General features: G+C 38.1%; 2 protein-coding genes across 2 annotated transcripts; both read right to left on the minus strand.

Annotated features, from left to right (window-relative positions):
• Positions 1-2,064: 2,064 nt before the first annotated feature.
• On the minus strand, positions 2,065-34,615 carry LOC116420158. Its single transcript, XM_031944153.1, has one exon. It carries the CDS (start codon positions 34,589-34,591, stop codon positions 2,270-2,272), a length of 32,322 nt encoding a protein of 10,773 aa, XP_031800013.1. The 5' UTR covers positions 34,592-34,615; the 3' UTR covers positions 2,065-2,269.
• On the minus strand, positions 34,603-55,938 carry LOC100925906 (mucin-6). Its single transcript, XM_031944154.1, has 6 exons — positions 55,674-55,938; positions 55,452-55,589; positions 52,819-52,872; positions 49,571-49,723; positions 48,999-49,103; positions 34,603-42,389 (listed from the first exon to the last, which is right to left on the minus strand). The coding sequence occupies exons 1-6, from the start codon at positions 55,815-55,817 to the stop codon at positions 34,623-34,625; spliced, it is 8,361 nt and encodes a 2,786-aa protein (XP_031800014.1). The 5' UTR covers positions 55,818-55,938; the 3' UTR covers positions 34,603-34,622.
• Positions 55,939-72,089: the final 16,151 nt, after the last annotated feature.

Genomic DNA, 72,089 nt, shown 5'->3' on the forward strand with positions numbered 1-72,089 from the left:
AAGTCATTTGTAGCTAATAATCTTACAATATTGCTGTTACTTTGTACACATGTACTTTATTTTTAATGGAGTTAAATACTATTTTCTTAGAGATAGATGAACTATCCTGATGGTGGAGTTCTCTTTTTTCGTTTAGCAGCTTCTGAATTTCCCCATGCCAGGAACTGGAATTGTTTCCATTTGAATTGTCTTGGGGAGATTCTGGAGATCACATGACAGGATAAGGTACCCGAAACAGAAGTCCTTTCTTGAACTAAACTACTAAGTGTTCCAGTTATAAACTTGCAGAGAGCACAACTCCATGTCCTGACTATATTGTTCCAATGCTAAACATATACTTACCTAAAAGACTATTTTACAGGGAACTCAAACAGGGCAAGCACTTACAATGAAGATCAGTTGAAGTGATACAAGGACATTCTCAAAGTCTCTTTGAAGAACTTTGTCATTGATTGGGTGACCTGGGAGGCACTGGCAATAAATCACCCAGCACGCCACACTCATATCAAAGAAGGCACTGTGCTCTATGAACAATGCAGAATTGTAGCTTAAAAGAAACCTGGGATGTGCAAATGTAGAGAATCTACCCCAAATGTTCATGTGCACTATTTATGCCCAATAGCTAGTGGAGCATTTTGAGATCATATTGATCTAATCAGTCACAGTTAGACACACTTAATTTGATTCAAACATAGTGATATCATTTTGACCCTCTTTGAGAACAAAGAACTACCAACCAACCATGTGCAAGTTCCTATAGCAAGCACTGGGGATACAAAAAAGGCTAAAACAAAACAAAAAGTTTCTGCCCTCAATGGCAATCTCCTCACTCCATTATTTACTCCACTCTACTGGAGGAGCTCACTGTCTATCTCCTTTTAAGAATGCAGACTAAGATTAGATGTATTAGCTTTTATGGCTGTCATCTTAGAATCTTGCCACAATGAGCTGCCTGTCTGCTGTATAGTATTTTTTTCAAATGAACAGCTTTTTGATTATATCTTCTCCATAAGTGTACTTATGCACTTGCTTTTTTGAACTTTAAATGTAGAAGTTAACATTTCTTTTTAATTTCATTGTATTTGTCTTACTCATATCTCCCATAATTGCATTCCATAAGCCCCATTCTGCAGCCAGGTTGTGCTATATTATGTTCCTTCCATTGCTTTTCACTCTAAGCCTAGATTACTTCTGGCTCTCACCTTTCAAAGTCCAGTTCAAATGACACCTCCTTGAAACTTTCCTTGATACTCCAGTCAGAAATGACCATTCTTCAGACCTGTTATGTTTTAAAACTGTCTATATTTTTATTGTATTTACTAAATCACTCCCCACTGTACTTCTAGCCCCCATCTTAGTTCTCTGACATTTTTGTATCTTTTTGTGTATATCAGTGACTTTTGAACAATATATTAATGATTCAGAGAAAAAAAGATGGGAAAGCAGAAGAAAAAAGGTAATGAAAAGATAGGGAATGAAGGAGAAGATTAAAGGGAAGAATGACAAGGAAAGTGGGAAGAGGAGAAATATGGAAGTTAGAATAAAGGAGATACAAAAGGAAGAAGTGAAAAAAAATAGAAGGCAGAGGAAAGGGAACAGTAGAGGAAAAGAAAAAATAAAGTAGGTGGCACAAAATGAAAGAATAAAAGAAGGGAGCAGGAAAAGGGAGGAATAAAAGAGGTAAAGGAAGGAAAAAAAAGGACTTTAAAAAGGCAAAGACCACCAGTTATAAAAAAGTGCAGAAAGAAAAAAATGTGAATTCACTCATTCATTCATCCCTTTTATGACTTATAGAAAGCATTGAGTACTTGGACCTTGTGTCTCAAATGATTATTGTTCAATTGTGACTGACTTCAATTGTGTTTGCTCCTACTGGTATGATTCCCCTTCCCTTCAGCTCATTTAACAAATAAGCTGGCCAGGGTCACAATGTGTTTGAGACCAGATTTATACTCAGGAAGATGTCTGACTCCAGACCTGGCGCTCTATCTACTGTTCTACCTACAGTAAGAATTCAGTATCCTACATTTAAAAGTTATCATAAAATCAATATGGAGATTTCTAAATAACAATTAGAATTTGCTAAGTTTTAGTTTTGATTTTAATGAGGACCAAAGTTCTTGTTTTACACTTTATTCAAGTCTTAGAGGCCTAGTATAGTAATGATACTACATATACTATATGGCTTAGTGGACTTGAATGAATTGGTGTGAGTGGATGGGGGTGGGGACAGGAAGACTTGACAACAGTGAGGTTTTTTCCATTAACATTATGGGATCTGCATGGGTTCTTTTTCCTCTTTGGAAGACTTTGTACGTTTGACTGGTTTTTTGACACGTTTTTCTTTTCTTTTGGCTGAGGATGACTTTATAGATTTATCCACTGAACTTGGACAAGGGGAAAAGGGCACTTGCATGGGTTCTCTCCAGTGATGTGAGGAGCAAGAGGGGACTTGAATGTCAAAGAACTCATCCACATCATCATTTGAGAAAAACGAAGTTCGAACATGGGTTTGTTTAGATTCTCTTGGTGGACTTGGTCCTCGAAAAGGGAGGATGTCAAAGTATTCTTTTAGTGAATGTTCTCTAGAAGAAGCAGGAAATTGTACTAATTCTTCAGAGGAAAGAGAATCCCGTATGGATTCATTTGGCAAAACCTTTGAGAAAGGAAGAATTTCTATGAATTCCTTTGTTGTTCTTGGGGAAGGTGAAGCAAGAACATCCATGAATTCTTCCGATGATACTGGGCCTGATAAAGGAAGATTATCAATGAAATTTTGCATGTAACTTTGGCCAGGGGAAAGAGGAGTGCCCACAAATTCTTCTGATGAATCTGGACCAGATAAAGAAATAACATCTATGAAATCTTTTAGTGAACTTCGGGCAGAGGAAAGGGGACTTTGCATGAATTCTGTTGAGGGACTAAGACCAAAGGAAGTAGAAACTTCCATAAATTCTCTTTGGGAGATTGGGCTAGAGGACAGGAGAACTTCTATTAACTCCTTTTGTGAACTTGGGCTGTAAGCAGCAGAAATTTGAATAGATTCTTTTGGGGAGCTGCTGCTGGAGGGAGGGAAACTCATGGCCTCTCTCTGTGAACTTGCACTGGAATAATCAGTAACTTCAAAGGATTCTCCCTGTGAGCTCTTGGAGGAAGAATCATTCTTGGACAGTCTCTGTGAACTTTTGTTATAAGAAACAAGAACTTGAGTGGATTCTTTCTGGGACTTGATGCTAGGAGGAGTGTGAGCAGTAAAATCTATCTGTGAACTTGGGTTGGAAGAATCAGAACAATGAAAGGATTCTTTCTGAGAGCTACTACTGGAGGGAGGAAGGGAGGGAGGGCTCTCTCTCTGTGAAGTTTGTTTGGAAAAATCAGTAATTTGAGTGAATTCCTTCTGGGAGCTGAAGCTGGAGTGAGGAAGATCCAGGGACTCTCTCCATGAAATTGATGTGAAAGAATCAGAAACTTGACTGGATTCCCTTTGTGAGCTGATGATGGAAGGAGGATGATCCTTGGACTCTCTCTGTGAACTTTCTCTGTAAGCAACAGGAACTTGAATGGACTCTATCTGGAAGCTGATCCTGGAGGGAGAGAGATCTATGGACGCTTTCTGTGAAGTTTTGCTAGAAGGATCAGTAATTTGAATGGATTGTTTCTGGAAACTGATACCAGAGGAAGGGAGACCCATTGATTTTGTCAATGAACTTATTAAACTATTAGACACTGGAACTTGAACTGATTCTCTCTGGAAACTGAATCTGGAAAGCAGAACTCTCAAATATTCTCTCTGTGAATTTGGACTATAAGAAACAGGAATTTGAATCAGTTCTCTGTGGGGGTTGATGGGAAGGAGAGCCATAGAGTCTCTTAGTGAACTTTGGCTATAAGAGAGAGGAATTTGAATGAGTTCACTCTGAGAACTGATGCTGGAAGGAGGAAGATTTAGAGATACTCTCAGTGAACTTGGTGTTTTAAAAAGAACATGAATCAGTTTTCTCTGTGAGCTGAAAGTGGATAGAGCAACATTTAGTGACTCTTTTTGTGAACTTAGGCTAGAAGAAACAGGAAGTTGAATGGGTTCTCTCTGGAAGCTGATGTTAGAGTGAAGTTGTTCCATGGATTTTCTCAGTGAACTCTGAATTGAAGAATCAGGAAATTTGATTGATTCTCCCTGGGAACTGGTTTTGCTAGATAGAGCTAGAGAACCTCTCAGCAAACTTGGGGTCCTAGAAACAAGGACTTGAATCAGTTCTCTCTGGGAATTGATGCTGAAGGAAGGGAGATTTATGAATTCTCTCTGTGAACTTGGGATGGACATATCAGAAACTTGAATAATTTCTCTTTGGGAGCTGACAGTGGTGGGAGAGATCTCTATTGACTCTTTTGGAGAACTTGGCCTCAAAGAATAAGACATTTGAATGGATTCTCTCTGGAAGCTGCTAGATTGAAAGTGATCCATGTACTCTTTTTGTGAACTTTGGCTAAAAGTAGGAAGAACTTGAATGAATTCTCTCTTTGAACCTATACTGGGAAGATGAAGACCTTCAGAGAATTCTTGTGGATGACTAGGAATCAAGGGAGGATGAACTTGCATGAATTCTGTCCTGAAACTTGAGCCCACAAATGCTAGTTTCCCCATGAAATCACTCACTGAATGCTGGCTGACTGCAGCAGAAATGTTGTCATCTTCAGGTTCTTTCACTGATGTCAAGTCAGAAATTGGAATAACTGGTAAAGATTCTTTTGGTGAATTCGATATAGAGTAGGGAGGAGGAACTACTAAAAATTCTCTTGCACCCATCCCTGAGAAAATGGAAAATTCAGAATATTCTCTCAGTGAATTTGGGGCTGATGAAGTTGTCTCTTGTATAGATTCTTTTTGTGATCTTAACATCGGGGAAACATGAGCTTCCATTGATTGTTTTGATACATTTGGACTTGAGGAGGAAGGAAATTGCATAGATCTGCTCCCTAAATTTTGGCTTGAAAGGTGGGAAGGTTGTATATATTCTCTTCCTGGGCTAGGAGAATGGGCTCTTTCACCCTCTACATAGTCAATTGGGGATCTCAAGCTAGATGAAAGAAGGGGAACATCTAAAAACTGTCTTATTGAAGTTGCCTCAGAGAAAATGGGAAAATCAAAGGATTTTCTCAAAGAGTTTGAGTCAAAGAAAGCTGGATCTTGTATGGATTCCCTCTGTGAATTTGAAACAGAGAAATCAGAAATTTCTATGGATTTTTTTGCCACATTTGACTCTGAAAAAGGAAGAACTTGTGGGTATTTGCCAATTAAATTTGGACTGGAGGGAGGAAAAGGTTTTTTGGATTCTTTTGGTGATCTTGAGCTGGCAGAATGAAGACTTTCACTATCTGTATATTCTACTGGCGACCTTAAACCTGATGAAGAAAGAATGTGTTTAGAGTCTTTTGAAGATCTTGAAGTAGAAAGAGGAGAAACTTCTAAGGATTCTCTTATTGAACTTGGCCCAGAGGAAACAGGAAAGTCAAAGGATTCTTGCTGTAAAGTTGGAATGGAGAAATCAGGACCTTGTATTGATTGTCTCTGTGAACTTGGCATGGAAGCAGGAGGTACTTTTGTGGATTGTTTTGATGAATTTGATTCTGGGAAAGAATTAATTTGAAAGGTTTTATTCAATAATATGGGGCTAGTGTTAAGGAAAGTTTGTTTGAATTCTTTTGGCAAACTTGGGCTAGTAGAATGGGTATTTTCACTCTCAGAATATTCTATTGGAGGCTTCAAGACAGTTGATGAATTAATATTTGTAGATCTTCTCAGTGAACTTGAAGTGGAAAGAGGTTGAGCCCCTGAAGGTTCTCTTATTGAATTTGGTCCAGAAAAATAGGAAAATTCAAAGGATTCTCTCAGTGAATTTGGGATAGAGAAAGCAGAAGCTTGTATTGATTCTCTTGTTGAACCCAAAATAGAAGCAGGCACTTCTGCAGATTGTTTTGACACACTTGATCCAGAGAAAGAAGAAAAATGCAAGGGTTTGCTTAATCTGGGATTAGAGTTAAGAGAAACTTGTGAAGATTCTCTTAGTGAATTTAGCCCTGATAATGAAGGAGATTGAATTGATTTTCTCACTACATTTGGGCTAATGGTGGGGGAAACCTGTATAGACTCTTTTGGTGTACTGGACTTTGGAGAATGAGCAGTCTCACTCTCTGAATATTCTATCGGTGACCTTACACCAGAAGAAGACAGACTGTTTACAGAGTCTTTCCAGGAAATTGAAGTGGAAAGAAGGGGTATATCCAATGATTCTCTTACAGAATTTGGTCCAGAGATAATTAGAAAATCAAATGATTCACTCAATGAGGTTGGGACAAAGAAAGCAGGTCCTTGTATAGATTCTCTTCTTGAACCTGAGATGGAAGACGATACTTCCATGGATTGTTTTGGTATATCTGTTCCTGAAAAAGGAGGAAGTGGTAATGATTTATTTGATAATGTAGGACTGATAGTAGGAGAAAATTCTGCAGATTCTCTTGGGAAACTTGAAGAATATACTGTCTCAGTCTCTTCAAATTCTATTGATGACTTAACAACAGAGAAAGGAAGAACTCCTGTAAATTCTCTTGAATTCAAAGTGGAAGCAGGGAAAACATCTATGGATTCTTTCAGTGAATTTGGGGAAGATGAAGTAGGGCCTTGTATGGATTCCCTCCAAGAACTTGCCAGAGAAGAAGGAAGACCTTCCATGGATTGTTTCAATATACCTGATTCTAAGAAAGGAACTGATGATTTACTTGGTAATCCAAGGTTGGCAGCAGGAGGTTGTACAGATTCTTTTGGTGAACATGGGCTGGTATAACAGGCAATTTCACTTTCTTTGAATTCTATTGATGTACTTATGCCAGAGGAAGGAACAACTTCTGTTGCTCCTTTGGATAAATTTGAAATGAAAAGAGGAGGGATATTTACAGATTCTCTTGAACTTGATCCAGAAAAAATAGGAAATTCAAAGGCTTTGGTGTATGAACTTGAAATAAAAGAAGAACCACCTTCTATGGATTGTTTTGATACAATTGATTCTGGGAGAACAGGAAATGCTACAGATGTTTTCAATAATCTAGGGCTGGTGGCAGGAGATGATTGTCCAGAATCTCTTGGTGAATTTGGGCTAGAAGCCTGGATAATCTCACTTTCTGAATATTCTGCTGAGGACCTCAAACCAAAGGAAGGAGGAAAGTCTGTAGTCCCTTTCAATAGACTTGGAGTGGAAAGGGGTGGAACTTCTAAAGAATCGCTAGTTGAACTTAGCCTGGAGATAATGGGAAATTCAAAGGATTCTTTCAGAGAACTTGTGAAAGAAAAAGCATGACTTTGTATTGATTCCCTTCGTGACACAGAAGAGGGATCATCTGATGATTGTTTTAGAGCATCTAGTTCTGAGAAAAGAGATTGCGTGGACTTTTTAAATAATCTAGTACTGGCAATAGGAGAGGGTTGTGCAGATTCCCTTGGTGAGCTTGGACTGGCAGAATGAGCATATTCATTCTCTATATATTCTGTGGGTGACTTTGGGCCAGAAGTAAAAGAAACATGTGTAGATATTCTTGAAGAACTGGAGGTATAGAGAGAAGGAACTACTAAGGATTCTTTTGTTGATCTTGACTCAGAGATAATAGGAAATTGAAAGGATTCCCTTATTGAATTTGGGCCAGAGAAAGAAGTCTGTAGTGATTCTTTATGTGAAGTTGGCACAGAAAAATCAGGAACTTCCATGGAATTTTGGGATATGCTTGCTCCATAACAATATGGATATATAAAAGTCTTACTTAGTAATCTAGGACTAGCAGTAGGTGAAGGTTGTGCTGTTGATTCTTTTGGTGAAGTGGGGCTGGCTGACCGAGTACCATCATTTTCTACAAATTCTGCTGGAGACTGTAAATCAGATGATTGAAAATCTTCCATAGTCCCTTTAGAAGGTAATGTGGAAAGAAAAGAAACTTGTAAAGATTCTGTTGGCGAACTTGACCTGGAGTTAATAGGAAAGACAAAAGTTTCTAGCAATGAATTTGGGTCAGAGAAATCCAGACCTTGTATGGACTCTCTCCTTGAAGTTGGCACAGACAAAATCCTTTGGCCTGAGAATGAAGGTATTTGTATAGCTTCTTTCAGTGACATAAGGCTGGATGGAGGAGAGCCTAGTTTGGAATATCTGGCTGAAAATGGACTAGCAGAATGAGTGTGTTCATTCTCTGCCAATCCTAGTGGAGAATGTAAGTCAGATGATAGAAGACCAGGTACTGTAGAAGAAGTTGAAGTAGAAAGAAAAGGAACTTTTAGGGATTTTTTTATCACACTTGGCTGTGAGAGAATAGAAAAGTTCAAAGATTCTCTCAATGAATTTGTTCCAGAAAAATCTGGGCCTTGTATGGATTCTCTCTGTGGGCTTGACACAGAAGAAGAGGGACCATCTACTGATTGTTTTAGAATACCTAGTTCTGAGAAAAGAGATGGCATGGACTTTTTCAGTAATCTGGGGCTGGCAATTGGAGAAGGTTGTTCAGATTCTCTTGGTGAGCTTGGACTGGCAGAATGAGCATATTCGCTCTCTACATATTCTGTTGCTGACGTTAGGCCAGAAGAATTAGGAACATGTGTAGATATTTTTGAAGAACCAGAGGTATAGAGAGAAGGAACTACTAAGGATTCTCTTCTTGATCTTGATTCAGAAACAGTAGGAAATTGAAAGGATTCCTTTATTGAATTTGGGCCAGAGAAAGTAGGAGTCTGTAGTGATTCTTTATGTGAAGTTGGTACAGAAAAATCAGGAACTTCCATGGAATGTTGGGATATGCTTGGTCCATAGTTGTAGGAATATGTAAAAGTTTTACTTAATAATCTAGGACTAACAGCAGGTGAAGGTCGTGCTGCTGATTCTTTTGATGAAGTGGAACTGGCTGGCTGAGTACTGTCATTTTCTACAAATTCTACTAGAGAACGTAAGCCAGATGACTGAAAACTTTCCATGGTTCCTTTGGAAGAAGTTAATATAGAAAGAAGAGGAACTTCTAAGGATTCTTTTGTTAAAGTTTGCCTAGAGATAATGGAAAAATCAAAGGATTCTTGCATTGAGTTTGGGACAGGGAAATCTTGACCTTGACTTGACTCTCTACGTGAACTTGCCACAGACAAAAGACTTGAGCCAGCTAAAGAAGGAAATTGTATAGCTTTTCTTCGTGATATTAGACTAGGAGAGGAAGCTCTTTTGGATTCCCTTGATGAACTTGGAATGACAGACTGAGCACTCTCATTTTCTGCCAATTTTACTGGAGACTTTAAACTAGATGATGGAAGATTTTTAGTAGTTCCTTTTGAAGAAATTGAAGTGAAAAGAGGAAGGATTTCTAAGGATTGAGTTGTAGATTTTTGCCCAGAGATAACAGAAAAGCCAAAAGATCCTTGTAATGAATTTGATTCAGAGAAATCCAGACCTTGTATGGACTCTTTGTGTGAGCTTGTCTGTGATAAAACCCTAGTAATTGAAAAAGAAGGAAATTGCAAGGATTTGTTGAGTGATAAAAGAGAGGTAGGCAAATCCTTTTTGGACTCTCTAGGTGAACTGGAAGTGGTAGACTGACCATTCTCATTCTCTGCCAGTTCTACTGGAAACCATAAGCCACCAGATGATCGAAAACTTTCTTCAGATCCTTTTGAAGAAGTTGATAGTGAAAGAAGGGGCATTTCCACTGATTCCTTCATGGAATTTGACCCAGAAGTAATGGAGAAGTCCAAAGATTCTTGCAGTGAAGTTTTTCTAGAGAAATTTAAGCTTTTATAAGACTTCATTTGTGTCCTTGCCAAAGACAAAACATTTATGCTTGATAAAGAAGGGAATTGTATAGCTTTATTCAGTGATGTCAAGTTGGATGGAAAAGGTAGTCTGGTTTCTTTCTGTGAATCTGGAGTAGAAGAATGCACCATATCATTCTTCAATAATTTCCCTGGACATCTTAAGTCAGATGATGGAGACTTTTCTTTAGATGGTTTTGATGAAGTTAAAGAAGATTCTCTTTGTGTCCTTGCCACAGACAAAACCTTCATGCTTGATAAAGAAGGGAATTGTATAGCTTTATTCAGTGATGTCAGGCTGGATGGAGGTGGTCGTCTAGTTTCTTTTTGTGAACCTGGAGTAGAGGAATGCACCATAACATTCTTTAATAATTCCCCTGGACATCTTAAGTCAAATGATGGAGGCTTTTCTTTATGAGCCTCATTTTCTTCATATAGTTTTGATGAAGTTGAAGGGGAGAGAAAAGGAATTTCTAAGGATTCTTCTATTAAACTTGGCCCAGGAATAATAGGTAAATCCAAAGATTCTTGTAATAATTTTTTTCTAATGGAATCTCGACCTTGTATCGATTTTTTCCATGAACTTGCCACAGATAAGACTTGTAGGTTTGAGAATGAAGGAAACTGTACAGCCTTATTCAGCGACAAAACACTAAGAGTAGAGAAAGTTTTTTTAGATTCAGTTGGTGAACATGGGATGGTAGACTGGTTAGATTCATTCTTTCCCAATTCTACTGTTCTTAAACAAGATAACGAATAACCTTCTTGAGATCCTTTTGAAGAATTTGAAGTGGGAAAGAGAGGGACATCTAAATGTTCTTGTATTGAACTTGGCATAGAAAAAATGGAAAATTCCAAAGTTTCTCTCAATGAAGTTGATTCAGAAAAATCAGGACCATATATAGACTCTCTTTGTGAACTTTCAATAGACAAAATTGTTGGACTTGAAAAAGAAGGAAATTGTGTAGCTTTATTTAATGACTTAAGTCTTGAAGGAGAAGAAATTTGTTTGGATTCTCTTGATGAGTTTAGGATACCATATTGGACACTGTCCTTCTCTAGTATTTGTGCAGAAGAACTGAAGCCAGATGACTGAAGACCTTCTGTAGCTCCTTTTGAAGAAAATGAAGAGGAAAGAAGAGGCACTTCTAAGGATTCTGTGGTGGAACTTGGCCCAGAGATAACAGAGTATTCCAAGGGTTCTTGCAGTAAATTTGATTCAGAGAAATTCAGAGCTTCTATTGACTCTGTCCATGAGTTTGTCATTGTCAGAGATGAAATACGTGAGTTTGATAAAGAAGGAAATTGTACAGCTTTATTTAGTGAAATAAGGCTACCAGGAATGTAAGCTTGTTTGGATTCTATTGACAAATTAGATGTGGCAGACAGGAAACTTTCACTTTCTGCCAATCCTGCTGGAGACCTTAAGCTAGATGATGGAGGGCTTTCTGTGGTTTCTTTTGAGAAAATTGAAGGCAGTGGAACTTCTAAGGATTCTCTTGAGATAGAATCACAAACAATGGATAAATCCAAGGACTCTTGCAATGAAAATGATTCAGAAAAATCGGGACCATGTATAGACTCTCTCCTTGAGCTCGTGATAGACAATATCATGTGGTTTGAGAAAGAAGGAAATTGTACAGCTTTACTCAGTGACAGAAAGCTAGAAGGAAGGGAAGCTTGACTGGAGTCCATTGTTGAACTTGGGGGAGAGGACTGGATACTATCAGTTTGTCTAATTTCTTCTGGACACTTTAATCCAAGTGATGGAAGACCTTCAGCAATCTCTTTTGAAGAAATCGAAGGGGAAAGAAGAGGAAATTCAAAGAATTCCTTTGTTGGGCTTGGCCTAGAGGTAATAGAAAAGTCCAAAGATTCTATCAAGGATTTTGATACAGAGAAATGTGGTCCTTGTAAAGATCCTTTCTGGTAGCTTTCCCGAGACAAGGGTTTTTGGTTTGAAAAAGAAGGAAATGGTACGCCTTCACTTTGTGAAGTATAGCTATGAGGGGGGGGAACTGGTTTGGATTGTCTTAGTGAACCTGGGGTGTCAATCTCTCCACCTGTGATTTCTTCTGGAGATTCCATGGCTGTGGACTGAAGACCTTTTGCAGCTCCTTGTGAAGAAGTTGCAGGGGAAAGAGGCAGCAGTGCCAAGGATTCTTGTGTTGAACGTGGACTACAAATAACAGAAAAGTCCAAGGATTCCTGCAGTGATTTTGCTGCAGAGACATCTGGACCTTGTATGGATTCTTCCCATGAGCTTTCCACAGAATGTATACTTGTATCTGAGAAAGAAGGATATTGTGTAGCTTTGCTTAGTGACATTTTTCTGGAAGGAGGGGAAGCTTGTTTGGATGTTGCCGGTGAACTTTGGATGACAGACTGAACATTTTCGGGCTCTACATCTTCTTCTGCAGACCTTAACTGATCACCTTCCTCAGGTTCTTTTGTAGAAGGTGAAATGGAAAGAAGAGGGACTTGTAAAAATTCTCCTGTTGAACCTTCCTTGCCCAAAATGGTACTGCCCATAGATTCTCCTGTTAATTTTGATTCATAGTTATCTGTGGGTTGTATAGATGCTGTCTGGAAGCTTTCTAGAGATAAGACTTTTTGGCTTGAAAAAGAAGGAAATGGTACGCCTTCACTTTGTAAAGGATAGCTATGAGGAGAGGGAGCTTGTTTGTCTTGTCTTGGTGAAGTTGGGGTGTCACTCTGGATACTCTCTCTACCTGTGATTTCTTCTGGAGATCCCATGGCTGAGGACTGAAGACCTTTTGCAGCTCCTTGTGAAGAAGTTGCAGGGGAAAGAGGCAGCAGTGCCAAGGATTCTTGTGTTGAACATGGACTACAGATAACAGAAAAATCCAAGGATTCCTGCAGTGATTTTGCTGCAGAGACATCTGGACCTTGTATGGATTCTTCCCATGAGCTTTCCACAGAATGTATACTTGTGTCTGAGAAAGAAGGATATTGTGTAGCTTTGCTTAGTGACATTTTTCTGGAAGGAGGGGAAGCTTTTTTGGATGTTGCCAGTGAACTTTGGATGACAGACTGAACATTTTCGGGCTCTACATCTTCTTCTGCAGACCTTAACTGCTCACCTTCCTCAGGTTCTTTTGTAGAAGGTGAAATGGAAGGAAGAGGGACTTGTAAGAATTCTCCTGTTGAACCTTCCTTGCCCAAAATGGTACTGCCCATAGAGTCTCCTGTTAATTTTGATTCATAGTTATCTGTGGGTTGTATAGATGCTGTCTGGAAGCTTTCTAGAGATAAGACTTTTTGGCTTGAAAAAGAAGGAAATGGTATGCCTTCACTTTGTGAAGTATAGCTGTGAGGAGGGGGAGCTTGTTTGTCTTGTCTTGGTGAAGTTGGGGTATCACTCTGGACACTCTCTCCACCTGTGATTTTTTCTGGAGATCCCATGGCTGAGGACTGAAGACCTTTTGCAGCTCCTTGTGAAGAAGTTGCAGGGGAAAGAGGCAGCAGTGCCAAGGATTCTTGTGTTGAACATGGACTACAGATAACAGAAAAATCCAAGGATTCCTGCAGTGATTTTGCTGCAGAGACATCTGGACCTTGTATGGATTCTTCCCATGAGCTTTCCACAGAATGTATACTTGTGTCTGAGAAAGAAGGATATTGTGTAGCTTTGCTTAGTGACATTTTTCTGGAAGGAGGGGAAGCTTGTTTGGATGTTGCCAGTGAACTTTGGATGACAGACTGAACATTTTCGGGCTCTACATCTTCTTCTGCAGACCATAACTGATCACCTTCCTCAGGTTCTTTTGTAGAAGGTGAAATGGAAAGAAGAGGGACTTGTAAAAATTCTCCTGTTGAACCTTCCTTGCCCAAAATGGTACTGCCCATAGATTCTCCTGTTAATTTTGATTCATAGTTATCTGTGGGTTGTATAGATGCTGTCTGGAAGCTTTCTAGAGGTAAGACTTTTTGGCTTGAAAAAAAAGGAAATGGTACTCCTTCACTTTGTGAAGTATAGCTATGAGGAGGGGGAGCTTGTTTGTCTTGTCTTGGTGGGGTGTCACTTTGGACACTCTCTCTACCGGTGATTTCTTCTGGAGATCCCATGGCTAAAGACTGAAGACCTTTTGCAGCGCCTTGTGAAGAAGCTGCAGGGGAAAGAGGCAGCAGTTCCAAGGATTCTTGTGTTGAACGTGGACTACAGATAACAGAAAAGTCCAAGGATTCCTGCAGTGATTTTGATGCAGAAACATCTGGATCCTGTATGGACTCTTCCCATGAGCTTTCTACAGAATGTAAACTTGTGAAAGAAGGATATTGTGTAGCTTTGCTTAGTGACATTTTTCTAGATGGAGCCTGTTCGGATGCTGTCTGTGTACTTGGGATAGCTAACTGGATCTTCTCCTCCTCTGCAAATTCTTCTGTGATTTTTTCTGGTGATCTCAAGATAGATGATGGAAAGCCTTCTTTAGTTCTTTGAACAGAAGGTGGGGAGGAAAGAGGAATAACTTCTAGGTATTGGCTTGCTGAACTTGACTCAGAGATAATAGAAATGTGTAAAGATTCTTGCAATGACTCAGAGTCAGCCACATCTGGACCCTCTGTGGATTCTCTCCATGAGCTTTCCCCAGACAAATCCTGTGTGCCTAAAAAAGCTAGTTGTTGTATAGATTTATCCGGTAAAGTAAGGTTAGAAGGAAGGGAACCTTGTTTGGATTCTTTTGGTGAAATTGGGATGTCAGACTGGACACTTTTTTCCTCTATAATTTCTATTGGAGGTCTCAATGTAGATGATAGATCTTTAACATCTTTTGAAGAACTCAGTGTAGTTGATGGAAGATTTTCTTCAACATGTTTTGAAGATGTTGAAGTGGAAATTGGAGAAACTTTTAAGGATTCTCTTGTTATATTTGACCCTGTGATAGTGGAAAAGTCCATTGATTCCTGTAATGATTTTGACTTAGAAAAATCAGGACCTTGTATGGATTCTTTCTGTGAGCTTTCCACAGACGAAACCCCTATGACTGAGGAAGGATATTGTTTAGTATTATTCAATAACATGGGTTGGGAAGGAATTAATGTTTGTTTTGGTTCTCTCTGAAAACTTGGGGTGTCATGTGCCACTTGTTTTTTCTCTAGTGGAGATCTAAGATTTGATAGTGGAACATTTTCCACAGATCCTTGCGAAGAAATTGTACCTGAAAGAAGAGGAACTTCCAATAATTCTCTTGATGTTGGCTCAGAGGTAATGGAAGAATCCAAAGGTTTTTGCAATGGTTTTGAATCAGACACATTTAGGCCTTGTGTGGATTCGCTTGGTGAACTTTCCATAGACAAAAATATTTTGTCCAAGAAAGAAGTAAGTTTTGCAGTTTTACTTGGTGATATGAAGCTAGAAAGAGGGGAAAGTTCTTTGGATTCTTTTGGTGAAGTTAAAATGTTAGACTGGACACTCTTTTTTTGGGTAATTTCTATTGAAGATCTCAGGTGAGATGATGGAAGGTCTTCCATAACTGTTTTCAAAGTAGTTGAAGGGGAACGAGGAGGAGCTTTTGTAGATTCTCTCTGTGAACTTGGTCCAGAAATGGCAGAAAAGTCCAAAGATCCCCACACTGATGAGTCACACACATGACCAGGGAGGCACTCTTTCCTTGAACTTTCAGGTATTGAATCTTTCTGGGTAGAGAAAGAAGAAAATGGCATACCTTTAGTCAGTGATTTAAGGCTGGAACGAAAAGAAAATGTTTTGGATTCTTTTGGTGAAGTGTCAGACTGGACACTCGGTTTCTTTGTAATTTCTGTTGAAGACTTCAGGCTAGGTGAGGGAAGAGTTCCCACGGTTTTTGGAGAATATGAGCTTGAATGACGAGGAGCTCCCCATGGTTCTTTTGTTGAATCTGATCCAGAAATACTAGAAAAGTCCAAAGATTCCCACACTGATTGTGAATCACACAAATGACCATGGAGGCACTCTTTCTTTGAGGTGTCAGGCATTGAACTTTTCTGGGTGGAGAAAGAAGGAAAGGGTACAGCTTTAGTCAGTGATTTAAAGCTGGATCGAAAGGAAAATGCTTTGGATTCTTTTGGTGAAGATATGGTTTCAGATTGGACACTTTTTCCCCTTGTAATTTCATTTGAAGACTTAAAGATAGATGGTAGGAGATTTTCTGAGGCTGAAGGTGAATTGGGAAAAAAAGAATTTTCTAAGGATTCTTTTGTTGAATGTGGCACAGAGATATGGATAATGTCCAAAGGTTCTTCCAGTAATTTTGAGTCAGGCACATCTTGACCTTGTTTGGACTTTTGCTGCAAATTCTCTATAGAAGAAACTTGTGTGATTGTGAAAGAAAAATACTGTATATCCTTGTTCAGTGACATTTTTCTTGTAGGTGAGAAAGCTTGTTTGGATTCTATTTTTGAACTTTGGATGGCAGAATGGCCACTCTCCTCTACATACTCATCTATAGAATGCAAGCCAGGTGATTTAAGACCAGTAGCATCTTTTAGAGAAGTTGAAGTAGAAAAAGGAGGAACTTCTGAGGACTTTTTTGTTGAACTTGGTCCAGAAGTAATAGAAGAGTCCAATGATTGCTGCAATGATTTTGATTTAGAGATATCCAGAGCTTCTATTGATTCTCTTTGTGAACTTTCTACAGATATAACCCTTATGTCTGAGGAAGAATGTAATTGTATATCCTTACTTGATGACATAAATCTAGAAGGGGAAGCTTGTTCAGATTCTCTTGGTGAACTTAAGGTTACAAACTGATCATTCTCATTCCCTGCAAATTCTTCTGGAGAATGAAAGCCAGATGATGGAAGACCTTCAACAACTTCTTTTGAGGAAGTTGAAATGGAAAGAATAGGTAGTATTTCTAAAGATTCTTTTATTGAACTTGGCCCAGATACTATGGAAATGATTTTGGGTTCTTCTAATGATTTTGATTCAGAGAGATCTGGCCCTTGTATGGATTCTCCCAATGAGTATGTAACAGACAAAACACTTGTGTCCAAGTGAGAAGGAAATTGTGTAGCTTTACTTGTTGACATAAAGTTAGAAGGAGCTAATGCTGATTTGGATCCACTGGGTGGACTAAGAGTGGCTGATATGATTGTTAATGATTCTCTTGAGGCCCTTGGTCCAGAGCTAATGGCATATTCCAAAGATTCTTGCAATGACTTTGAGTCCGAGAAATCTGGCCCTTGTATTGATTCTCTTCGTGAACTTTCAAGAGACAAAACTGTTGTGCTTGAATAAGAAGGAAATTGTGTAGCTTTACTTGTTGACATAAAATTAGGAGGCATCAATGCTTCTTTGGAAACCCTTGGTGGACTTTGAATGTCAGGTAGGACACTTTCATTTTCTGCAAATGGAAGAGGTCCAGCTAATGATTCTTCTGATGAAGATGGCCTAGATCTAAAGTAATATTTCAAAGATTCTTGCAATGATTTTGAGTCAGTGAAATCTGGTCCTTGTATGGATTCTTTACGTGAGCTTTCAGGAGACAAAACCATTGTGCCTGAGTAAGAAGGAAATTGTATAGCTTTACTTCTGAACATAAAGCCAGAAGGACTCTCTGTCAATTTGGATTCTCTTTGTGGAGTTGGGGTTGTAAATAGAACACTTTCATTCCCTGCAAAAGGAAAAGGAACTTCTAATGCTTCTCCTGATGAATGTAACCCAGGGGTAATGGCATATTCCAAAGATTCTTGCAATGATTTTAAGTCAGAGAGGGCTGGCCCTTGTGTGGATTCTCTCTGGGAGCTTTCAAGAGCCAAAATCCTTGAGCCCGAGTAAGAAAGAAATTGTCTAGTCTTAATTGTTGACTTAAAACTAGGAGGAGACAATGGCTCTTTGGATTCTCTTTGTGGCATTGCAGTTGCAAAAAGAATTTCATTCTCTGCAAAAGGAAGAGTTACTGCTAATGATTCCCTTGATGAACTTGGTCCAGAGCTAATGGCATATTCCAAAGATTCTTGCAATGACTTTGAGTCAGAGAAATCTGGGCCTTGTATTGATTCTCTCCGTGAGCTTTCAAGAGATAAAACCATAGTGCCTGAGAAAGAAGGAAATTGTATAGCCTTATTTGTTGACATAAAACTAGGAAGTGTCAATGCTCCTTTGGAAGCTCTTGTTGGACTTTGGGATTCAGATATACTTTTATTTTCTGCAAATGAAAGAGGTCCTCCTAATGATTCTCCTGATGTACTTGGTACAGAGCTAATGGTATATTTCAAAGATTCTTGCAATGATTTTAAATCATTGAAATCTGGCTCTTGTATGTATTCTTTCTGTGAGCTTTCAAGAGACAAAACCCTTGAGCTGGAGTGAGAAGGAAATTGTCTGGTCTGTCTTGTTGACTTAAAACTAGAAGGAGACAATGGCTCTTCAGATTCTTGTTGTGGAGTTGGAGTTGCAGATAGGAGAATTTCATTCTCTGTAAAAGGAAGAGGTATTGGTAATGATTCCCTTGATGAACTTGGTTTAGAGCTAAATGCATGTTCCAAAGATTCTTGCAATGACTTTGAGTCAGAGAAATGTAATTCTTGTATTGATTCTCTCCTTGAGCTTTCAAGAGATAAAACTGTTGTGTTTGAGAAAGAAGGAAATTGTATAGCCTTACTTGTTGACATAAAGCTAGGAAGTGTCAATGCTTCTTTGGAAACTCTTGTTGGACTTTGGGTGTCAGATATATTTTTATTCTCTGCAAATGAAAGAGGTCCTCCTAATGATTCTCCTGATGTACTTGGTACAGAACTAATGACATATTCCACAGATTCTTGCAATGATTTTAAATCAGTGAAATCTGGCTCTTGTATGTATTCTTTCTGTGAGCTTTCCAGAGACAAAACCTCTGAGCTTGAGTGAGAAGGAAATTGTCTGGTCTTACCTGTTGACTCAAAACTAGGAGAAGACAATGGCTCTTCGGATTCTTGTGGAGTTAGAGGTACAGATAGGAAAATTTCATTCTCTGTAAAACGGAGAGGTATTGGTAATGATTCCCTTGATGAACTTGGTTCCAAAGATTCCAAAGATTCTTGCAATGACTTTGAGTCAGAAAAATCTAGTCCTTGTATTGATTCTCTCCTTGAGCTTTCAAGAGATAAAACTGTTGAGCTTGAGTAAGAAGGAAATTGTATAGCCTTACTTGTTGACATAAAATTAGGGAGCATCAATGCTTCTTTGGAAATCCTTGGTGAATTTTGAATGTCAGGTAGGACACTTTCATTTTCTGCAAATGGAAGAGGTCCAGCCAATGATTCTTCTGATGAAGATGGCCAAGATCTAAAGTAATATTTCAAAGATTCTTGCAATGATTTTGAGTCAGTGAAGTCTGGTCCTTGTATGGATTCTCTGCGTGAGCTTTCAGGAGACAAAACCACTGTGCCCGAGTAAGAAGGAAATTGTATAGCTTTACTTCTGAATATAAAGCCAGAAGGACTCTCTGTCAATGTGGATACTCTTTGTGTAGTTGAGGTTGCAAATAGAACATTTTCATTCCCTGCAAAAGGAAGAGGAGCTTCTAATGATTCTCCTGGTGAACGTGACCCAGAGGTAATGGCATATTCCAAAGATTCTTGCAATGATTTTAAGTCAGAGAGGGCTGGCCCTTGTGTGGATTCTCTCTGTGAGCTTTTAAGAGACAAAACCCCCGAGGAAGAAGGAAATTGTCTAGTCTTATTTGTTGATTTAAAACTAGGCGACAACAATGGCTCTTTGGATTTTCTTTGTGGCATTGCAGGTGCAGAAAGAATTTCATTCTCTGCAAAAGTAAGAGGTACTGCTAATGACTCCTTTGATGAACTTGGTTCAGACCTAATGGCATATTCTAAAGATTTTTGCAATGATTTTGATTCAGAGATATCTTGTCCATGTATGATTTCTCTTTGTGTGCTTTCAAGAGACAAAACTGCTGTGCCTGAGTAAGATGAAAATTGTCTAGTATTACTTGTTGACTTAAAACTAGGAGGAGACAATGCCTCTTTGGATTCTTGTTGTGGAACTGCAGTGGCAGATAGAAGAATTTCATTCTCTGTAAAGGGAAGAGGTACTACCAGTGATTCCCTGGAGGCCCTTGGCTGAGAGCCAATGGAATATTCCAAAGATTTTTGCAATGAGTTTGAATCAGAGAAATCTGGGCCTTGTATTGATTCTCTCTGTGTGCTTTCAAGAGACAAAATTTTTGTGCCTGAGAAAGAAGGAAATTGTATAGCCTTACTTGTTGACATAAAACTAGGAAGTGTCAATGCTTCTTTGGAAACTTTACTTGTTGACTTAACACTAATAGAAGCCAGTGCCTGTTTGAGTTCTCTTGGAAGACTTGGAGCTGAAGATAGGACACCGTCATTCTCTGAAAATGGGATAGGCAGTCCCAATGATTCTCTTAATGAACTTGGCTCAGAGGTAATGAAATATTTCAAAGATTCTTGCAATGATTTTGAGTCAGAAAAGGCTGGCTCTTGTGTAGATTCTTTCTGTGGGTTTTCAAGAGACAAAACCCCTGAGCCTGAATAAAGAGGAAATTGTCTAGTCTTATTTGTTGACATAAAACTAGAAGGCAGCAATTGTTCTTTGGATTCTCTTGGTGAACTTGGGATTGTGGATATGACATTTTCATCCTCTGCAAAAGGAAGAGATCCTGCTAATGATTCTGCTGATGAACTTTGTTCAGAGCTAATAGCATATTCCAAAGATTCTTGCAGTGATTTTGAGTCAGAAAAAGCTTGTTCTTGTATGGATTCTCTTGGTGAGCTTTCAACAGATAAAATCATTGTATCTGAGTAAGAAGGAAATTGTACAGTTTTACTTGTTGAAATTAAGTTAGAAGAAGACCATGTCTCCTTGTATTCTCCTGGTGTACTTGGAGTTGCAGATAGCATATCGTCTTTCTCTGGAAAAGGAAGAGGTACTTCTAATGATTCTCTTAAAGAACTTGTCTGAAACCTAATGGCATATTCCAAAGACTTTTCATATGATTTTGAATCAGTGAAATCGGATTCCTGTATGGATTCTTTCTGAGAAGTTTGAAGCATCAAGTAAGATAAAAATTGTATAGCTTTACTTGTTGACTTAAAACTAGGAGGGTGCAATGCTTGTTTGGATTCTCTTGGTACACTTGGGATGGCAGATGGGGCACTTTCTTGCTCTGCAAATGGAAGAGGTAGTCCTAATGATTCTCTTGATGAACTTGGCCCAGAGCTAATGGAATATTCCAAAGATTCTTGCATTGATTTTGAGTCAGAGAAATCTGGTCCTTCTATGGATTCTCTCTGTGAACCTTCAAGAGACAAAACACTTGTCCCAGTGTAAGAAGGGAATTGTATACCTTTACTTGACATAAAGCTAGGTGGTGACAATGCCTGTTCGGATTCTCTTGGTGGACTTGTTGTTGTAGAGAGCTCTCTTTCATTGTCTGCTAAAGGAGGAAGTGCTCCTAATGTTTCTTTTGAAGAACTTGCCTTGGAGCTAATGAAATATTCCAAAGATTCTTGCAATGATTTTATGTCAGACAAGGCTGGGGCTTGTATGGCTTCCCTCTGTGAGCTTTCAAGAGACAAACCCCCTGAGTCTGAGTAAAAAGAAAATTGTCTAGTCTTACTTGTTGACATAAAGCTAAGAGGTAGCAGTGCTTGCTTGGATTCTCTTTGTGTACTTGGGGTTGCAGATAGTATACTTTCATTCTCTGCAAATGGAAGAAGTCCTGCTAATGATTCTCTTGATGAACTTGGCCCAGAGCTAATGGGATATTCCAAAAATTCTTGTAAAGAATTTGTGTCAGAGAAGGATGGTCCTTCTATGGATTCTCTCCTTGAGCTTTCAAGAGACAAAACCCTTATGTCCGAGTAGGAAGGAAATTGTATAGATTTACTTGTTGACATTAAAGTAGGAGTCTCTGCCTGCTTGTATTTTCCTGGTTGACTTTGGGTTGCAGATAGGACACTTCCATCCTCTGCAAAAGGAAAAGGCACTGCTAATGATTCTTCTAATGAATTTGGCGCCAACCAAGTGGAATATTCCAAAGATTCCTGCAATGATTTTGAGTCTGTGAAATTTGGCCCTTGTATGAATTTTCTCTGTGAGTTTTCAGGATATGTGTCTGAATAAGAAGGAAATTGTCTAGTTTTACTTGTTGATGTAAGGCTAGGAGGCACCATTGCTTGTTTGAATTCTCTTGGTGCACTCGGGGTTGCAGATGTGACACTTGCATCCTCTGCAAAAGGAAGAGGTCCTGCTAATGATTCTACTGATGAACTCGACCCAGAGATAATGGCATATTCCAAAGATTCTTGCAAAGATTTTGAGTCAGCAAAATCTGGTCCTTGTACGGAATCTCTCATTGAGCTTCCAAGGTACAAAATCTTTGTACCCGAGTAAGAAGGAAATTGTACAGATTTACTTGTTGACATTAAGGTAGAAGGCGGCTCTGCCTGCTTGTGTTCTTCTGCTCTACTTGGGATTGCAGATAGGACACTGTCTTTCTCTGGAAAAGGAAGAGGTACTCTTACTGATTCTCTTAAGGAATTAGGCCCAGGCATAATGAAATATTCCAAAGAATCTTGCATTGATTTTGATTTGGTAAAATCAGACTCTTGTGTGGGTTCTCTCTGTGGGCTTTCAGGAACCAAGAGTGTTAAATCCAAGAAAGATGGAAATTGTATAGCTTTACTTGTTGACTTAAAACTAGGAGGAAGCAATTCCTGTTTGGATTTTCTTGGTGGACTTGGAGTTGCAGATAGGAAATTTTCATTCTCTACAAATGGAAAAGGTAATTCTAATGATTCTCTTGATGAAATTGACCCAGAACTAATGGAATATTCCAAAGATTCTTGTAATGATTTTGAGTCAGAGACAATTGGTCCTTCTATAGATTCTCTCTGTGAGCTGTCAAGAAACAAAACCCTTGTACTTGAAGGAAATTGTATAGCTTTACTTGTAGACTTTAAGTAAAAAGAAGGTGGAACTTGCTTGTATTCTCCTTGTTGACTTGGAGTTTCAGATAGGACACTATCATTCTCTTGAAAAGGAAGAGGTACTCCTACTGATTCTCTTAAGGAACTAGGCCCAGGCATAATGAAATATTCCAAAGAATCTTGAAGTGATTTTGATTTGGTAAAATCAGATCCTTGTATGGATTCTCTCTGTGAGCTTTCAGGAACCAAGACTGTTAAGTCCAAGAAAGATGGAAATTGTATAGCTTTACTTGTTGACTTAAAGCTAGGAGGCGGCAATTCCTGTTTGGATTCTCTTAGTGGACTTGAGGTGGCAGATGGTACACTTTCCTTCTCTGCAAATGGAAGAGGTAGTCCTAAGGATTCTCTTGATGAACTTAACCCAGAGCTAATAGCATATTCCAAAGATCCTTGCAAAGATTTTGAATCCAAGATGAATGGTCTTTCTGTGGCTTCTTTCTGTGAGCTTTCAAGAGACAAAACCTTTGTTCTAGAGAAAGAAGGGAACTGTGTACCTTTACTTGTTGACACAAAGGTAGGAGAAGGCAATGCCTGTTCATATTTTCTTTGTGGACTTGGATTAATGGATAACCATCTTTCATTCTCTGCTAAAGGAAGAGATCCTCCTAATGATTCCCTTGATGAACTTGGCTCAGAGCTGATGAAATTTTCCAAGGATTCCTGCAATGATTTTAAGTCAGAGAAATCTGGGGCTTGCATGGCTTCTGTCTGTGAGCTTTCAGGAGATAAAACCTCTGTACCCAAATAAGAAAGAAATTGATTAGTCTTACTTGTTGACATAAAGCTAGGAGGCGGCAATGCTTGTTTGGATTCTCTTGGTGGACTTTGAGTTGCAGATATGACACTTTCATTCTCTTCAAATGGAAGAGGTACTGCTAATGATTCTTCTAATGAATTTGACCCCGACCCAAGGGAATAGTCCAAAGATTCCTGCAGTGATTTTGAGACAGTGAAATCTGGCCCTTCTATGGATTCTCTCTGTGAGCTTTCAAGAGACCAAATTGAATAAGGAGGAGATTGTATAGCTTTACTTATTGATGTTAAGTTAGAAGGAGGCCCTGCCTCCTTATATGCTCTTTGTGGAGTTGGGGTTGCAGATAGGACACTGTCTTTTTCTGGAAAAGGAAGAGCTACTCTTACTGATTCTCTTAAGGAACCAGGCCCAGAAATAATGAAATATTCTAAAGACTCTTGCAGTGATTTTGGTTCCGTAAAATTGGACTCTTGTATGGGTCCTTTTTGTGAGATTTCAAGAACCATGCCTCTTGAAGCCAAGTAAGATGGAGATTGTATAGCTTTACTTGTTAACTTAAGACTAGGAGGGTGTAATGCTTGTTTGGATTCTCTTAGTGGACTTGGGATTGTAGATGGGACACTTTCATTTTCTGCAGATGGAAGAAGTAATCCTAATGATTCTCTTGTTGAACTTGGTCCAGAGCTAATGGAATATTCCAAAGATTTTTGTAATGATTTTGAGTCAGAGATAGCTGGTCCTTCTATAGAATCTCTCTGTGAGCTTTCAATCGACAAAACCTTTGTACCTGAGTAAGAAGGAAATTGTATAGCTTTGCTTGTTGAAATTAAATTAGGAGGAGGCACTGCCTGTTTGGATTCTCTTGGTAGACTTGGGATGGTAGATGGGAGACTTGCCTTCTCTGCAGATGGAAGAAGTAGTCCTAAGGATTCTCTTGATGAACTTGGTTCAGAACTGTTGGGATATTCTAAAGATTCTTGTAATGATTTTGAGTCAGAGATAGCTGGTCTTTCTATAGATTCTGTCTGTGTTCTTTCAAGAGACAAAACCCTCATACTCACATAAGAAGGAAATTGTATAGCTTTGCTTATTGACATTAAATTAGAAGGCAGCAAGACCTGTTTGGATTCTCTTGGTGGACTTGGGGTTTCAGATAGGACACTGTCATTCTCTGGAAAAGTATGAGGTCTTGCTAATGATTCTTTCGATGAACTTGCTTCAGAGCTGTTGGAATATTCTAAAGATTCTTGTAATGATTTTAAGTCAGAGAAATCTGGTGCTCTTAGGGATTCTCTTTGTGAGTTTTCAAGAAACGAAACCTCTGTGCCTGAGTAAGAAGGAAATTGTCTTGTATTAAAGCTGGGATGTAGCAATGCTTGTTTGGACTTTCTTTGAATACTTGGGGTTGCAGGTATGACATTTTCATCCCTTGCCAAGGGAAGGGGTCCTACTAATGATTCTCCAGATGAACTTGGTCCAGAGGTCATGGCATATTCCAAAGATTCTTGCAATGATTTTGAGTCAGAGAAACCTGCTCTTTCAATGGATTCTCTTGGTGAGCTTACTAGAGAAAAAATTGGTGTGCCTGAGTAAGAAGGAAATTGTACAGATTTACTTGACATTAAGGTAGAAGCTGGCCCTCCCTGCTTGTATTCTCCTGGTGTACTTGGGGTTATAGATAGCACACCATCTTTCTCTGAAAAAGGAAGAGTTACTCCTAATGATTCACTTAAAGAACTAGACCCAGGAATAATGAAATATTCTAAAGAATCTTGCATTGATTTTGATTTGGTAAAATCAGACCCTTGTATGGATTCTCTCTTTGAGCTTTCAGGAATCAAGACCCTGGAGTCCAAGTGAGATGGAAATTGTACAACTTTACTTGATTCAAAACTAGGAGGTAGCAATGTGTGTTTGAATTCTTTTGGTAGACTTGGTGTGGCAGATGGGACACTTTCCTTCTCTGCAAATGGATGAGGTAGTCCTATTGATTCTCTTGATGAACTTGGCCCATAACTAATGGCATATTCCAAAGATTCTTGTAATGATTTAGATTCAGAGATGGGTGGACTTTCGATGGCTTCTCTCTGTGAGGTTTCAACAGACAAAACTCTTGTTCCAGAGAAAGAAGGAAATTGTGTTCCTTTACTTGTTGGCATAAAGCTTGGAGGAGACAATGCCTGTTTGGATTCTCTTGGTGCACTTGGGATGGCAGATGGGACACTTTCCTCCTCTGCAAATGGAAGAGGTAGTTCCAATGATTCTCTTGATGAACTTGGCCCATAGCTAATGGCATATTCCAAAGATGCTTGTAATGACTTTGAGTCAGAGATGGCTGGTTTTACTATGGCTTCTCTCTGTGAGCTTTCAATAGACAAAACTCTTGTTCCAGAGAAAGAAGGAAATTGTGTTCCTTTACTTGACATAAAGCTCAGAGGAGGCGATTCTCTTGGTGCACTTGGGATGGCAGATGGGACACTTTCCTCCTCTGCAAATGGAAGAGGTAGTTCCAATGATTCTCTTGATGAACTTGGCCCATAGCCAATGGCATATTGCAAAGATTCTTGTAATGATTTAGATTCAGAGATGGCTGGTCTTTCTATGGCTTCTCTCTGTGAGCTTTCCACAGACAAAACTCTTGTTCCAGAGAAAGAAGGAAATTGTGTTCCTTTATTTGTTACAAAGCTAGGAGGCGGCAAAGCCCATTCAGATTCTCTTGGTGCACTTGGACTTGTAGATAGCCCTCTTTCATTGTCTGCTAAAGGAAGAGGTTCTCCTAATGATTCTCTTGATGGACTTGGCCTAGAGCTCGTGAAATATTCCAAAGATTCTTTCAATGATCTTAAGTCAGAGAGGTCTGGGGCTTGTATGGCTCTTCTCTGTGAGCTTTCAAGAGATAACCCACCTGTGCCTAAGTGAGAAGAGAATTGTCTAGTCTTACTTGTTGACATAAAGCTGGGGGGCAGCAATACTTGTTTGGATTCTCTTGGTGGACTTTGAGTTGTAGATATGATACTTTCATTTTCTTCAAATGGAACAGGTCCTGCTAATGATTCTTCTAATGAATTTGACCTTGACCCAAAGGAATATTCCAAAGATTCCTGCAGTGATTTTGAGACAGTGAAATCTGGCCCTTCTATGGATTCTCTCTGTGAGCTTTCAAGAGACAAAACTGAATAAGGAGGAAATTGTGTATCTTTACTTGTTGATATTAAATTAGAAAGAGGCCCTGCCTGCTTGTATTCTCTTGGTGAACTTGGGGTTGCAGAAAGAGCACTGTCTTCCTCTGGAAAAGGAAGAGGTGGTCTTACTGATTGTCTTAAGGAACTAGGCCCAGAGACAATGAAGTATTCCAAAGAATCTTGCACTGATTTTGATTTGGTAAAATCAGACCCTTGTGTGGATTCTCTCTGTGAGATTTCAAGAACCAAGACCGTTGAATCCAAGTAAGATGGAAATTGTATAGCTTTATTTGTTGACATTAAGTTAGAAGGAGGCAATGTCTGTTTGGATTCTCTTGAGGTTGCAGATAGGATACTTTCATTCTCTGCAAATGGAAGAGGTAGTCCTAATGATTCTCTTGATAAACTTGGCCCAGAGCTAATAGAATATTCCAAAGATTCTTGCAATGATTTTGTGTCAGAGAAGGCTGTTCCTTCTGTGGCTTCTCTCTCTGAGCTTTTAATTGACAACACTCTTGTGCCAGAATAAGATGGAAATTGTATAGCTTTACTTGTTGACATTAAGTTAGAAGATGTTAGTGCCTCTTTGTATTCTCCTATTCGACTTGGGGTTCTAGATGGAACACTGTCATTCTCTGGAAAAATAAGAGACACGCCTAAAGATTCTTTTGATGACCTTGGTTCAGAACTAATGGAATATTCCAAAGATTCTTGTAATGATCTTAAGTCAGAGAAATCTGACTCTTGTATGGATTCTCTTTGTGAGTTTTCAAGAGAGAAAACCCCTGTACCTGAGTAAGGAGATTGTCTTTTCTTACTTGTGGATATAAAGTTAGGATGTTGCAATGCTTGTTTGAATTCTCTTGGTGGACTTGGGGCTATAGACATGACATTTTCATCCTCTATAAAATGATGCAGTCCTGCAATTGACTCTTCTGATGAACTTGGTCCAGAGGTAATAACATATTTCAAAGATTCTTGCAATGATTTTGAATCTGAAAAATCTGGTCCTTGTATGGAATTTCTCTTGGAGATTTCAAGGGACAAAACTGTTGTGTCTGAAGGAAATTGCATAGATTTATTTGTTGGCATTAAGGTAGAAGTTGACTCAGCCTGCTTATATTCTCTTGGTGTAGTTGGGGTTGCAGATAGGACACTGTCTTTCTTTGGAAAAGGAAGAGATACTCTTATAGATTCTCTTAAGGAACTAGGTACAGGCATAATGAAATATTCCAAAGAATCTTGCATTGATTTTGATTTGGTAAAATCAGGCCTTTGTATGGATTCTATCTGTGAGCTTTCAAGACCTGAGACCCCTGAGTCCAAGTAAGATGGATATTGTTTAGCTTTGCTTATTGATTTAAAACTAGGAGGTAGCAATTCTTGGCTGGATTCTCTTTGTGGACTTGGGGTGGCAGATGGGGCACTTTCTTCCTCTGCAAATGGAAGAGGTAGTTCTAAGAATTCTCTTGATGAACTTGACCCATAGCTAATGGCATATTTCAAAGATTTTTGTAATGATTTTGATTCATAGACAGCTGATTCATCTATGGCTTCTCTCTTTGAGCTTTCAAGAGACAAAACTCTTGTTCCAGAGTAAGAAGGAAATTGTGTACCTTTACTTCTTGACACAAAACTAGGAGATGGCAATGCCTGTTCAGATTCTCTTGGTGCACTTGGACTTGTAGATAGCCCTCTTTCATTGTCTGCTAAAGGAAGAGGTTCTCCTAATGATTCTCTTGATGGACTTGGCCTAGAGCTCGTGAAATATTCCAAAGGTTCTTTCAATGATTTTAAGTCAGAGAGGTCTGAAGCTTGTATGACTTCTCTCTGTGAGTTTTCAAGAGATAAACCCCCTGTGTCTGGAAATTGTCTGATCTTTCTTGTTGACATAAAGCTGGGAGACAGAAATGCTTGTTTGGATTCTCTTGGCGGACTTTGGGATGCAGATGTGACACTTTCATTTTCTGCAACTGGAAGAGGTCCTGCTAATGATTCTTCTAATGAATTTTGCTCCAAAATAATAGAATATTCAAAAGATTCCTGCAATGATTTCGATCCAATGAAATCTGGCCGTTGTATGGATTTATCAAGAGATAAAGCTGTTGTTCCTGGGTAAGGAGGAAATTGTATAGCTTTACTTGTTGATATCAAGTTAGCAGAAGGCCCTGCCTGCTTGTATTCTCTTGGTGAACTTGGTGTGGCAGAAAGGACACTGTTTTCCTCTGGAAAAGGAAGAGATACTCCTAATGATTCTCTTAAGGAACTAGGCCCAGATATAATGAAACTTTCCAAAGGATCTTGCACTGATTTTGATGTGGTAAAATCAGACGCTTGTGTGGATTCTTTCTGTGAGATTTCAAGAACCATTACCCTTGAGTCCATGTAAGAGGGGACTTGTATAGCTTTACTTGTTGACATTAAGTTAGGAGGAGGCACTCCCTGTTTGGATTCTATTTCTGGACTTGGAATTACAGAAAGGGCACTTTCTTTCTCTGCAAATGGAGGAGGTAGTCCCAAGGATTCTCCTGATGAACTTGTCTCTTGATAAACAGGAGACAAAACCCCTGCACCTGAATGAGAAGGAAATTGTCTAATTTTACTTGTTGACCTAAAGCTGGCAGCTAGTAATGCTTTTTTGGATTCTTTTTGTGCACTTGGGGTTTCAGATATACTTTCATCCTCTGCAAAAGGAAGAGGTTCTGCTAATGATTCTCCTGATGAACTTGTTTCATCAAAACTAACTGCATATTCAAACGATTTTTGCAGTGATTTAGAGTCAGAGAAGTCTGACCCTTGTATGGATTCTCTCTGTGAACTTTGAAGTGACAAGGTCCTCATGCCCAAGTAAGATGGAAATTGTACAGCTTTAGTTGTTGACTTAAATGTAGATGGAACCAATGCCTGTTTGGATTCTTTTGGTGACCTTGAGGTGGAAAACTGAACACCCTCATTCTCTGCAAATTCTTCTGGAGAATGCAAGCCAGATGATGCAACTCCTTTTGAAGAAATTGAAGTGCTAACAGGATGACCTTCTAAGGATTCTTTTGTTAAACTTGGCCCTGAGATAATAGTGTGTTCCAATGATTCATCCAATAATTCTGATTCTGGGAAATTTAGTCCTTGTATGGATTCTCTCCATGAACTTTCCAGAGCCAAAACTTTTGTTCCTGAGGTAGAAGGAAATTGTTTGCCTTTACTCAGTGACATAAAGCTAGGAGATGGTGAAGCTTGCTTGGTTTCGCTTTGTGATCTTTCTTTGGTTGACTGGACAATCTCATCCTCTGCAAATTCTGGAGAATGCAAGTGTGATGATGGAAGACCTTCTGCAGTTCCTTTTGAAAAAGGTGAAATTGAAAGATTGGAAATTTCAAAGGATTTTCTTGTTGAACTTGGCCTGTGAATAATGGAAAATTCCAAAGATTCTCTCAATTCTTTTGAATCTGAGACATCTGGACTTTGTATGAACTCTCCAGGAGATCTTTCCCCAGAATAAGCCCCTATACGAGAGAAAGAAGGATATTGTATAGCTTTGCTTAGTGTCATTTTTCTAGGAGAGGAAACATGTTTGGATTGTGTTTGTGAGCTTTGGATTGCAGGTTGTATACTCTCAGTTTCTGCAAATTGGTCTGTAGAATGTAAGCCAGGTGATACGAGATCTTCTTTAGCCTCTCTTAAAGTTGTTGAAGTAGAAAGAGGAGGAACTTCTGAAGATTCTCTTGTTGACTTTGGCCCAGAAATACACAAAAAATCCAATGACTTTTGCAATGATTTTGATTTAGAGAAATCTGAAGCAGTTTCTTTTGAAGTAGTTAAAGTGGAAATAGGGGGAACTTTTAAACATTCTCTAGTTGAACTTGGCTCAAAAATAATAGAAATTTCTAGAGATTCCTGCAATGAGGTTGTTTCAAAGACTTCTGGACCTTTTATGGACTCTCTCTGTGAGCTCTCTAGAGATTTGTTTTTTTGGCTTGAGAAAGAAGGAAATTGTATAGCTTTATTTAGTGACAGAAGGGTGGGAGGGGAAATCTTTTTCATTTCTGTTGGTGAACTTGGAATGTCAAACTGAAACCTCTCATTCCTTATGCATTCTACTATAGATCTTGAACCAGATGATGCAAGACCATTTGTAGCTTCTTTTGAAGAAATTGAAGTGGAAATAATTGGATTTTCTAAGGATTCCCTTTGCCCAGGTAAAATGGAAGATTGTACCAATTTTTGCAATGATTTTTTTCCAGAGAAATCTGGGCCTTGTATTGACTTTTTCTGTGAGCTTTCCACAGATAAAACCCTTGTGCCTGACAAAGAAGGATATTGAATAGCTTTACTCATTGACTTTAGGACAGGAGTAGCAGAAACTTGTTTGGATTCTCTTGGTGAAATTGAGGTAGGAGAATAGATGTTACTCTCTGCAAATTCCTCTGAGTCATGTAACCTGTATGATGGTAGACCTTTTGTAGCCTCGTTGGAAGAAACTAAGGAAAAAGGTTCTTCTATGTATTCTTTGGTTGAATTTGGCTCAGAGACAATGGAAAAGTCCAAATGTTCTCTCGATTTTGTCTCAATGAAATCTGGTCTTTCTATGAACTCTCTGTGTGAACTTTCTGCAGACAAAATTTTTTGGCTCAGGAAGGAAGGAAATTGTGTATCTTCACTAAATGCTGTGAGACTAGGAGGAGGTGAAACTTGTTTTAATTGTTTTTGTGAACTTGAACTGGGGAAATCGATATTCTCATTCTCTGATGAACATATTGATCTGAAGTTAAAGAAAGGAAGAATTTCTCTTGATTCTCTTAATGAAATTGCAGGGAATAAAGGGAAGACTTCTTTATCTCTTGTTGAACTGGTCCCAGAATATGCATGAATTTCTATGCATTCTTGTAACTTTTTTCCAGTGGTATTCAGATCTGGTATGGGCTCTCTCTTTGGATTTGATACAGACAAAACATTTGGGCATGAAAAAAAGGGAAACTGTATGGATATATTTACTTCTCTCTGACTGGAGGAAGGGGAAGCTTTTTTTGATTTTCTAGGTGAACTTGTGGTACAAGAGCCAGTACACTCTCTCTCTGTGGATTCTCTTTGTAATCTTATATTAGTAGAAGGGACAATTTCTGTACATTCTTTTGATAACCTTGAAGTATAAAGAGAGGGTTCTTCTAAAGATTCTCTTGAACTTGGTCCAGAGAAAATGGGAAATTCAAAAGTTTCTTTCAATGGATTTGGGACGGTAAGAATGGGACCTGGTATTGAATCACTTTTTGAACTCGACACAGACAAAGCAGCAATTTCCATGTATTCTTTTAATGCATGGCCTGTGAAAGAAGGAAATTGTATTGTTTTGCTCATTAACATCATTTGGGGGCTAAAAGAAATGTTCTTGGATTTTCTGAGAGATGACTGCGGTATTTCTTTTGGGGAAATTGGTTTGGCAGAACCTGTACTATCATCTGAAAATTCTTTTGTGGAACTTAAGCTAGAGGAAGAGGTAGCTTCTAAGGATTCCCTTGTTGAAATTGGTCCAGAAAACATGGGAAATTCAGAGAATTCTTTAAATGAATCTGGACCAGAGAGAGCTGAATCTTGTTTAGATTCTTGCATTGACTTTGGCATAGGTAAAGTAGGGACTTCCATTGATTCTTTTGTCAAACTTGTAACTGTGAAAGAAGGAAATTGTATGGATTTGCTCAATAAAGTAGGTATGGAGGAATGGAAATCAGTTATGGATTTACCAGGTGAGCTTGAAGTAGCCAATTGTGCCTTCTCTTTTACTATGCTGTCTGTTGAGCTTAACTCAGAAGAAAGGTGAGCTAATGATTCTTTTGTTGAACTTGGCCCGGAAAAAATGGGAAATTCAAAGGATTCTCTTACTGAATTTGGAATAGAGAAGGATGCACCTTGTATTGATTCTGCCTCTGAACTTGTCCTAAAGAATGCTGGATATTCTTCAGATTCTTTTGGAGGAGGAAATTGGATGGATTTATTCTCTAAATTTTGGCTAGACACACCAAGAGTTTGAAAATTTATGCCAGAAAAAGAAGGAAATTGCAAAGATTTGCTTGAGGTAGTAGGGGCAGGGAAAGAAACTTCCCTAGCTTCTCTTGAACTTTGACTGTAGATAACAGCATCTCTTTCTACTGATCTTGAGTAAGATATCGAATGATCTTGAAAGGATTCTTTCTCTAAATGCAGTGTTAATAAAGAGGAAATATCTTTAAATTCTTTTGAAGTTGAACTTGAGACAGAATGAATTTCCAATGACTCTTGTATTGAATGTTTACCTGAAAGAGAAGAAACACCTGTGTATTCCCTTGATGCAATTGTGCCAGAGAAAGGAGGAATTTGCCCGTGTTTGCTTAGTGAAGCTCCCCTAGGTAAAGTGGAAAATTCCTTGGACAATTCTGTTAAATATGGTTCTGTCACAGATGGTACTGCCGTAGACTCACTTGCTGAACTTGTGCTAGATATAGAAGGAACTTGTACAGACTGGTTCAAAGAAATGAGACCTGAATAAGAGGGAAATTGGATAGATTTGTTTGATGTATATAATACCAAGGAAGAAAAAACTTGTGGAGATTTACTTGCTGAAGTAGCATCAGAGATCAAGGGAACTTGTTTAAGTTGTGTTGAAATTATGTCAGATGAGTCAAGAACTTGTTTGGACTCTTTTGATGAAACTGAAACTATGAATGATGGAAGCTCTCCTATACCTCGGCTTGAAGGGACTTGTGTGGATTTTCTTCTAGAAACAGTACCAGAAGTATAGGAAACTTGTTTGTCTTCTGTTGGTGAACTTTTCTCAGCAAAATCAGGAACTTGAGATTCTCTGGGTGAAACTGATGAGGCATCTTCTATGCCTACTGTAGATGAACTTTGGGAAGAAGAAGAGGGAATTTGTGTGGATTTGCAAATAGCAGTAGCAGCATAAGTAGAGGGAATTTGTACGGCTTCTCTTGGCAAACTTATTTCAGGAAATTGAATAGATGCTCTTGATGAAATTGGAACTAAGAAAGATGAAATATCTTTTACACATACAGTTGATGAACTTGGGTCAGAGAAAGAAGGAACCTGAGTATATTGGCTCATTGAAATGGCATGAGTTGTGGAGGGAACTTCTGTGGCTTGCTGAGGTGAACGTCTATCAGAAAAATCAGAAAGGTGTATGTATTTTCTATAGGAAAATGAACTTGGAAAAGACATTTCTTCTGTTTCAATAGTTGATGAGGGTAGGGGAGAGAATCCAGGAACTTGTGTGAATTTACTCATAGAGAAAGAATGAATTCTAGAAGGAGCTTGCATGGCATCTTGACCAGAACTTGTGGCAGTGACATCAGGAACTGGTTTGGATTCTTTTAATGAAATTAGACCTGGGAATGATGAAATTTCTTCTGTGAATGATGTGGATGTGTGTGGCTCAGAGGAAATAAAAACTTGTATGGATTTGTTCACTGATATAACGTGATTAGAAGAGGGAGTTTTCTCAGGTTCCTGTGACAATCCTGTGTTAGAGAAATCAGGAACTTGCCTGGATTCTGTGTTTGAAAATAGACTTTGGAAAGTCATGACATCATCTTTGCTCATAGTCAAGGAAGACACATGAGTGAAACCAGGAATTTGTGTGGATTTACTTATCGAAAGAGTGTGAATTTTAGAGGGAACTTGAATGGCATACTGATCAGAGAGAGTTTGCACAGCTTCCTGTGGTAATCTTGTGTCAGAGGTATCAGGAGCTTGCATGGATTCTCTGTTTGAAAATGGACCTGGGAAAGACATGACTTCTTTTTTGTCAACAGTCAATGAGGATAGGTGAGATAAACCAGGAATTTGTGTGGATTTGCTTGCTGAAGAAATGTGAATTCTAGAGGGCACTTGCATGGCATCCTGACCAGAACTTGTGACAGTGCCATCAGGAACTTGTTTGGATTCTTTTGGTGAAACAAGAACTGGGAACAATGAAATTTCTTGTGATAGTTATGCGTGTACGTGGCTCTGAGACCATAGGAGCTTGTGAGGATTTGCTCACTGATGTAACATAGTTGGCAGAGGGAGTTTGCAGGGGTTCCTGTGGCAATCTTGTGTCAGAGATATCAGGAACTTGCTTGGATTCTATGTTTGAAAATGGATCTGGAAAAGACATGACTTCTTTTTTGTCAACAGTTAATGAAGAGGTGTGAGACAAACCAGGAATCTGTGTGGATTTACTCACTGAAACTGTGTGAATTTTAGAGGAAATTTGCATTGCATCTTGATAAGGACTTGTAGCAGAGGAATCAGGTACTTGTATGGATTCTTTTGAAGAAACAAGAATTGGGAACAATGAAATTTCTTCTGTGACTGTTGTGGATATACTTGGTTTAGAGAAAATAGACACTTGTGTAGATTTGCTCACTGACATGGCATGGTAGGCTGAAGGAGCTTGAATGACTTTCTGTGGTTTTGTGTCAGAGAAATCAGGAATGTGTATGGATTCTCTGTTTGAGAATGGACCTGGGAAAGACATGACATCTTGTTTGTCAACAGTTGATAAAGAGAGGTGAGACAACCCAGGAATCTGTATGGATTTACTCACTGAAAGAGTATGAATTCTAGAGGAAACTTGCATGGCATCCTGATCTTCTGGCATGCCAGAACTTCTGGCAGAGAAATCAGGAACTTGAATGGATTCTTTCAATGGAAGTAGATCTGGGAATGATGGAACTGTGAATTTTGTGGGTATACTTGGGTCAAAGTCAATAACAGCTTGTGAGGATTTGCTCATTGATTTGGCCCTGTTGACAGAGGGAGTTTGCATGGGTTCCTGTGGCAATCTTGTGTCTGAGAAATCAGGAATTTGCATGATTTCTGTGTTTGAAAATGGATCAGGGAAAGACATGACTTCTTTGCCATCAATCAATGAAGATAAATGAGACAAACCAGGAATTTGTGTGAATTCACTCATTGAAGGAGGGTGAATTCTAGAAGGAATTTGCATGGCATCCTGGTCAGAACTTGTGGCAGAGAAGTCAGGAACTTTTATAGATTCTCTTGTTAAGACTATAAGTGGGATTGATGGAAGTTCTTCTGAGTATATTTTGAATGACCTTGAGTCAGAGGATGTAGAACCTTGTGCTGTGGTAGCATAATTCAAGGAATCGTGAATGGGTTCTTGTGGTAATCCTGTGTCAGAGAAATCAGAACCTTGCATGTGTTCTTTGTTTGGTAATGGACCTGGGAATGACTTGACTTTTATGATGTTCATTGATGAACTTTGGTCTGAGGGAGCAGGAATTTGTCTCGGTTTGCTTCCTGAAATAGGATGAGTGCTGGAGGAAACTTGCAAGACCTCCTGATTTGAACTTTTGGTAGAGAAATCAGAAATGTATATGCATTCTTTTGATGAAAATACAATTGGGAATGATAGATGATGTTCTTTGCATATAGTGAATGAACTTGGGTCAGAGAAAATAGGAACTTGTGTGGATTTGCTCACTGTTATGGCATGGTAGGTCAAAGGAGCTTGAATGAGTTCCTGTGATGATCTTGTCTCTGAGAAATCAGGAACTTGCATATATTCTCTGTATGAAAGTGGACCTGAGAAAGATATGACTTCTTTGTCATCAGTCAATGAAGACAGAGGAGACAAACCAGGAATTTGTGTCGATTTGCTCACTGAAATAGTAGGAATTGTAGAGGAAACTTGCATGGAATTTTGTGTGGCAGAGTAATCAGGAACTTGTATCGATTCCTTTGATGAAATTAAACCTGGGAACAATGTAATTTCTTCTGTGAATGTTTTGGGTATACTTGGGTCAGTTGCAGTACGAAGTTGAGAGAATTTGGTCACTGACATGGCACTCTTGGCAGAAGGAATTTGCATTGGTTCCTGTAACAATTTTCTATCAGAAAAATCAGAAACTTGTATAGAGTCTCTGTTTGAAAGTGGACTTGGGAAAGACATGACTTCTTCAACAGTCAATGAGAATACATGAGACAAACTTGGAATTTGTGTGGATTTACTTACTGAAAGAATGGGAATTCTAGAGGGAACTTGCATGGCATCCTGACCAGAACTTGTGGCAGTGCCATCAGGAACTTGTTTAGATTCTTTTGATGGAATTAGATCTGGGGAGAATGGAATTTCTTCTAGGTATGCTGCGGGTCTACTTTGGCTAGACATTGTTGGAACTTGTGAGGATTTGCTCACTGACATGTCATGGTTGGCAGAGGGAGTTTGCAAGGGTTCCTGTGAAAATCTCGTGTCACAGAAATCAGGAATGTGCATGGATTCTGGACCTGGGAAAGACATGACTTCTTTGACAACAGTGGATGAAGATAGGTAAGACAAACTAGGAATCTGTGTGGATTTGCTCACTGAAAGTGTGTGAATTCTAGAGGAAACTTGCATGGCATCCTGATCTTCTGGCATCCCAGAACTTCTGGCAGAGTAATCAGGAACTTGAATGGATTCTTTCAATGGAAACACTCTTGGGAGTGACCGAATTTTTTTTTGGCTTGTTATGGGTATACTTTGGTCAATGTCAGTAGCAGCTTCTGAGAATTTGCCCACTGATGTGGCACTGGTGATAGGAGTTTGCATGGTTTCCTGTGGCAAACTTGTATCAGAGGAATCAGGAACTAGCATGGATTCTCTATTTGAAAATGGATCTGGGAAAGACATGACTTTTTCTTCTTTGCCACCAGTCAATGACGATAGGTAAGACAAACCAGGAATTTGTGTGAATTCACTCATTGAAGGAGTATGAATTCCAGAGGGAACTTGCATGATATCCTGATCAGGACTTGTGGCAGAAAAGTCAGGAACTTGAATGGATTCTTTCAATGGAACTAGATCTTGTAATGATGGAATTTCTTCTGTGAATGTTATGGGTATATTTTGGTCAGACACAGTATGAGCTAGTGATGATTTGCTCACTGATTTAAGATTTTTGGCAGAGTATGTTTGTATAGGTTCCTGGAATAATCTTTCCTCAGAGAACTCAAGAATTTGTATGGATTTTCTGATTGAAAATGAACCTGGCACAGACATTACTTCTTTGCCAACAGTCGATGAAGACTCATGAGACAAACCAGGAGTTTGTAAAGATTTACTCCCTGAAGGAGTGTGAATTCTAGAGAGAACTTGCATATCCTCCTGACTAAAGCTTGTGGTAGAGTAATCTGGTAGGGGTATGGATTCTTTTGAAATAACTAGACCTGGGATTGATGAAACTTCTGTGAGTATTGTGGGTGTTCTTTGGTCAGTGACAATAGGAGCTTCTAAAGATTTGCTCACTATCATGGCACTACTGGCAGAGTGTGTTTGCACAGGTTCTTGTGGTAATCTTGTCTCAGAGATATCAATAACATGCAGGGGTTCTCTGATTGACAATGGACCTGGGCCAGACATTACTTCTTCTTTGCCAACAGTCAATGAAGCCTCATGAGACAAACCAGGAGTTTGTAAAGATTTACTCCCCGAAGGAGTGTGAATACTAGAGGAAACTTGTATGACATCCTGATCAGAATTTGTGGGAGACAAATCAGGAACTATTATGGATTCTTTTGATGGAAGTAGACCTGGAAGTGATGGAACTTTTTCTGTGTATGTTGTGGGTTTACTTGGGTCAGAGACAGTAGGAGCTGGTGAAGATTTGCTCACTGATATGGCATGGTTGACAGGAGTAGTTTGCATGGGTTCCTGTGGTAATCCTGTGTCCAAGAAATCAGAAACTTCCATGTGTTCTTTGTTTGGACCTGGGAATGACATGACTTCTATGAATTTCATTGATGAACTTTGTTCTGAGGGAGTAGGAAACTGTGTCGCCTTGCTTCCTGAAATAGGATGAGTTCCTCTGGAAACTTTCAAGACCTCTTGATTTGAACTTCTGGCAGAGGAATCAGAAAAGTGTATGCATTCTTTTGATGCAGTTACAATTGAGAGTGGTAGATGATGTTGATAGAATTCAGTGGATGAACTTGGGTCAGAGAAAGTAGGAACTTGTGTGGATTTGCTCATTGACATGGAATCGTCGGTCGAAGGAGCGTGAATGAGTTCTGCGTCTGAGAAATCAGGAACTTGCATGGATTTTCTGTTTGAAAATGGCCCTGGGAAAGACATGGCTTCCTTGCCACCACTCAGTGAAGATGGAATATGTGAGAATTTGCTCATGAAAGGAGTATGAATTCTAGGATGAACTTGCATGGTATCCTGATCAGAACTTGGGGCAGAGAAGTCAGGAACTTCCATGTGTTCTTTGTTTGGACCTGGGAATGACATGACTTCTATGAAGTTCATTGATGAACTTTGGTCTGAGGGAGCAGGAAACTGTGTCGCCTTGCTTCCTGAAATAGGATGAGTTCCTCTGGAAACTTTCAAGATCTCCTGAATTGAACTTTTGGCAGAGGAATCAGAAAAGTGTATGCATTCTTTTGATGAAGTTACAGTTGAGAATGGTGGATGAATTTGTTTGAATTCAGTGGATGAACTTGGGTCAGTGAAAATAGGAACTTGTGTAGATTTGCTGATTGAAAATGGCCCTGGGCTACAAGGGGGAGATACCATGGATTCACACACTGAACTTGGCCTGGGTAAGGAACAAACATCTATTGTTATATTTACTTCTGGGCAAGAGGGAAATTGTATGCATTTGCTCATTGTGGTTTGACCTAATAAGGGTGCACTTGACCCTGAAAAAGAGAGAAACTGTACAGATTTTCTTAACATGGGTAGGTCTGAGCAAGGTGGGGCATCCATATTTTTACTCATTGAACTTATTTTTGAAGAGCAAGGAGGAATTTCTCTTGGTATATTTGGACTTGAAAAAGATGGAAATTGCACAGATTTGCTTAATGCAAGGTCTGAGCAAGGAAAGGCTTCCATAGATTCTTCAGATGAACTTTGCTTGTATGAGGCAAATAGAACTTCTTTATCTTCCCAAGGTATATCGCGTCTTGACAAGGGAAATTGCAGAGATTTGATTGTTACCATTTGGCCTGAGAAAGGAACTTCCATGGGTTCACCACTTGAAGGTAGGTTGGGGGAGGAAGGTGGTGGTTGTGAGCCTTCTGTTGTTGTACTGGTACCTGAGATAGATGGAACATGTGCAGATGTGCTTGTTACCATTTGGCCTGAGAAAGGAGCTTCCATGGATTCGAAAATGGAAGGTAGGCTGGATGAAGAAGGCTGTGTGACTTCTGTTGTAGTGGTATCTGACACAGAAGGAAACTGCAGAGATAGGCTTTTTGCCCCATGGCCTGAGAAAGGTGCTTCTAGGGATTCACTAGTTGAAAGTAGGCTGGGGGAGCGAGGTTGCAGTTGTGAGCTTTCCGTTGTACTGGTACCTGAGATAGAAGGAACTTGTACAGATGTGCTTGTTACCAGTTGTCTTGGGAAAAGAATGTCCATGTATTCATCAATTGAAGGTAGGCTGGGGGAGGAAAGTTGTGCGTTTTCCGTTGTTGCACTGGTATCTGAGATAGAAGGAACTTGTACAGATGTGCTTGTTACCAGCTGGCTTGAGAAAGGAACTTCCTTGCATTCACAGATTGAAGGTAGACTGGGGCAAGGTGGTAGCAGTTGTGAGCTTTCTCTTTTTGCACTGGTATCTGACATAGAAGGAACTTGTACAGATGTGCTTGTTACCAGCTGGCTTGAGAAAGGAACTTCCTTGCATTCACAAATTGAAGGTAGACTGGGGCAAGGTGGTAGCAGTTGTGTGACTTCTTTTGTTGCACAAATATCTGAGATCGTAGAAGGAAATTGTAGAGATGTACCTGTTACATTTCGACCCAAGGACATTTGGCAAAGTTCACTGTTTGAACTTAGGCTGGAGAAGGGAGGGAGAGTTTTTTCCATTTTTCTTTGTGCCATGACACCTGAGAAAGAGGGGAATTGTACAGATGTGCTTTTTGCAAGGAGGCTTGAGCATGGGGGAGCTTCCTTGGATTCACTAGTTAAACATGGACAGGGCAAGGAATGAGGAACTTCTTTGACTTCTGTTGTTACAGTGGAACCTGTGAAAGAGGAAGGTTGCAGAGATTTATTCTTTTCAACTAGCTCTGAGAAAGGAATTCCCATGGATTCAGTGGAAATATGTATAGGGGAGGAAGAGGACCATTGTGTGACTTCTGTGGGTACACTGGGACCTAAGATATAAGAAACTTGTATAGATTTGCTTGTTGCCATTTGGCCTGAGGAAGGAGGTTCCATGGTTTCTTTGATTAAATGTTTGATGGGAGAGCAAGGAGGAACTTCTTTGACTTCTGTCAGTTCAGTGAGATCTGAGATAGAAGAAAGCTCCAGATATTTATTTGTTTCAAGTTGGACTAAGGGTGAGGGACTTTCCCTGAATTCACTGGTTGAAATTGGGCAGGGGGAAGAGGGGGGAACTTTTTTGATTTCTCTTGGTGAACTTTGGCCTCTCATTGAAGGAAATTTGCTCGTTGCTTTTAAACCTGAAACAGGTTGGCTTTCCATGGATTCACTGGTTGAACTTTGAGTGGAAGGAGGAATTTTTTTCACTTTTTTTAGTGCCATTACCCCTGCAAAAGAGAGGAATTGCACAGATGTGCTCTTTGCAACTAGATCTGAGCATGGGGTAGCTTCCACAACTTCACAAGGTGGCCTTGGGGTGGCCTCTTTAACTTCTGTGGGTGCAACAGCACTTGAGCACGGGAAATTAATTAATTTGCTCTTTACAAGTAGGCCTGGAGGAGGAAGAGTTTCTGTGGATTCACTTGAACTTATGCTAGAGGAAGAAAGAAGAACTTTGGCTTCTCTGAGTATACTGGGACCTGAAAAAGAAGGGAATTGCATGGCTTTGCTCTTTGCAAGTGAGCAGGGGAGAGTTTCTGTGATTTCTTTTTTTCTACATGGGCCTGAAAAAGAGGGAAATTGAATGGATTTGTTCACTCCATATAGTCCTGTGGAAATGGAAGCTTCTATGGATTCACTTGTTGAACTTGGGCTGGAGAAGGAAGGAGGAACTTCTGTGGTTTTTGTTGGTTCACATGGACCTGAGAAAGGATAAAGTTGGATAGATTTGTTCACTCCAAGTAGTTCTGTGGAAAGTGGAGCTTCTATGGATTCACTTGTTGAACTTAGGCTGGAAAAGGAAGGGTAGATTTCTTTTATTTTTGTTGATCCACTTGGGCATGGGAAAGAGGAAAGTAGTCCTGTGGAAAGAGAAGCTTCTATAGATACGCTTGTTGAACTCGGACTGGAATAAGGGGAAACTTCTGCTAGCACTCTTGAAATTGAAGTAACTTGCACAGGCCTGTTTGTAATTGAAGGTGAGGAAAATGATTTTTGCATTGATACATTTGATGAACTTGGTGAAGAGAAATAAGAAACTTGAAAGGATTCCTTTGGAGTAATGGAAAAAGGAGTTTGCATGGATCCTTTCGTTGAAATTGAGCTTTGTGAATCTGAATGTTCCAAAAATGGAGAAGGATAAGGTGGACGACATGGAGGTGCTGGAGGCTGTGGTATAGGTGGAAGCAGTGGAGGCTCCAATGGGATTACAGAACCTCCTGAAGCTCTTAGTTTAAAGAAAGTATAACTCCCAATTAGAGAGACCAATATGTTTTCCTCATTTTGGTCAGCAGGTTTTTTCTTAATGTGGAACTGCAACTGGTTTACCACACTCTCAGTTTGTTTGGGCTCTTTGACTTCAGAAGGCAGGAAATACACAACCTATAAATGTAACCAGAAATGACAGATATTAATTGCATTCATTTCCTGAAAATATTCTCTTCCTATTTCCCAATACTGGTTTTTTAGCTAAAAAATTAAAATTGACCATCAATACAGTGTGCCAAAATTATTTTAAAAATATTTTCAATGAATTAAGTATCATAAAATTTTTATTTGTTCCCAAGTTTTTATTAGATTTTTTGTCCTTTTAGTCTCATTTTTTAATAGTCTTTCTTCTCTTTTTTCTTTCTTCCCTCCCTCTCTCTGTCTCTGTCTCTGTTTCTTTCCCCTCTTCTTTCCTTTTTTCCTCCTCCCCTGTATGGTAATATCTTCTTATATGACCATAGTGAATGTATACTTCATTCTTCTAGTTGTTCTCTTTGATTTCTTATTTTGTAAAGATCTTTCAATATTTATATATCTAATAGTTGTTGGTCTTAATTGTAGTACAATATTTAATGATTCCTTTATCAGAAATAAAGGGCTTTTATGAATGTAATTGTGGGAATGGCCAAAGAGGGTCCACTCAGATTTCCTTTTTTTGTTCATTTTTAAAATTATTCAACAATTAATTTATTTTTTCTCTTTTTTATAAGAGCATTTTATTTTTCAAAATACATTCAAACATGGTTTTCAACATTCACCCTTGTAAAACCTTGTGTTCTAATTTTTTCTCCCTCCACATCTCCCTCCTTCCATAGACACTAAGTAATCCAATATAGGTTAAACATGTGCAATTTTCTAAACATTTATCATTTTACATAAGAAAAATCAGATCAAAAGGGGAAAAATGAGAAAGAAAAATCAAGCAAGCAAACAACGATGAAAAAAGTGAAAATACTATGTTGTGATCCACATTCAGTCTCCTTAGTCCTCTTTCTGGATACAGATGGCACTCTCCCTCGCAAGTCTATTGGAATTGGCTTAAATCACCCCATTGTTGAAAAGAGCCACAGACTTGCTTTTTTTTTTTTTTTTTTTTTTTAATTTACTTAGATCATGTGTACTATTCCCTGTTTTCAATCTAACATGTGGAAGCTTGCTGAGCCTACTTCTGGTAAGAAGTTTTAGAATAATGATGTCAAGGAGATAGACCTGGGGATTCATAAAAAAGGATTTGGTTTATGATTTTTTTACTCCCTTGCCCAGTTAATTCTCCATTGGAATGGGTCAACAGGATGCTCCTTGTGGCTAGTTCTTCACTGAACTGTACTGTTGCTGCTACTGACTCTACTTACCAAAATCATCTCACATGGCTTTCCTGCTCAAATAACCCACAGGGATTTTCCTCACTCAGAATTGATCAGAAAAGATTTCAGGTAACCATCCTCTCAAATCTTTTGTAAACATCCTCAGTTTTACTTCCTCAGCCAATCAGAAGACTCTCTACTACCCCAGGACCAGGACCTGTTAACTCATGAGTGGAAATGGGCTCATCAACCTTCCACATATTAGATTGAAAGACGACAGGGACTAGTGCACCTTTGGTATTACTAAACAATAATGGCAAATCTACACGTGTCCTAGAGATTGAAGTCTTTCTTTGGACAGTCTTCCCAGGACATATGTGTATTACTTATAGGAAAGTCTTGGCACAGAGTACTTTTTTAAAAAAATTTATTTAATAGCCTTTTATTTACAGGTTATATGTCTGGGTAACTTTACAGCATTGACAGTTGCCAAACCTCTTGTTCCAATTTTTCCTCTCTTTCCTCCCACCCCCTCCCCCAGATGGCAGGATGACCAGTAGATGTTAAATATATTAAAATATAAATTAGATACACAATAAGTATACATGACCAAACTGTTATTTTGCTGTACAAAAAGAATCAGACACAGAGTACTTTTTATGGCATTCTAAAATCCATTTCCAATAATGAAAATTATAGGGTGATGATTATAGGATTATTATTTAGATATATTAATATTATAAAATATTATTAATTATATTTATAGGAAGTTAATTATAGGATCAAAGGTTAGGATTATTTGTACCTTTAAAATGTAGTGTGTATTTTAAAATTGATCTTTTAAGAGCACTGTGAGATCATAAGCCTCCTATTTCTATTTCTGAAACTTTTAAGTAGCATTTTTGGGGGCTTATGATTATTTTTCCCCATTTGATGGGCACTGTGAGCATTGAGTGCACCATAGTGACTCCATGTTGTAACTCAATTTTGAATCTAGCTCAATTCTCTTTTTCTTCAGTTACAGTTTTGGTCCATTTTCTGTCTTCTGAGAAAACTATTAAATTGTGGGAATTGTTAGAAACTTTATTACATTGTTTGAACATTGCCCTGCCTGTGGCTAGGAAGCTGGATCGTTTCTACTTATTGCTTAATGACCCATAACTAAGGACCTAGGTTACATTGACCAGAAACGCGGTCAGATCTGAAGATTGATGCAAAGGAGTTTTTTCACAATTATTCAGCTCAAGCAACCCATATGCCCTATCTGCAAACTGGCTTTATATTGCTCAGTCAGTTATTGTTTCTTGTTTCTTTTATTTGAATTGAGAAAGGGGGGATAAGGGAAAACCTCTTTTTCTGATTTCAGTGATTGTACCTGTTCACTTTTCTCTTCCCAATTTGGAAAATCCCTAATGTTTCTTCTAATTAAAAATCAGATTATCTATTTTCATATCCTGGTTAATTGTTTTATTTAATTGGTGTTGATTGTTTTTAATACATCAAATCTGTCTCATTTTGTATTCAGGGTTTTTGTATTGACTGGGAAGTCTATTGACTTGTTTATTATGTGTCTTTTGCTAATTGTGACCTATTTATTATGTGTCTTTTGCTAATAAATTGTACAGCTCAGATTATTTCCTAGTCATTATTTATCATACCATGAGATGCTATCTCAGAGTTGTTTTATTTTGTATCTGTCTGATTATTAGAATAGTTAAAAATTTTTAAGTGATTATTTAAATTTTTATCTCCCTTTTTTTGGGGAAAAATTTGTTGCTATCCTTTTGACTATTTACTGGTTATAGCCTGAGAATTACTATGTTGACGTTTTAATAGTTTCTTTATATTTAAAAAGTCGTTTGCAATCTGTGACATTTGTCATAATTTTTTCCATTATGATTTTTCTCTTAAATATATTTTTATTGAACATTTTGTTCATTTTTAGATTATCAAATACATATTTTTATCCTCCAAATGCCTTTTATTTCTTAAATAAAAAAAATACTTCCGCAACAGAGACAATTTTTTTTACTTTCTTCTATCTTTTGACTTTTTTCTTTTTAAAATTTTAAAGTCACTTGAGAAAACTATTTGAAGAGGATTTTAATAGTCTAGGTGAGAAATCATACATTTCTGACTAAAGATTGGTATTGTAATTATAGAGGAATTATGTGCAGGAGATGTAGTAGGGAGAGAAACAAGATTTAGCAGATGATTGAATATGGCAAGTAAGAGCAAGGGAGAGAACATGATGTAGTGTTGTGATGTAAGGAGTGGGAATAAGGAGAAACTCTTATTGAGTGGCCTCAATTTTGTCCATAAAAGTATGAGGTAAAATCTTCAGTATAGAAGGTAGTGATGGAGGGTAGTACTGTGGAAGACTTCAGGAGACAAGAGAAGATTTGAAACAGCTGCTGGGGTGAGTGGGCTAGTGAATCATTTACTGAACAACAAAAGACTTTTTTTAAAAAGAGGCTTAGGCATTTATGAAAAATCTAACAATTGAAAAGTGGCTGTTTTCAGGTACAGTCCCCCTTTCCCAGACCAGTCTCTAGCACATTAGTACATGTTTCCAGAATTGGGCATGTGTATAGAATTGATAAAGAGAAAGAGAGAAGGTTGGATTGTGTTTGGATGAGATGATCCTTTTATGATCTCAAGCTGCTAGTTCTGTGTATCTTTTAAAGAATAGTGTTCCTCCAGTTTCTTTCTGAATGCCTATGTATTTGAAACCCCACATTCTCATGGAGTTAAATCAGTGGGTAAACCAAATAGCAATGGAGAGACACATGGTAACTGAAGAAGGGACCCCGAAACTCGAAAACTCCTTGAAGGAGAAAATAGAGTTTTGGGGTCCCTTCTTCAGTAACCATGGATAATCTACGGTGTATTTGGCACAAATAATAAATGGAATATAAGAGACTGTACAGGAAACCTTTGATGAGAAGTCTATGAGCTAACAGGTAGCCAGAGAGAGTTCTCATGGAAGGGATGGAAGTTTGATGCTGGACCCCAGAATGTTAATTGGGTCTTCTAACAGATTAGCAGACAATTCTGTGACAAAAGCATTGTCTCTGGGATCAGAGAATAATTTGGGTTAGAAACCTAGGTCTATCTATTATTTATTTGCTCACTATTGGGCAGGTCCCTCCTTCTTGCTACCTGTCCCCTCCCCCTTAGAGCTTTTATCCACCCCCATCATTTCTTCCTTTGTAATGTCAGGAGATTAAATGACTTCTATGATTCCTCCTAATTATCTATCTAAATTTTTAAGATTTATACAGAATGAGTAAGCATGGATGAGCTGTAATCTAAGCTCATGGAGGAGGGACATATAATGAAACATCTGGGATTCTTGAGTCTGTTTTGTTTATCTTTCTCAGTTCTAGGTGTAAGTGATAAAATCTTAGATCCTGGAACTCATGCTGTGGCTGGCATGCTAGCAAGATTCCATTTTGGTAGTTGCTGCCAGCTCAGCAGGCAAGCTAGAAAAGCCATGGGGCTTTGAATTTGGAATCTGGTGAGACCACACTATATAGAAACTGAGTTAAGTGGTGACTCCATTTTCCCTTCTTCTTAGATGCTGAGATGATATGGGGGGATGATTTGGATGGTGAATATTTGTTTTTGTTCTATTATATACCTTTGAGGTATTAAGCCTTTGTAAAAGTTAATATGGCTAAGTGATTAAATGGAACTGGGTTGCTAGGGAGATCCCCAAAACTAGAGGAATACAATTGATGGCTACTTGAGTCAATGGCAGAGAAACCTCCAAATTTCCTTAAGGGTACTGGAGAATCCTGAAGGAGCATCAAAAGGTAACACATTTGGTTCCCCAGAGTGGAATAAGGACACTCCCTGTTATATGCAGAGCCTTGTCTGGATAAAATTAGGCTCTTTGCTGGAGGCATTCTCAGCCTTATTAACTTTAGATACTCTAGTGAGATTCTAGAGAAATAAAAAAAAAAAAAGGAAAGAAGGGAGGAAGGAAAATTAGATTTTATAGTTAATTTTTTTCCCCCATAGTGGCTTCTATTACAAATTAGTTCCACTGATATAATTTTGCAGACTTCATTTATTGGATTGCTCAAGTACTAACAACATTTGTTTTTGGGAAAAAATATTTTTATCTTTGTTCTTATGATTGATTGAAAGTTTTTTGTACTCTTATTAAATCCTGTATAAAGTGAGAAATTATGGCTTTCTATCATTAGAATGCCACCATCTAGTGGATATGTTCGTATTGTTTTTATATTTAAACAGACTTAGACTGCCCTTTTTGTGAGAGCACTATGAGCCTGTAACTTCTTGTGAGTAAAAATGTCTAAAATCTACCAGTAGTTGAATTTTTTGCTACTTGTCTAACTGACCATGTGTCTTCTAAATTTGTAATTCCATACAGATGACCCTTGCAATGGCAGGAATTTGTAGGGGTCATTTGAACTGAGAGAAAATTTGCTTGAATCTCTACGAGGATTGCTCATGGTCCAGGGACTCCTAGAGAATTTTGGTATGCTTTCTGTGGAAAAGGACACTTCTTGGGATTGGCATAAACATTCCACCTGGAATTCTGTCTCCAGAATTGTCATGGCTCAAGCTTCTAACTCCACTGCTTGTTCCTATAACTAAAAAGGACTAATGAAACAAACCAAAAGTCTTGGGAAGGGGGGCGGTAAGTGAGGCTGGAATAATGCAGGGTGGAGGTAACTTTAGTGCCTGTGCTTTGAGTAAACAGGATCTTCACTCCAACCCCCAATATGCCAAAGAATTAAGGAGGGAGGGAGGGAAGGAGACCGACAAACTATCCCGGTCTGGTAGTTCTATGGACATAGCCTATTCTACCTGCAGCTGCATAATCAATGGAGAGAGGTGGCTGTCAGTCACACAAATGGTAGGTTAACAGAGAATGTCTTCTCCCAGCATCCCATTGTTGCCCAGTTTTTGGTATCTCCCATGTGGGTGTTTCCATTTCAGGAGATTTGGGCATGCATCAAAGTTCCATTACACAGACAACTTGTTTTCATTTAAATTAGCTCTTCCAGAGCTGTGACCTTTCTTTTCTCTGTGTTATGAGTATTTGGAAAATATAAGTGTATACTGGCTTCTCTCCCAGGGCAGAAAGAACTTAGCTTTTGTTTTGGTTTATCAGGGATTTGGAGGAAGGAATATTTGTGAAAGTCAGTTTTTGTAGACAGCTGAAAGACTGAGGAAAATGTAGTCAACAGGAGAATTTTTTCTTCCCAAGTAAAAACACTCTCCTACTCCTCTGTCCATTTCAGTGTCAGCTCCCTAACTCCTTCTAGACACAAGATTTATAATTCTCAATTCAGTTCAATGTACAATCAAACAGGTCACAGAAAGTCAAGTCATCTCTCAAGATCTCCACCTATCTTACTAGTCCCAGGTTTGTGAAGCTCACCTCATCTGCCAGGTTTTTCCTTATTCCTTTACACTGGAAGGCTATGAGAGTTGCAGCAATGGACATCTGAACAATGGTGAGAATCAACAAGAGTGACAAAACACCCTGCAAGAGACAGAGATAGGCAAAGAACATTGAGGAATGAGCCATTCCAACTTGCAGAGAATCCCAAGAGAGCACAGCACCAGGCCTGGCACAGACACAGGGATCAGGCTTCTGGCACTCAAGGGGGCAGCCAGAGAATTCCATTTGCATTTTATTTTTTAAGGCAAACGAGTATTTTCTCATCACTCACAAAGGGAAAGACTTTTATTCTATAACAAATTAAAGAAACTCAAATTTAACTAAGTTTTATTTAAAAAATTAACAAGTAAACCTTACTTTCCAAATATTAACTTTGCCTATTGGATCCCCCATTAGACTCACAAGCTCCTTGAGAGTGGAGCTTTTTATTTTCCTTTCATTTTATGCATACCTAGTGCTTAATGCAGTGTCTGGTACCTACTAGGCAGTGGAGAAATATTTGTTCAGGAAATGGTATGGGTTTTCAATCTATGCAGTAAAATACTTACATGAAGGAGGATTTTTCCGATGGAACATATGCCTTCTGATAATGGGGATGCACATTGAAAGTACACATCCTCAGATAGGCTGTAGAGAATCAGAGCAATCCCGCTCACAGATACTAAAACACTTAGAATACCCAGGAAAAGTTTTAGGCGACTCTAAAGGAAATTGAAAAAAAGATACTCAGCTCTTGGCTTTTCCAAGCATTGTCCAGAGCTTATTAGCTTAATGGTACAAAGTAACAGAAGAATCAGAAACCCCAAATTGCTACATGGTAAAAATAGAAGCGAATGCAGAGACAAACAAGGATTGGGAGAAAATGGAGGTGGATGGAAAAGAATGACATCGATGAAGATGCTTCATCCCATTTTCAAAGACATCCCACTCCTTGTCCCCATCTCTGAAGGATGCCTTCTTTCGACGCTTTGCTGCTGTTCCAGGGGGATCCCTCTTTTATTTCAAACAAGCATTTAACTCACGTGTAGCCCACAGGGAAGTTTTCTATCTTTAGCTCTTTTTACTCATTTAATTTTTATATATTATTAGATTGGTTTCAAAATCAGACTTGCTTCTTGTGGAAGGCCTTTTAGATCAAGGTTTTCTGTTTGGTATGGGGAAAGTCAGGATGTATTAGCACTGGGTACAGCCCTGCCTATGTGCAAAAATGGAGTCACAGGTTGGCTTGCCATTTATCTTCTCACCTTACCTCTCTCTGGTAATCTTTATATCTAGAAGGTACTCCCTTCTCTCTCTGGCATAATACTTCATTTTCTTCAAATTCTGCTCAGGTTATATATTCCTTCTAGATGGTCTTTCTCTTAGGTGCCATTGCATTCCTCCTCTTCCCTCCCAAAATCTAACTGCCTAGTAATCCTTTTGTGTCCTTTTTATATACTTTGCTACATGTCTATCCTGCTAGAATGTAAGGCTCTGAAACCTGTTTCTCTCTAACACCAGGCATAATGCTTGTCAAGCAGTAGTAGATAGATGATGCTTCTAGATTTATTAAGTATGAACATCAGCTTCAGGGAGAAAGCCTCTGGGGGAATTTTCAGGGAACCAAAGCTCCTTAGAAAAATATCTAAAGACTCCCCCAAAATCATCATCTTGAACTTTCTCCATGAAATCCTTATCTCTGTCATAACTACTGAATTGATACTTTGTCCCACTTTGAGGTTAAAGACAAAGAAATTTGAATTGAATGGAGATGATTTAGCTCAACCTCTTTATTTTAGATTTGCAAAAACTGAATCTTAGGCAGGAGGAAGGACTTATCCAGGGAGAGCTAAATATTAAATGACACAAATTCTTTAGAAGCTTACCTTCTCCAGAGCTGTGGATTTGGTAGGTACTTATTTATGCCAGCATAGAAAGGGGAAAAAAGATGAATTTCACCTCCATCTATTAAAACTGACTTCCTTTCCCTTTCCCTTTTCTCCTAACCTTGTGATAAGATTTTTTTTTTATTATAGCTTTCTATCTACATAACATATGCATAGGTAATTTTTTCAACATTGACCCTTGCAAAACCTTCTGTTCCAAATTTTCCCTTCCTTTCCCCCATCCCCTGCCCTAGATGGCAGGTAGTCTAATACATATTAAATATGTTAAAATATATGTTAAATCCAATATATATATATATATATATATATATATATATAGATATTTATACAGTTATCTTGGTGCACAAGAAAAATTGGATCTAGAAATAAAAAAAAATTGAGAAGGAAAACAAAAATGGAAGCAAACAATAACAGAAAGAGTGAAAATGCTATGTTGTATGACCATATTTTTTATTTTTTTTATTATAGCTTTTTATTTATGTTATATATGCATGGGTAATTTTACAGTATTGACAATTGCCAAACCTTTTGTCCCAATTTTTCCCCTCCTTCCCCCCATCCCCTCCCCCAGATGGCAGGTTGACCAATACTTGTTAAATATGTTAAAGTATAAATTAAATACAATATAAGTATACATGTCCAAACAGTTATTTTGCTGTACAAAAAGAATCGGACTTTGAAATAGTGTACAATTAGCCTGTGAAGGAAATCAAAAATGCAGGCGGACAGTAATAGAGGGATTAGGAATTCCATGTAGTGGTTCATAGTCATCTCCCAAAATTCTTTCGCTGGCTGTAGCTGGTTCAATTCATTACTGCTCTATTGGAACTGATTTGTTTATCTCATTGTTGGAGATAGCCACGTCTATCAGAATTGATCATCATATAGTATTGTTGTTGAACTATAATGATCTCCTATGACCAGATTTTTTAAAGGAAAATTCAGCAGTTGGTTGAAGACAGGCCAAAAATAACTGACAAAAACAAAAAGTACATGTCCAAATCCCTGGAGTATGAGAAAAAGTGACTATAATCTATTAATAGAATTTATGCCATAGACCCTAAAAAAATGGATGCTTTCTTTTCTTTTATAGAATTTTCACATGGAAGTTCAGAGTGGTTTTCCTCAGGTAAACATTTTTATTTTTTTAATCCTAAGCTTTATTATTCTATAGAGTAATAGTATGATGCAGATAAATGGTGATAATGATAAATAGAAATACTTTGATTATATATGTGCTGACTCAGAGGTAACTATTGAGGATCCAGTGATTTTTTTTTTAGGGTGAGGAAAAGGGAGCATTGATATTTTCTTCTATTGATATGACTATGAATCATGGAATAATAGACTCATCAAAAATTTGGAGTTCAGGCCCATCCAAAGGGCAACAGAGTCTCTCAAGATAGAGATGAAAAATGCTACAAATAAAGATTTGTCCAGTTGTTGCAGAGGATTTTTATGGAAGACAATTATGATTGGAGGTAGAGATTAGAAATCTGGTCCTATCACGTATTGAAAACCTTGATGTCTAGGAAATTTCAAAAATGCATAAGGAAGGCTTCTAGAGGATTGGGAACCCCATGACAAGAAGGGAAGGCACTGATGGGTCAAGAGCTCCCACAATGTATGGAATTTCCTTATCATTGAGATAACAGATCCATTAGAACATCCCTTTTATATTGTAGATGGAGTCCTTTGGCAGTCAGGCTACTGAAGCCTATAGACCTTTTCTTAGAAACATGTTTTTAAATTTTTTTTTTTTTTTGCATAGGATTACAAATAAAGCCAATTATATTGAAAAATAATATAATCAAAACGTCAAAAAAAAAAAAAGTTCACAGACCTCAGGTCAAGAAGCATTAAACTATCAAATCATGAAAATAATTTGAAACACCAAAAGACTTTCTTACCTTTCTTTGGACAGACAGCGATCTAATAATTGTAATAAATCCTGTAGTGGCATACTGTTAAGAATAGAGTAATGTGTTAATGCATCTGAAATCACTTCCATTGCATGAATATATATTAATTTAGTTTGGTTTCTCCCTCCACCCTCATCCCCTCCCTTAATTTCCTCCTATCTTGATCATCAGATTCTTAAGAAAGAGGTCAAAGAGAGTTCAATTCAACAAAGAGATATAATGGGGAAAAGAGGCTAATGGTAATGATATGAAAATAAAGGCACCAGAAGTAATAATATGAAATAGACTTGGGAAAGTATAGTAGTTAGTGACATGGAATAACATGACCAGATATCCCTCACAGATAACAGAGATTTTGCGGCAAACAGATTAATGTGGCTTAATCAACCACAACTAAGCAAGGTGGAGCCAGGTGATTAAACAGCTTTGGGGGGGGATATGATTTGTATAGCTCAGAAGGAGGAGGGGGAGATAAAGACAGGATATAGAGAGTGACAAGGTTGTGTATTGAGATGTCTAAAAGACAGCAGGAAATCAGTTCCCATCAAGGCTGACTGAAATGTGCTAATCAAGACAGTCTCAGAGGCTGAAGACAAGATGGTTGGATTAACAATGAATTCTGGCTTCACGTCATTCTTCATAACCAGACAATCTGGGAGAACTGACCTGATTATATAATTAAGAAGAATGGGATGGGCTCATTTTAGTAATTCCTGAGAATAAGCCAGTTAATAGGATAAAATGTTTTTTATGATTTAAGTTATGATCTAGTGAGGACAAAGGAGAGTTCCAGACAGACTGCCATGAAGTTTTGGGGGAGAGGGATCACTTTAATTTGTAAGAATCAGGGAAGTCCTCATAGATGAAGAGGCATCAGTTGAATTAGGCCTTGATTTCAATAGGGAAGTTAAGTGATGAAAAAATTCTATCCTGGGCTTGGGGCAGGGAATAATATGAGTCAAATCTTGGCTGATTTGGAGAGGGCAGAGGGAGAATGCAACTCAAACTCTTCAGTTTAATAAAAAGCTCCATATGGGAAATATGCTAGGGTGAGATGAAGCTGGAAACAGGCACTGAAGGACCTTGAGATAAAGAGGTTTTTGTCTTATTAGGCAGGCAGTGGGGAGCCAGGGAAAATTTTTGAAGAGAGTAGTGAATTGATCCATGGCAGATTTGGAACATGACCTATGCAAAGATATGAACAGTGGATCCAAAGCCAGAGGTAAGGCAGGGAAAGACTCCTAAAGTGTATAGCACTTTTGGCCACCAACCACATTCTTATCAGCCAGGTAACACATTGTGAACTGGAGGCAGAAGACCTGAGCTCAAATTTGATTTCAGACTCTTATTGTCTGTGTGGCCCTAAGCAAGTCTCAATCCCTCTCAGCCTACATTTCCTCATTTGTAAAATGGTGACAATAACATTTACCTTATAGGATTCTTATGAGAATCAAATGAACTAGCATATATAAAACACTATAAATTCTGACTTTTATCATTTGACCTTCTAGGATCATAGATTTGGGGCTAGAAGAGAAAAGAGTTTATGTATCCATTATCTATTCAACCCCTAATAAGGAATAATAATTCAATAAGGAAACTGAGGGACAGAAAGGCAGAGAGGGAGAGTGATGAGGATCAGGTTATCCTCATCATCCCACCCTCTGTGGAGGTCATGGGTGGCCCACCTTGCTATGTCTGGGCAGAAATCCAAGTGATATCAAATTTCTGAGGTTGTATTTCCTTTATAAATCTGTCCCTGGCTCACACCATCTTGGCTGAAGCCCATTTGGGTCAATCTTCCACGACACTGCCTTATGGGATCTTTCCTGTCCCTCCTGCCCCATGCCATGTGGTGTCTCTCTTCTTATCCCCCCATCCTGGCTCCTAGTGTCTTTCACCTTCTTAAAGCTAATTAACTCTTTTAGGGGACTAAGCTACTTTAGAGATTTAGCCTTCCAGCTAAAGGCATACTCCAAACTCATGGGGTGTTCCTTTTCTTGGCTAATTGTGAGTTCCACTAAGGCAACTTGTCTTTTTCATCATTAATTATTAAAACCCTTATCTTTGCTATGTGTTCTCCCAACTCTATTTCATATTTACCATTCCTGGTGTCTATTGTATCTCTTAATTTTCTTCTTCTCCTAAATAAACCTACCTTTTGCCAAAGAAAATGGCCACTGTGAATTCTCCACATAACCGAACCCCAACATATGGTGCCTACATCAATCTCATCATTTAGTGGTGAATTGCTCTCGTAAACCATATCACCACTACTGTTTGCTGCCTCAGTTCTTCATGTTAACTTTGATTTTTCTATTTCCTCTAAGGGAAGAAGAGCTTTGATAACTCCTCAAACAAACTTGCTCTCAGTGCAGTTTCCATACCAGTGGTAGATTCATAGGGACTGCTATAATACTCAATGATTGCATGGGAATATAATGGTCAAACCCTAATCCTGTTCTACTACTACTTATATATTATAATTGTAATGCTCTGTAGGATTATTGGAGTCCAAGATTTCAACCCCATTCATAGAACTGAGTTCATGAAATTAACTAGGAGTTTCAGAATGGCTTTTCTGATTCTATATCCAAAGTTATTCCATTTATTCTACTCACACATGCTCCTGCCCAGTATGGATATTTTGTGGTATACAAAATGGGAACTTTTGACTGTGGAAAGTTCAATTTTTTGAAACTGGAAAATAAAAAGACTCCAAATGCAATGATGATCAAGCCTATCAGCATCTGAAGAACCTGTGTAAAGACAAAGTGGCAATGGTGAGGAGACATGGCAACTCCTTCTGTCATGAATTTTACTTTTGAACAAGTATGACTTACCCCCAGCAACTTTGGTTCCCCTCTTAGTAAACTTGGCACGAAACCTTGACGTTTATAGGGAATTGCTCTGATTGTTAGCTTCCCTGTATGGAAGCAGTCTTGGTGCATCTTGGAGCTTTCTCCTCTGGGGTTAGGTTTTAACATGGTGATATTGTCATTGATTCTTTGCCAGAAGTATGCTTAGAAAACGGGTTGGTTGACATCACAGTTGGCTGTTCTGATCATGTTCTGATCATGTTCTGCTCATCTGCCAAGTTCACTTAGTTTGCTTGACTCCTTACTCCACTTTATATTGGAATCATAGTCATTTGGTCATAAAGTAGTAGAATTATAAAGTGAAAATGTCATAGAGCTGGAAAGAACCTTGAGAGGTCACTTCTCACAAGTTCCTACATTCAAGTGGGTAGAAAACTTCCTAAGCCAGGACATTCTCCTTGAGAAATGTCTACTCTCGAGCTTTCCTCAGGAACCCATTTTCATATACTATTGGCTGAAGACCAATGGAATTCTTTTCTTGCTTAATTGAAGTTCATTTCTTTATTTGACTTTTCTGTGGACCTGTAGAACAACGGGTAAATCTCCTAATCTTCTGATCACCTTTTATTGAATTAGGTCACTTCTTAAACTCAAGAAAACTAATTTCACTTAAGTTTTAATTGGAATGCCTATTTCCATTTTTTAAAAATCAATTGAGCCCTCTCATCTTGTTTCACAATATCTGAGTTAAGATTGTGCTAATAGATATAATACACAAAACCTCAATCAGGAGCTTCCTTCAAATCCAAATAGATAGTTGCTATGGTGTCTACCACATTTTAATAAGGATATTGATAAACCAGGTTATGCCCATGGGTAAGCAATGAAGAGGGAAGGAGATTCAAAAGCATCCCATAAGAGCCATTCAATCTAAGAACACATATTAATTACGAGAAAAATCTTAGAGTAAGTGGGAGAAAGAAGGCACGAGAGCCATCTTCAAATATGTGAAAGATAATCATGTGGAAATAAGGTAAATTTTTTTTCTGCTTGGTCCTAGTAGAGGAGTAAAGAAAAAAAATCTTGAACAAATAGGTCAGGGTTTTTAGTAGGAATATTTTGGTAAAACATAAAGAATAAAAAACAAAATTCCGATAATCAGACATGTGCATACAAGGAATTGGTTGCCTTAAGAATAGGAGTAATGATTTTTTTTCATCAAGTAGAGATTGTATTCATTGAATAGAGACTGGATGCCTGCCAGAGACTTTTTAGCTAAGATTAGCATTTCACGTGGGCACTGACCCTGGTCTACATGATCTCTCAGATCACTTCAAACTATGAAATTCTGTAATCCTTTGGAGCAGAAAATGTTTATTCTGGGTGAGTGTTCTGCTTCATCTAATGCATTTCACTATCATCCCTGGTTTTCATCTACTTAGGATAAACTGTGGGCCCCCTTTCTGTCAGTCTTTACTATTTGATTTACATAAGTGTGAATAAATGTACACATATGTTTAAAATTAAATAAATAAATATACATATATTTTTGTAGTGTGTTAGGTATACAACCTTGGCTAAGTTTTCATCTAATCATAAAATCTTGGAGTTGGAAAAGACCTTAGAATCTCATTCTGGCCACCTATCCAAAATCTCATCTACTGTTTTCTCCTAACCTCCCCTGAATCATGGATTTCTAGAGCTGGAGATAATAGAGCACACCTGGACTGACCCAGTATCAAAGAGCTAACCAGCTTGTTTCCCATACAGAGTTGGAGTCCTACTTGCCATCTGCTTCATGACTATATTCATTCAAACCCATCAATCTTTTTAAGACTGGGTTTTCTTAACTCCCTACTGCAAGTGAGAAGATTACTCATGGTTTGATCCCACTACTGATAGGAACTTTGACAAATTGCTCTATTTTCAACTTAGGCTAGTTCATCTCTCTTTAGGCAATTTATTGGCCTTCCCCTCCTGGGTTTTCACTATATTGGTATTAGATTTAGTGTAGACAATCATTTGGCAATAGCCCACTGGAGCTCAGAATCCCTGAATTTAAGAGAGCATTCAGTTTTAACCTCCCTGGGAACTGCACTAATGAGAGCCCTATCAGAGTCAGTGATATGGCTTAAGATATGCCTATATTCTACACCTTAGCTTGCCCTATCACCTTCTCTATTTTTTGGTCCTTATATTGGTGGCTAATTGGCACTAACATCTTGTCTTATTTCCTTACAATCCTGCCCATTTCAATTCGGGATCATTTTCATGGCTATCAGATTTTGTCCTAGAATGATCTAAGTTCTTATATTTTCCTATCCTTTCTACACATTACTTGTAGTTCTTTCCTAGAGGGTAGAAGTATCATCCAAAATTTTGACTGGATTTCTATAATGGGATTGTATTTGGGGAATTGGAAAAACCTTAGAAGTCATCCAGTTCAATCCCTAATTTTCTAGATGAGGAACTGAGGCTCAAGAAAATTAAGAGATTTGACTAGGAAACCTATGTTCTTTTCTATAGAGCCCAATGAACAAATATTCACTAATTCCAACATATTTCTTATTTAATGCTTATTGAATTGAAGGGAATTTCTGTCCAAAAAAATCTCACTTTCACTTGGTGCTAACTTCTTTAAAAGGCCTGCAGATCGCTCTGAAAGAAGAGTAGCATTAGACTTTGAGGACAAGTCTAAAATGACTGAAAAAAAAATTTTAAAGTACCTTCCCATTTCTATGGGACCTGAACAGTGAATCAGAGTTTGGAAAGAGTCCCAATCTACATTGAGAAGACCTGGGTTCAAACTCTGATTATTCTTCTCTAGATGTGTACACTTGGAAAAGAATCTGAGACCTCATAGGACTTCCATTACGTTGTTGCTCCCATGGAAGTGTTACTCTAAATGGCTCCAAGAGTCCTTTCCAGTTAGATGCAAATCAAAATCAGGCAACCCAGAAAGATGTGAAAATTCTCTTGCTTCTTTCATAGAACTTTTGAGCAAGGAAATGTATTTTTATAGGGAAACCGAGAGTAGTCCCCTTTTGTTTTTCTTTGTCTCAAGATCCATGGATATCACTCACCTACCATTATTTCAGGAAAACCAAATGATGCTGAGATTTGTCAATTTTTGGAGCATAATGATGTGCATTACATTTAGCATGACATTTCAGGTAAATTATATCAGATTACAAGGATTATTCTGAGATCTTTTAAACAGCCTTCATTTGAAATCTGAGCTACCATTTCCTGAAATGTTGTTCAGGATCCTATGTGGAGACTGAGTTAGCACCCTGAATACTTTAGAATCAGCAGGAGTCAGGATAAGCAAAAGTCCTTGGTCTTTATTTTTGGTCTTTAGGGGTAGAAGTGAAGGGAATGGACACGGGAATCTCCACACTTTCTTTCTTTTCTTCTGCCATCAAAAGTGACCCTGGCTTGTCTTACTCCACTCTCTAATCCCTTCTACAATTCTCTGGATACACCAGCAGATCGAGCCAGCATAGAATAGTGGGAAGGACCATTTTCCAAACATATGCTTATAGAGTATTGTCCAATCGGATAGCCTTAAGTGCTTGGTTGTCTGACCCCAGTGCATCAACTCGAGAGTTTCAGCCCTTTACAATCCTATAAGGAATTAATGGCAGAACAAGGAAACATCAAGATTTTCAGTTCTTACACTATGTCTATTTTGGATTACAACCCCATCACCTTCTTTGACTAAGTGCAAATGAACTCCCAGATATCTCTGAGACCTCATGACACAGCAAGTTGGAAAGTTAGGGCCCTGTGCTCAGTTTTGAACTTGGTAAGCCCTTTCTTTCATCTACAAACTCATTGTTCGTTACTTCCTTATTATCTACCTCAACCCTGTCTCCCGATGCTATAATATAGATCTGTACCTCATCCATTTTGACTTCTGGATCTCCTTTCCCATAATTAACAAATTTTCTTTCATCTTGCACCACTTATGCTATTGCTGTTTCCAAGTTTTGGCATTCAATAAGATCTGGCTTCCCTGTAAAGACCCTATGTCCTTGGCTACCTTTTCTGGTATTGGCATCTCTTCCCTTCACTACTTCTAGGATGTTCTTTCTATGACCATGTTCCTACATTTTTTTACTCTAGTGTCCACTTCTGACAAACACTTTAATTTCTAATCTTAGTATTCCATGCTTCTGATGAGTTGCTGAGCATTTACCATATATACCTTTGATTGAGACCTATCTTCCCACTCACTGGCCTAAAAGACACATGCTCTGAGTACAGTAATCAAATCCACCCCACTAATACTTTTCTCTGGTCACCAAACCTTCTTTACATTTTGTCTTTCCCACTATGAATGGAGGTCCAGGGGAATCTTGCTTGCTGGTATTTCTATTCCTGTTGGTTAGCACAGTGTTTGGCACATACTGTTTACAAATGCTGTTCTCTTCCATTCTTCTACCTCCCTGGTTCACTAGTCATGGTGGGTGAGTCACTCTGCTACTCATGACCACTTTCAGACTCTTTCTGCTACCATTTTTGCTTCTTTATGGTTTATGGAATCCAAATTTATAATCCAGTACAGATTCTGGTGGTCATTATCTGCTGAAACTCCAGAAGGATATTTTCCCTTCTTTCTCATGTAGTTAATGGACTGCTTTGAATCTTCCTTCCACCCCAATTCCAATTTTCTTTTACTTCAAATATACATATGGATTTTTCTTCATATTTCCCAGGTTCCCAGATCTTCAACTGAGTCAGTTTCCATGATCTAATTTTCTTTTACACTTGACATACATAGGCATAACCATATGTTTCATTTTGCCGTCACTCACTCTGAATTTCCTTTAACCATAATTTTTTGTCTTTCTATTTCTGCCTTTGCCTTATACTCCTAGACATATTCTTCACCTTTACCATAACTCTTATTTCCTCCATCTCTCAGCATTATTTCAAACTACCATCCCTATCCTGGCCAAACTCTCCTCTTTGACTAATTTTGATCCTTTAGTAAACCAGCTTTTCTTCTACTCTGGAATCTATTCCAGATCTGTTTTTTTCTTCACCATTTATCTCTTCACAAATGGATAAATGACTTGAGAATATTATAAAATCATGTTACCAGGATAAGATTTATGTTACTTAATCTCAATGGGGTTCTCACTATAGCAATACAATTTTATCATTCTATTCTAAATAATTCTTGCTCTCAGTCAAGATCTCAGCTGTTCCAAACTTTCTGTTCTCTTCTCAAGCCTTCTATAATGACCATCCCAACTTTCTTTTTGAGGACTTTGTTTCATAGTTCATACACAAAAAGAAATCTATTCACCAGGACTTCCCTTACCTCTCCTTTGTTCCATCTCACATCCCTTTATAATTCACTAAAAGCTTCTTCAGGCAACTGCAGTGATAAGATTGCTTTTTTTGTCAAAGTCAAACCCTCCATATATTCCTTTGATTCCACTTCATCCTGGTACTTTTTATAGCAGCTTGCTACCATTCTCATCCATTCTCTAAGTTTTAATCTGTTTTTAAATACTGGCTCCTTCCTTGATATTAACCACCATGCATATCCTTAATAATAAAAATAGCAAACCCTCAGTAAATCCAACCATCCCACTATCTTTTGTCCTATGCCTTTGCTCACCTTTTCATTTACAGCCAGTATCTTCACTTTGTTCTCATTTTCTTCTAAATTCTCTGCAGTCTGGCTTTCAGTGGAAACTGATTTCTTCAAAATTATTGACGATCTCTTATTTGCCATGTATAATGGCATTTTTTAAACCATTATCTTCTATAACCACTTGTTAGTATTTGATTCTTCAGACCAACTTTTGGAGACTTTCTCCTTTCTGTATTTTTGTGACTTTGCTCTCTTTCAGTCTTCTTTGCTAGATCTTTGTCCATGGTAAAGTTCTTCAAGACTACACTTTCTTCTCTATGTTCCCATGGGTTCTTTATCATCTTATTGCAGATTCATTCATTCAATAATCATTTATTAAGTGCCAGGATGACTTACTAAATGCTAGGATGACTCATATAAGTGCAGATGACTCCCATATAATTTTTCTAAATTTCATTTCTCTCCTGAGCTCCAGTCTTTCATCATTAAGTGCTTATTGAATATTTTGAATTATCTACTCCATACTTATCTCAATCTCATCTTTCCTTTTCTTTTCAAACATCTTCTTTTTCTAAATTTCCCCAATATAGTTGAGGGCAGTATGTCATTCCATTTATCTAGGTTCACAGCCTGTATCATCCTTGATTTCTCTGTTTTTCCACACCACATATTCAATCATTTACCAAATCTTGTAATTTTTTCACACTATTTCTCATCTATGCCCCCTTTTCTCAGCTCAATAACCATTACTCTAATCCAAAGCTTTATTGCCACACTCCTATCTAGATAAACTATTGCAAGACCATTTTAATTTGACTCTCTATTTTACATCTCTCACACCTTCCTTACCAAGTGATTTTTTAAAAGTAGAATTCCTACTGTGTCTCCTCTTTCTTGAATAAACAACAATGGTTCCCTACTACCTCTAAGGATCAAGTAGAAACTTCTCCATTTGGAATTTAAAACAATTTTCTTATGTTTCCATTCCTCACATTGCCTCATCCATCTTTTGATTATTCTCATCCTTGTACTCTGTAGTCTTATCATAGTGGTCTACCTAAGATTTCTTCCACACCATGTTCCATCTCCTGTGTCCATGCCTTTGAACTGGCTGGACCACATTCGTGGAATGCTTCTTCTTCTCACCACTTTCTTAGTCCTCCTTGTTTCTTTCCACCTTCTTCAGTATTTCTTTCCCTATTTTGTCCTTTTCTTTCCCCTTCCCACCATACATAAGGCTTCTTCTCTAAGCTATTTTCCATCTACTTTATCTTGTATGTGATAATATATGTGTGTATTTCTCTCTTACCCCTTGCCATATTAGAATGCAGTTCTTTGAAATCAGAAATTGCTTATTATTATTATTTTTTTTACTTTGTGACCCTAGTGATTGGTGTATAGCAGACAGTAGACCATATAACATTTATTAAGCATATGTGTTCTATATTTGTTCTATGGACCATATAACATTTATTTAGCATATGTGAGGATAAAAGCAATTCCTCTCCTTAAAGAGAATGCATTCTAATGGCATGTAGTAAACTCTCAATAAATATTGATTGATTGATTAATTGATGGTACAGTGGAGAGAGTGCTGGACTGGGTATCACCTAGATTACAATTCTGTAGTTTATATTTTCTGTTTTCATGTGAACTTCATGTTTCTTCATCTATAAAATGGTATTAACACTCATGTTCATCAATCATATAATAACTGTCTATTATATACCAGGCACTGTCCTATAATGTATTTAATGTGTTATGTAACTACTAGCTATTGTTATAACACTTTCTTTTTAAAAATTTATTTATTTAAAAAAAAGTAAGAAAAAAGAAAAACAGGAAAGTAATACAAAACAAAATAAAGTCCAACAAAAGAGAACATTTTCTTGTGCCCAACAGATCGGGGGGATTCAAAATATATAACAACAAATACCAGTTCAAAAAAGTATTTATATTAATTATTCATTATATATATATTCATTAGTGTTCATCTTTTCTTTATTTCCTTGTAAAATGTTCTTTTGTTATCTGCTGTGCACCTTTTTTACTTTTTATTTTTTCCCCTCTCATCTTCCCCCTCAAGCAGGCTATAGCTAAGAAAGGATATATTTATGTAGACATATACTTATACATACATTCACACATACCTTCCACCCCCACCCTGATCTACATACACACATATCTTTTTCAATCCCTACTGACCCTTTGTTTTAATTCTGCTCTTTAATTTGCCTTGCTAAACTTAACCCCTACCCCTCCCCCCCACTCTTGAATCCTTTCCTTGTCTTCTTCCTGTACCCTTTGCTTCCCCATTCACTTCTCCTTCTCCACTTATTTCTTTATAGAGTTTGGAGGATGCTATACCCTTCATAGTATATATGTACTGTTGCCTTTTTAAGTGAATAGGTTTTCAGAACTACAAGCCCTCCTTCCCCTCTAATGTCTCTCTGTTTATTCTTCTTCTGCACCTCATTTGTATGACATAATTACTATTTTTACCTTAACTCTGTCCCAGTCTTTCTTTTGAGCTACTCAACTGCTGATGTCAATCTTAAAACATGCTATACATTTCCATAAAAAACATAAACACTTTGTCCATGTTGAATTCCTTGAAATTGATCTTTGATATTGGCTCTTATGTTAAATTTTCTATTAAGTTCAGGTTTGCTTGTTAGAAAATCCTGAAAATCTGTAAGTTCATTGAATGTCCATTTTTTCTTATTCAATATTATAGATAATTTTGCTGGATATGATATTTGTGGACACAGGCCTAGTTCTTTTGATTATCAATAGATATGATTCCTGGAATTTTCTTGTATTATTTTATATTTCTTGCACTATTGTACCAAAGTTCTTTTTTTGGTCACAGATTTTGAGCAGTTCAATTATTCTCCTAATTTTCTCTTCTTGACCTCTTCTCCAGATCTGTTGTTTTTCTTACAAAATTTTTCACATTCTGTTCTATTTTTTTTCATTTTTTTCAATATAAAAAGATCACTTTAATTAATAGTTCAATAAACCCCACAAAGTACACTGCTGCATTTAAATAGTTACTGTAAATGGGACTAGATTTTTCACATGGTGTTCACATAGGACATAACATGTATTATTTGCAAATTGAATTAATTCATGCATCTTGAATCTTTTCTTTATTTTTTTTTGCCATTTTGATCTTTATTTAGCTCCAACAAAATAGCATTGCATGGAAATCTATGAATTTGTTTTTTTTAATTATTATAGCTTTTTATTTACAAGATATATGCATGGGTAATTTTATTTTATTTTTTCATTCTTTATAATCAGTTTTGCTATTTCTTGGTCTCTCATACCTTCACTGGCTTCCTCTTAACCAATTCTAATTTTCAAAAAATTATTTTGAGATTCTACCTCCTTTTCCAGTTAGTTAACTTTTTTTCTCACAATCTTCTTGTTTTTCTTGGATGGTTATTATTATTATTATTTTTACTTTTTCCTCAATGTCTCTCATTTGATTTTTGAATTCTTTTGTGACTTCTATACATTCTCTCTGGGCAGGGAATCATTTCATGTTATTCTTTGGGGTAGAAGATTTTTTTTTTACTAAAATGTCCTCTTTTGAAGATGAACCCTGGTCTTCCCTGTTCCCATAATATATTTTATTGATGGTGATCTTTCTTCTTTGCCAGCTCCTTTTTTAAAAATAAGAGGCATTACTGTAAGCATGGGAGGGATGATATCTCTAGCTTCACTTCAGCTCTCCCCTCTGACCAGGGAGCCCAAACCAAGAGTTTCATCCTCCAGCAGGTTCCCACAGCCAGCAGCATCCCTGCCCTCCCCTGCCTCTGCAGGATAATCCCCAGCCCAGGGCTTTTCTTCAGATCTTGTCAGGTTGTATTAGGAAGACCCTGTTCTGTCCCAAATCTTTTTGGTTTTTCAGTAGTCTGTGTTCGCCCTGAGGTACAAATTTGTTCTATTTGTGGGGGAATTTGGGAGATCTTGAAATTTACTAATCTACTCTGCCATCTTTCCCAAATCCTCCCCCTTACTTTTGCATTTCTCTAGTAGAACATCAAACTCCATGAGGAAAACTATTCAACATTTTTCTTTGCATTTCTGGTGCCCTGTTTAGTGCCTAGCATACATTCATTTATTCAACTGTGTCTGTGCCCAGTGATGTAAATCTCAGCCCATCCATGCCTGCTGGTTCTGTGCATCCTTTGTTCATATTCTTCCAAAAGCTTATCACAGGAAATTTACCTAGTGGGCTTTTTCACTTTCTCTCACCATCAAGAAGGAACCCAACCCATGACTCCTGACTTCGAGTTCTGTCTCAGATTCTCCCTAGAGTGCATTTAGGGTTGGGAGTGGGGAGTTGGTAGGATCCTAACTTTCCCAACTGTATATGGCCTTGGACAGTCACTTAAGCTCTCTCAGTTCATCCTGCTGATCGTTTCTTATAGAACAATAATATTCCATAACATTTATAAACCATAACTTATTCAGCCATTCTTCAACTGATAGGCATCCACTCAGTTTCCAGTTTTTTGCCACTACAAAAAGGGCTGTCACAAATATTTTTGCACATGTGGATCCCTTTCCCTCCTTTAAGATCTCTTTGGGATATAAACCCAGTAGAAACACTGCTGGATCAAAGGTTATGCACAGTTTGATGATTTTTTGAGCATAGTTCCAAATTGCTCTCCAGATTGCCTGGATCTATTCACAATTCCACCAATAATGTTTTAGCGTCCAAATTTTCCCACATCCCCTCCAACATTCATCATTATCTTTTGCTATCATCTTAGCCAATCTGAGAGGTGTGTAGTGGTATCTCAGAATTGTCTTAATTTGCATTTCTCTGATCAATAGTGATTTAGAGCGCCTTTTCATATGACTAGAAATGGTTTTAATTTCTTCATCTGAAAACTGTTTTCATATCCTTTGATCAGGTCTAGTTTTCTAAGGAAGAATTGATTGTTCTAAGGAATAATTGATATTGTTCAATATCAATCTTTTTTAAAAATTCATGGTTAGGCTCAAATTTGCAAATTAGATCACCCTCCTTCATTGTGAGCTCCATTGCTATTTGAAACACATTGTTCCAGTGTTTCTTCTCTTAGAATCTTATGTTACTTTAATTTCCTTTCATTTATATTTGAAGGTCTTTCTCTTGGTCACTTGCTGAATATGTTGGTTCTCAATGGAATTGTTAAATTTAACCACCGAGTATCTTGGAATTTGTATGGAGATTTTATTTTTCTGGAGACAATCTGCAGTTTCTTTCTATTAACACTTTGTTTTTATCATTGCAAAGTTCTGGATGGTTTTTTTTTTTTTCTTATTTTATTTCTTCCATTAGAGAGTATTCAATTGTTTTTTTTTTTTTTTAACTTGTGTTCTTTTGGAAGCCCTATAATCCTGTGTCTGTTAATCCTGCCTTCAAGGTCCTTATGTTTTGCTTGTATGGAGGGCATGCTTTCTTTTAATGTTACTGCTTTTTGCATCCTTTCTTCTAGATTGTTGTATAATTCTTTGTATTTGCATTCTCAATCAGTTGTCCTCTCTTTTGTTTCTTTGTTAAGACTGGTCATCATAGATTCAAGTTTTTCTAATCTGACAATTGTTTCTACTGTGCAGGCTATAAATTCTACTCTTATAATTCTTATTTCTCTTTTGGCCATTCAGAACAGTATGTATTGTGGTTCAATTCTCTATTCAAAATCTACTTCATTAAGTGTTGAATAATTGGTTGTTGTTGTTTCTCCCTCTCCCCTCTCCCTCATTCAGTATTGGGTCTATCCAGCTCATTGTTTATCTTCAGGGCTAGTCTGAGATGGATGGACTGATGAACTGACTCAATGGATTGCTCACTCAACTTCATATTGTAGTCTAGACATTAGGGATTCTTCATTCAGTTCTTCCTGGAGTTGTGTGGAAATTGTAAAATTAGTCTCCTTGATTGAGTGTTAATCTCATTGAAGAAGCTCTCTTATATTTTGAAGTTTGAGGTTGTCATTGATATGTCTACTATACAATCAAATCCAGTGTGCATTCACTTGTTAAGCACCTTTGTAGGGTAATTATTTATTAAGCACCTACCAAGATCTGGAAATATGAATAAAAAATGAAAAATAGTCTGACTTCAGTGGGCTTCCATTCTACTGGGGGAAGGGAGCAATTCCTATACAAAACAGTAACAGGTAATTATTTTCAAGATCATTTGAGTAGGAAGAGAACTTTAGCAAAGGAAAAAAAGAGCAGCACAAATTGAAATAGAGAATGGAAAGAATACTGCAATAGCATTGTAGATTTTGCATTATAAGGGATTAGGGAAGTCATCCAGGCCATTCCTTTCATTTTACCGAAGAAGAACTGAGGCCCAAAGAGAGGGAGGAACTTGTCCATGATTACACACATAGTAAACATTAGAGGAAGGAAGTTCAAATTTTAGGTAGAATTTAAATTCAGGTCTTAAGTCGCAGAGTAGGAAAGGGAACCTAGATTCCACTTAGTCCTCATTTTCCAGAAGAGAAAACAGAGGCCCAGAATGGAAGTAAGTGATTTGCCCTTATTACCATCAGAGGCCAGACTTGAACCAAGATTCTCCAACTCTAAATCCAGAGGTTTTCCCACAAATACAGCTAAATTTCCTAAGCAACAATTGGGAGAAACTGTGATAGAAAAGTTCTCACAGCTTTCTTGAAGACATTGTTTGGGTTATCTGATTTTACATCCATTCCCCTATCTGGGTCTTGCCCAGGCCTCCTCCCCTTATGTCATCTTTTAGCCATTAGTATTTTGACTTCCATGACACCACCACTGAAAGAAGGCCTTTATTGTGAAAACCAAGAATGTCAATTATCTAAAAGGACTTCAGGGAGTCCTGATGAGTGTCAAGAGACTAGAGGCTGAAGGACTGTCATCTGGAAGAGAAAGGGAAGGAGGACCAGTGACCACTCCATGCTCAACAATGGCTGGGGAGACTCTTCCTGGAGAATGGGACAGAGTTGTAGGGAGGCCAGTGGCCAGTGGGCCAGTGGGAAAGTCCTGGGCTTGGATTCTGGAAGGCCTGAGGTTAAATCCTGCCTCAGACACTCAGACAGTTATAATATGACTTCACTTCAAGGCTAAAGGAGATGGCACTTTGCAAATTTTCAAATGTTAACTGTTGTTGCTGTTATTAAAGCTGAAAGGGCCATCAGAGATGGTCTGGTCTGGCTGAACTCTGAAGAGAAAGTAGTTGCTTTCCATCCTCAAACAGTCCTGTCGATCCCAAAACGCTGGCAAGGACGCCACATTTGGAAGAAGAAATGAGCAGCAGCTACCAGTGCCTTCCTGTAGACATGTCTAGGCCACAGAGATCTGACATTCCCCTCTTGGCTGGGCTCCCAACTGTCTGGGCTTCCCCCATGGGAACTGCCTGCTTCTGCTTTTTTGCTCTGCTTTGTGTGCTGCCTTGGAGGACAGAGGCTGCTTTTTGTTTTGTTTGTATCGTTTGTCCAGCACTTGTCAGAGAGCCTGGAACATAGTAAATGCTTCATAAACACTTTCCTATTTCCCACCTAACAACTGCCATAGCAAAGTTCCCTGTCTTCCTGGGGCATATTTCCAGGATGTGGTAGGGAACTTTTCAAGGCTTGTCGAACCTCCAACTCATTCTCATGATTCTCAGTTGGCACCAATGAAAGTCTAAGAAGGAATTTAGATATTGTTGCATGACATCTTAGACAAGACATCCCAAGGTCATAAGGTCTTCACCACTAATGCCTACTGGCCTATTACAGAAGAGAGATGTAGATGGAGGTAGTGGAGAGGTGGTTTCTGAAAATAAGTCATGAATTCTGGATCCTGGCTTCAAATACGGGAATAGTGGTACTTGGCCAGAGGTGATATGGAGTCTTGCTGAAAAGGGAAAGGGGCTATTTATGTATATAGAATACACTAAGGTGATGAAAGGGAGACTTTCTACAGTGTTATAAAAAGAATAGTAGTAAAGATATCTATCTAGATGTTCATGAGAGACAAAAATTCAAGAGAGGAGCTGACAGCAAATATTATGTCTTTAAATGTCTGCTTTAAAGTGGACAAAGAGTGGGAAATAAACAGGAGGTAGAAGAGATTTAAATTGTGTTTTTCTTTACTCTCTAATCTCTAAGGCTCCATTGTAGGGTTTTCTTGGCAGAGATGCTGACAGATGAGGCATTTTACTGGAAACTGAGGCAAACAGGTCGAAGTGATTTTCACAGGTCATATGGCTAGGCCACATGGCTGGATTTGAACTCAGGAAGATGTCTGGTACTGTATGTCCTATGGTGCCACCTAGCTACCCTAGAAATTTAAATGCCAGAAGGCAAACTTAACCTCATGGAAACCATGAAAAGTTAGTAAAATAAGACCTGCATGCAGAAGAAAGGTGGAAAAATATATACTTTATTCATAAAGGCTGAAATAGGCAAAAATTGGTTGGGGAGTATCATTGTAATCCTCAGAATATATACTCATGGGAAAATCAAGAGACCACATAATGGACATATTTGAATAGTTATCATTGTAGGTGCTATAGTTACAAGAAAAAATACTCTTGTCACTATTAATTAGAGAAATGCAAATTTAGACAATTCTGAGGCACCACTTCACACCTCTAAGATGACAGGAAAAGATGATAAGTGTTGGAGGGGATGTGGGAAAACTGAGGACACTAATGCATTGTTGGTAGAGTTGTGAACTGATACAACCATTCTGGAGAGCAATCTCGAACTGTGCCCAATGGGCTATCATATTGCATACCCTTTGACCCAGCAGTGCCATTACTGAGTCTTTATCCCAAAGAAATCATAAAGGAGGGAAAGGGACCCACATGTACAAAAACATTTATAGCAGCTCTTTTTGTGGTAGCAATGAATTGGAAAATGAGTGGATGCCCATCAATTGGGGAATGGCTGAAGAAGTTGTGGTACATGAAGGTAATAAAATATTATTCTATAAAAATGATGAACAAGATTTTAGAAAGGCCTGGAATGATTTACATGAACTTATTTTAATGAGTGAAACGAGCAGAATCAGAAATACATTGTACACAATAATAGCAAGAATGTACAGTGATCAACTTTGAAAGGTTTGGTTCTTCTCAGTGGTTCAGTGATCCAAGGAAATTCCAATAGACTTTGAATAGAAAATGCCATCTGCATCCAGCAAAAGAACTAAGAAGACAATGCAAATCAACACATGCTTTATGTTCGCTTCTTTTTTTTCTTTTTTTAAAAAAATCTCTCCCATGATTTTTCCATTTTGCTCTGATTTTTCTCTCCCAACATGATTCATAAAGCAATGTGTGTTTAAAAAAAGAAAAAAAAATCACGTTGGGTAGAAATAGATAAGATACTGTCATCTCATCATCAGAGGGTAGTGGACATTGCCATTTATGCTTTCAGAGATTTATGTGCTCAGTGCTCACTTTTTTGTCTCAGTCTGGAGAACTGGCCTTCAGTGCCCTGCGATAGTATGCCATAGATCATCTGGAGAGTAAGAGAAAATGAGGAGTTTGGGAAGCATATTATAAGCTTGGAACAGAGACATGAGATAGTAGTGGTGGGAGACTCCATGCTGCATGGCAAACAGTAGGAACACATAAGTATTTGTTGGAATGGATTTCAGCTATATGGACTGACTTTTTCTCTCTGTTCACCTTTCTTAACCCATCTACAACATTTGATATTGTTGGTCAAACCTTCCTGATTATTCTCTCTTCTCCAGATCTTTGGGATATTTTTTGGGATATTACCTATCTGAGCATATCTTTTTAGTTTCCTTTGCTGGATCTAGGTCATGCCTATTAAGGATGAATGCCATCCAGAGGTCTGTCTGCCATCCATCGCCATGTCATATCTCTTTTGTTCTTGGCTAAACTTCTGGAGAAAGCATCCACAACAGGTATCTCTACTTCTTCTCCTCACCCTCTTCTTAATCATAGGTCAGCTTTTAAGCTCATCATTCAACTGGACTTGAATTCTTCAGAATTAGAATTAAACTCTTAATTACCAAGTCCAGTCACATTTTCTTAACCCACATCTTTCTCTTTGACACTGTTGATGACTCACCTTTCCTTGTTCTTCCTTTTTCTTTAGATACTCTTCTTTCCTTGATCTCCTGTCCATCTGATTTGTTTCTTCTCTCATATTTTTTTTTTGCTGAATATTTATCCAGGGAAGATGGAAGAGTAGGTCAGAAAATTCCCAGCTCTCTAGATTTCCCTCACAAACAAAACAAAGAGATACAGAGTCAAGATGAAAATAACTCTTTGAAAAATAGAATTGGACAAGAGGAAGCCAGTGAAGCTATAAGAGATCAAGAAATAACAAAGCAAATTATAAAGAATGAAAAAATAAAACGATGTGAAACATCTTAGAAGAAAAACAAAAGATCTGGAGAACAGATTAAGATGAGAAAAATATAAGAATAATTGGACTACCTGAAAGCTATGATCAAAAAAAGAACCTTGACTCAATAATGCAAGAAATAATCCAAGAAAATTGTCTTGGAATGATAAAACAGGGGGGAGGGGGAAAGTAGAAATAGAAAAAACTCACATTTTTAAAAGAGATTCTTTATGGAAAATACATGAGAATATTATTACTTTATGGAATATTATTATTCCATAAGAAATAATTAGCAGGATGATTTCAGAGAGGCCTGGACTGACTTACATGAACTTATGCTAAATGAAGTGAGTAGAACTAAGAGAAAATTTTGCACAGCAACAATAAGATAATCAATTCTGATGGATTTGGCTCTTCTCAACAACGAGGTGATTCAGGTCAATTCTAATAGACTTGTGATGGAGAGAGGCT

This window comes from Sarcophilus harrisii, chromosome 6, assembly GCF_902635505.1.
Source record: "Sarcophilus harrisii chromosome 6, mSarHar1.11, whole genome shotgun sequence".
NCBI lineage: Eukaryota > Metazoa > Chordata > Mammalia > Dasyuromorphia > Dasyuridae > Sarcophilus > Sarcophilus harrisii.

Bases quoted from the DNA above. Each gene is read 5' to 3' on its own strand.
- LOC116420158 (XM_031944153.1), bottom strand. From the start codon at position 34,591: ATGCAAGTGCCCTCTAGAATTCACATTTCTTCAGCAAGCAAATCCACA.
- LOC100925906 (XM_031944154.1), bottom strand. From the start codon at position 55,817: ATGTTAAAACCTAACCCCAGAGGAGAAAGCTCCAAGATGCACCAAGAC. The intron at 49,104-49,570 runs GTAAGTATTTTA...TGTCTCTTGCAG, and splicing joins TCGGAAAAATCCTCCTTCAT to GGTGTTTTGTCACTCTTGTT. The intron at 42,390-48,998 runs GTGAGCTTCACA...TTACATTTATAG, and splicing joins GGAAAAACCTGGCAGATGAG to GTTGTGTATTTCCTGCCTTC.